Source organism: Dromiciops gliroides, chromosome 5, assembly GCF_019393635.1.
Source record: "Dromiciops gliroides isolate mDroGli1 chromosome 5, mDroGli1.pri, whole genome shotgun sequence".
Classification (NCBI taxonomy): domain Eukaryota; kingdom Metazoa; phylum Chordata; class Mammalia; order Microbiotheria; family Microbiotheriidae; genus Dromiciops; species Dromiciops gliroides.
The window spans coordinates 225,156,815-225,214,673 of NC_057865.1; the positions used below are offsets into that span (position 1 = coordinate 225,156,815).

The 57,859-nt window shown below is 41.7% G+C and overlaps 3 protein-coding genes across 3 annotated transcripts; 2 read left to right on the plus strand and 1 right to left on the minus strand.

Annotated features, from left to right (window-relative positions):
• The first annotated feature begins 6,536 nt into the window (after nucleotides 1-6,536).
• On the plus strand, nucleotides 6,537-7,208 carry LOC122729230 (60S ribosomal protein L19-like). The gene has a single exon (XM_043967970.1). The coding sequence runs from the start codon at nucleotides 6,537-6,539 to the stop codon at nucleotides 7,125-7,127; it is 591 nt and encodes a 196-aa protein (XP_043823905.1). The 3' UTR covers nucleotides 7,128-7,208.
• A 4,494-nt stretch (nucleotides 7,209-11,702) lies between these two features.
• COQ10A (coenzyme Q10A) lies at nucleotides 11,703-15,482 on the plus strand. Its single transcript, XM_043965136.1, has 5 exons — nucleotides 11,703-12,045; nucleotides 12,511-12,657; nucleotides 13,189-13,381; nucleotides 13,529-13,630; nucleotides 14,637-15,482. Exons 1-5 carry the CDS (start codon nucleotides 11,918-11,920, stop codon nucleotides 14,802-14,804), a joined length of 738 nt encoding a protein of 245 aa, XP_043821071.1. The 5' UTR covers nucleotides 11,703-11,917; the 3' UTR covers nucleotides 14,805-15,482.
• Nucleotides 15,483-16,644: 1,162 nt separating this feature from the next.
• Nucleotides 16,645-35,638, minus strand: CS (citrate synthase). The gene is made up of 11 exons (XM_043965135.1): nucleotides 35,412-35,638; nucleotides 27,233-27,280; nucleotides 25,777-25,884; nucleotides 25,107-25,172; nucleotides 24,677-24,808; nucleotides 24,207-24,395; nucleotides 19,803-20,002; nucleotides 19,356-19,485; nucleotides 19,138-19,239; nucleotides 18,680-18,889; nucleotides 16,645-18,301 (listed from the first exon to the last, which is right to left on the minus strand). Exons 1-11 carry the CDS (start codon nucleotides 35,451-35,453, stop codon nucleotides 18,131-18,133), a joined length of 1,398 nt encoding a protein of 465 aa, XP_043821070.1. The 5' UTR covers nucleotides 35,454-35,638; the 3' UTR covers nucleotides 16,645-18,130.
• Nucleotides 35,639-57,859: the final 22,221 nt, after the last annotated feature.

The window sequence follows — 57,859 nt, forward strand, 5'->3', positions numbered from 1 at the left end:
GATTCCCCAATGAAAGAAAAAGGAACAGAGAATAGGAGAAACTGCTTTTTCCTGAGTCTAGTGAAAAGAACCTGGAAGGTATTGGGGGGGGGCAGTAACTGGGAATCAGGACACTAAAGTCTGAAACATCAGGCTCAAAGAAGCTTGAAAAGGCTTGTGTCTAGAGCATGGGTTCTATTTCAGAGTTAGTGAAATAGAACTCAAGGCAAGTGTTTGGCCTTTTCTGTCCTCAGTTTTAATTTAGTCATTCATTTTCAGATTCAATAAATGTTTTTGAGAACCTACTGTGTGCAGAGCATTATGTTTTATTTGTTATTGTGGAAAGGTTGCAAAAGAAGATAAACTTGGTCCTACAGTTTATAATGTTGAGAAGATAAACACATAAGAAATAAATAGAGAATACTTACAAAGTAAAATATAAAATGCTAGTTAAAATAACAAACAAAAGCATTGAGTGGTGCTATAAATAAGATTGAGGTAGTCAAATTGGAGTAAAGTTCATCAGGGAAGGCTTCTTAGAGGAGATGAGTTTTGAATCAGAATTTGAAGTGGAAAAGGTGAATTGACAAAGAAGGGGCAGGAAGTTTAGGAGTGAAAGTACAAGGGGTGGTCATTAGGAAATATAATTTTGGGGAGAAGATAGCAAGCAAATTAGCCTCGCAGGACTATGGAGAGATAGGATCAAAGGAAATCTGTGATAGTTAAAACAGAGTACAGTGCAAATGAGGACATAGATTCAATCCTATATCCAGTCAATTTTGTTCTGTTCCATGATCAGAAGTTGTGTCCCAACCCCATTATTCTTCATCACAAGGGGCTAGAGTAACCAGTCAAGCAAGAGGGCATGGGCTGTGGCCCTCAACGCAGCAAGGCAATCCTTTTACACATCCCTAATTAATTCACTATCCCACAAACCACAGCAGTTTTCCCAAACCCTTTCATCCTTCTTTAAACCAACCATAGCTCCTCCTCCCCCACCCTGTCAGCTGAAAACCTTTCTTTATATTTTGAAAAAACAAAAAACCTGGTTCCATTCACTAAGAGCCTCATTCTCTCTTTCTGAGTTATCAAAGTCTAGTGGCAGGGGAAGAAAGAAAGGAAGGAAGGAAGGAAGGAAGAAAGAAAGAAAGAAAGTTTCCTTGATGGTCTGGCACCAGCATCCATCATGGAACCCTTCTGCGCAAGGGTTGCTATGGCTCAAGTCTGGGTCTGGTGGGGGATTCTACCTCATGTGCTTAGAACCAAAAAGGACAAATGAAACAGACTAGAATTCCAACCCCAATTCTTGAGGTCATAGAGCCTAATAATAAGAGGAGGGAAAGATGTTCTTTTCCTCACTAGCTCAGTTCCTGCCCACACCATGGATCTTTACCCCCTCTGTATGCTTCAGGAGAGGTAGAAAGAGACTGTTCCTTTCTGGTCTGGTCATTTTAAAAATTCCTCATGTTTTGGGTATGCAACTATCAGAAAGAAAGCCATTCAAAAATTCCCAACAGTGAATGGAAATTATTCTTAGTACTTTTTGAGGAGTCACTTTAAAAAGTGGAAACCTAGGGCAGCCAGGTGGCGCAGTGCATAGAGCACCAGCCCTGGATTTAGGAAGACCTGAGTTCAAATCCGACCTCAGACACTTGACACTTACTAGCTGTGTGACCCTAGGCACGTCACTTAACCCTCTTTGTCCCACACAAAAAAAAAAAGAAAAAAGAAAAAAGTGGAAACCTTTCTTTAAAAAGAAAAACCTGGAAAGATTTCAAGTGATACACAGTGAAGTTAGAAGAACCAGGAGAACATACTACACAGTAACTTTAGTATGATAGGATGGTCAACTGTGAATGCCTTAGCTATTCTCAGTAATACAAAGATCTAAGACAATTGCAAAGGATTTATTTTATTTATTTATTTTTTGGTGAGGCAGTTGGGGTTAAGTAACTTGCCCAGGGTCACACAGCTAGTAAGTGTTATGTGTCTGAGGTCGGCTTTGAACTAGGGTCCTCCTGAATCCAGGGCTGGTGCTCTAGCCACTGCGCCACCTAGCTGCCCCTGCAAAGGATTTATGATGAAAAATGCTATCCGCTTCCAGAAAAAGAACTGATGGAGTCTGAATGCAGATAGGAACTTGCTATTTTTTCACTTTATTTATTTATTTTTCATGTTGGAGGGTTTTGTCTGTCTTTTTGTTCACAACATGACTAATATGGAAATATTTTGCATGATTGCACGTATATAGCCTATATCAAATTCCTTACCCCCTCAAGGAGGAGGGTGGAGAGACAGGGAGGAAGTTGGAACTCAAATTTTTTTAAAATGAAAGTCAAAAAAATTTTTTACATTCAATTAGGAAAAAAAATAAAATATTTTTTAAAAAATAGAAACCTTGGGGCAGCTAGATGGCGCAGTGGATAGAGCACCGGCCCTGGAGTCAGGAGTACCTGAGTTCAAATCCAGTCTCAGACACTTAACACTTACTAGCTGTGTGACCCTGGGCAAATTACTTAACCCCAATTGCCTCACTTAAAAAAAAAGTAGAAACCTTAATGAGTAGAGAAAATTTGCCAGCTGAAAAAACAAAAACAAAAACCCGAGGCATCCTTAAGTGAGAAGAAGCTTCCTCTGAATATAGGTAAGACTGAGCCTAGATCCCCTACAGAGAAGCATGTTTTAAGCCCAAGTTTGGAATCTTCTCAATCTAGGAGCCACATGCCCGTGGGGAACAGTCAGGAGAAGTGTGGCTCACTCACTTGATAGGATCACTGTAGCATGTTAGCAAGTATCAAAGTTAGAAAAGTGGCCTCTCAATTGACAGTTATATTCCAATCAATCTATGAGAAACATTTGAAGAAGGCAATTTTACAGCCTATGAAAGGGTTAAGACTTGAATTGAGTGACAAAGATTATATTGAGATAAATTAAAGGGATAAGTTTGAAGTTTCCTAAGGAAGTTGTTGGTTTCACAGGAAAGATTCACCAACTGTTACTAGAGTGTGTTCACTGACTGAAACTAAATCTAGCTTAATTTAAAGTTGTAGCAAATACTGGCACCCTGCAAACTTTGACCCCTCAAGCAGCATGGGCAGAAGTCTACAGGAAGATTGAGGGATGTATTGTACAAGTGCAATATAGGATGTGCCTAAGCAGCAATTGCACAACCTCTACCTCTCTAACCATTCCAGAAAAGGTCAGAACATTTATTTGATTTGTGATGGAAGACTTCAGAAACCATCTATAAGTACTGATGGTTGGTCAATGGCATCATCAAAGAATCCAGCTGTCCTGATGCATCACCTCTAGTGTTGACATGAAAGAAGGATGGGAAGATATGAAAATGTTTTTTGGATTTTGAACATGAGAACTCAAATGGACCAGTACACTATGCCAAGAATTCAAGTTGCCCTTTCCATCTATGAGTCATCCAGTGGTTCTCCATGTTGTAGTTACACTGTAGGAAGTATCAAATTGTAATTGCCATCTTTTTGCCTCAATTCTTGCCTAGCTTTGGATCGATGAATGGGTGTTGTCTCAGACGGACTGACACCTGGGAAAGACCTTAGCTTAAGGTGGCCACTACATCTGGTGCAATCTCCGTTATCCTGACCTATGTCTTTTTTTTTTTGTGGGGCAATGGGGGTTCAATGACTTGCCCAGGGTCACACAGCTAGTAAGTGTCAAGTGTCTGAGGCCAAATTTGAACTCAGGTCCTCCTGAATCCAGGGCTGGTGCTTTATCCACTGTGCCACCTAGCCGCCCCCCTGACCTATGTCTTGCCACTGGACTTAGATGATTCTGGAGGAGAGAGTAAAGATGATGAATTTAAACATCCCTGCCTCACTTAAATCCAATTCACTTGCAAGTCAAGACATCATCCTCCTGATATCACTGGTTTTTTTCAAGAACAAAGGATGAACAACAACAATATGGCAGAAGAAGACAAAGAGAAAACCACATATACATTTTTATCAGTTCAAATGTATGCTCCAATTCATCTCAGTGGCATGCAAAAATAAACCAGCTTAAAACTGGTCCTCAGGAGTTGATGTTTAAATTTTCAGTGTAAGCATTTATATCTGGAAAATCACCAAAGGGTACCAATCAGGGCTTGATATATTATTTTATTGATTGTCTAGACAAGAAATTGATGGAGAAAATGTTAATAATGCATATAAGATTTTAAAATGTGTCATGAATACACTTCCCCATCCCCCAGACAGTTGTTAAACATTTGCCAGCATACCACTGGGGGCTCTTGCTACTTTCCAATGGGTGATAAAGAAACTGATCAGAGACATGAATTACCTGAAAGGGTTGTGACTACAGACTCATTGTCTTTGGAAAAACATTGAGATAGACTGATGAAAGTGTTGAATCAGCTAGAGGAACTGTCTGAAACTTTCAATTGGCAAATGCTAATTTTTCAGACAGCCATTTTGCTTTCTTGTTCTTTTTAATTGAAATGTTTTTTGTTACTACCTTTACAATATTGCAAATGTCTATTCATAATTCTTCAGGCCCTCTATGAGATCTAATCCCTTAAATCTATTTCTCACTTCCACTTATGTTTTTTAGTTCATACCTTTGTGGTCTGATGGTTTTCCTTACCTTATTCAACTTAAGTCTGAATTTTGCAGTAAGAAACTCATGATCTCATCTACAGTCAGTTCCAGGTCTTATTTTAACTTACTGTATAGCGCTTCTCCACCTTTGGCTGCAAAATATATAATCCATCTAGTAATTGACATCTGATGATGTCCATGTGTAGAGTTGCCTTTTGGATTGTTGAAATTGTTATGATTAGCCAGTTGTCTTGGCAAAACTCTACTAGTAAAAAACAAAACAAAAAAACAAACAAAAAACCACACCTCTATTAGTCTCTGCCCTGCTTTATTTTGTACTCATAGTCCAAACTTGCCTCTTATTCCAACTATCTTTTGATTTTCTACTTTAGCATTCCAATCCCCTATGATGAACATGACATCTTTTTTCTAGGGTTATTTCTAGAAGATGTTGTCAGTCTTCATAGAACTGATCAACTTTGACCTCTTTGGCATCAGTGGTTGGAGCATAGACTTGTATTACTGTAGTGCTGAATGGTTTGCCTCGGATTCAAACAGATATTATTTGGTCATTTTTGAGATTATACTCCAGTACTGCTTTTCTCATTGAGTATGAGGGCTACTCCATTTCTTCTTCTTCTTTTTCTTTTGTTTTGTAGGGTAATGAGGGTTAAGTGACTTGCCCAGGGTCACACAGCCAGTAAGTGGCAAGTGTCTGAGGCTGGATTTGAATTCAGGTCCTCCTGAATCCTGGGCCAGTGCTGTATCTACTTACTCCATTTCTTCTAAGGTATTCTTGCATAGAATAGTATATGTAGTGATCATATGAATTAAATTCATCCATTCCCCTCTATTTAAACTCACTGACACCCAAGATATCAATGTTTGATCTTTCCTTCTCCTGTTTGATCAGCTCAACTTGGTTTATGGATCTTACATTCCAGGTTCCTATACAATATTGATCTTGGCAGCACGGGACTTTTCATCACCAGAGGCATCTGCAGCTGAGCTTCCTTTCACCTTTGTCCCAACTGCTTCTTTAGTACTGGAACTACTTGTCCTCTGATCTTAAGAATCTTCTTGATGAAGGTGAAAGAGGTGAGTGTAAAAGCTGGTTTGAAGCTTAACATAAACAAAAACAAAACAAAAAACCCAAGATCATGGCAACTGGTCCCATCATTTCCTGACAAATAGAGGGATAAAAATGGAAGTAGTGTCAGATTTTATATTCTTAGTATCAAAGATCACTGCAGATAGTGAATGCAGCCATGAAATTAAGAGATGTTTGCTCCTTAGAAGGAAAGCTATGGCAAATCCTGACAGCATACTAAAAAGCTATTATTTTTCCAGTAGCAATGTATGGCTGTGAGAGTTGGACTATAAGGAAAGCTGAGTGACACAGAATCTACACTTTAGAACTGTGGTGCCAGAGAAGACTTTTGAGAATGTCTTGTACAAGGAGATCAAGTCAGTCAATACTTAAAGAGATTAATTCGGGGGCAGCTAGGTGGCACAGTGGATGAAGCACCAGCCCTGGATTCGGAAAGACCTGAGTTCAGGTCCGGCCTCAGACACTTGACACTTACTAGCTGTGTGACCCTGGGCAAGTCACTTGGCCTTCATTGCCCCACCAAAAAAAAAAAAAAGAAAGAAAGGAAGGAAGGAAGGAAGGAAGGAAGGAAGGAAGGAAGGAAGAAAGAAAGAGAGAGAGAGAGAGAGAGAGAAAGAAAGAAAGAAAGAAAGAAAGAAAGAAAGAAAGAAAGAAAGAAAGAAAGAAAGAAAGAAAGAAAGAAAGAGAGAAAGAAAGAAAGAAAGGAAGAAAGAGAGAAAGAAAGAAAGAAAGGAAGAAAGAGAGAAAGAAAAAAGACATTAATTCAGCCTACTCACTGGAAGGTCAAACACTGAAGCTGAAGCTTAAATACTTTGGCCACATAATAAGACTCATTGACTCATTGAAAAAGACCATGATGGGCTGCGGCTGCAGCCATGAGTATGCTCAGGCTTCAGAAGAGGCTTGCCTCTAGTGTCCTTCGATGTGGAAAAAAGAAGGTATGGCTTGACTCAAATGAGACCAATGAAATTGCCAACGCCAATTCCCATCAGCAGATACGGAAGCTGATTAAAGATGGGCTGATCATCCGGAAGCCTGTTACTGTGCACTCCCATGCCAGATGCCGGAAAAATACTCTGGCTCGACGGAAGGGCAGGCACATGGGCATTGGTAAGAGAAAGGGTACTGCCAATGCTTGTATGCCTGAGAAGGTGACCTGGATGAGGCGAATGAGGATTCTATGGTGGCTACTCCGAAGATACCGTGAATCCAAAAAGATTGATCGCCATATGTACCACAGCCTGTACTTGAAGGTGAAGGGTAATGTGTTCAAGAATAAGCGGATCCTCATGGAGCACATTCATAAACTGAAGGCAGACAAGGCCTGGAAGAAGCTCCTGGCTGACCAGGCTGAAGCTTGCCGGGCCAAGACTAAGGAAGCACGAAAGCGTCGGGAAGAGCGTCTACAGGCTAAGAAGGAGGAGATCATCAAGACTTTGTCTAAGGAGGAGGAGACCAAGAAATGATTCTCCCCTATCTCCTCTGTACATAGTACCCTTCTATTTGGCTCATAAAATAAAACTTGACAGACTGTCAAAAAAAAAAAAGAAAAAAAAAAAGAAAAAGACCATGATGTTGGGAAAGATTGAAGGCAAAAGGAAAAGGGGATGGCAGAGAATTAGTTAGTATCATGTAAAAAACAAACACGAACTTGGACAGATTTTGAGAGATAGTAGAGGATAGAAGGGCTTGGCATGCCATGGTCCATCAGGCCATGAAAAGTCAGATATGACTGCGTTACTGAACAACAACAACAACAGTTTTTCAGAACCTCTCTCAATTATGTGGGTCACATAGAATCACAGCAAGGCATGCTCACTGGCCCAGAGGACATAAAAACCGTCTTGGATTGGCCATGTCAAGTGATGGGCTTTTCTAGGATTCTGTGGCTATTATCACAAATTTGTTAAGAACTATGCTGCTATTCTCTTTTTGTAGTGGCAAAGAACTGGACATTGAGGGGGATGCCTATCAATTGGGGAATGGCTAAACAAGTTGTAGTTTGTGATTGTGATGAAATACCATTGTGCTATAAGAAATAATGAGCAGGAAAGACTTATATGAACTAGTACAAAGTAAAGTGAGCAGAACCAGGAGAATATTGTACACGATAACTATTGTAGGATGATTAACTGTGAATGCCTTAGCTATTCTCAGCAATACAAAGATCACAGACAATTCTGAAGGACTTATGATGAAAAATGCTATCCACTTCCAGAGAAAGAATTGATGGAGTCTGAATGCAAATTGAAGCATACCATTTTTTATACTTTATTTTTTTCATTGTTTTGTCTGTTTTCTTTCACCACATGACTAACATGGAAATATGTTTTGAATGATTGCATATGCATAACTTATCAAATTGTTTGCCTTCTCAATGAAGGGAGATGGGTAGAAGGATGAAGAAAATTTGGAACTCAAAAATTTTACAAAATGAATGTTAAAAATTGTTTTCACATGTAACTAGAAAAAAATAAAATATTTAAAGCTGAGAAAAAAGAACTATGCTGCTATTGCTAAATCACTGAATGACCTTACTTGTGGACATATGAGCATTCCTATATGCCAGGAACAAAAAAATGAATTGGAATATGAGACATATAATTTAGACATTTAGGCACTGAACTATTACATTGTTCATATAATGGTAACATGTATCTGATGTAGATGTTCCTATGGGATGATTTATCTGAGTCATTGAGATAATAACTCTTGATATTTTGAATGTTTATTTTGATTATTGTAACATACACACACAGATTTCAAGTGGTCCTCAACTGATTTTGTAAGGGACTGGAAATTTTTTGGCCAAGAAGGTCTTCTTTTTGTTAGGGCATAGACTCCCCTCTCTGCCTCAGATATTATTATGTTGCCTTGGTGAGCTGAAAGTAGCTTCCTATGGATAGGCAGATATCACTCAGATTTCCTCATTTTCCTTTGGCTTTTGTGGGGACAGCCTAGGACCTAATGTCCAAGAGTTCTGAAAATAGCTATATTCCCCCAGGCCACCTATTTACAGTCTGGCTGTTGCAACTATCATACAGGAAGTAAACCCTGTGGAGAAGGGTTCTACCAACCTTGCCACCAACACCAAATCAACTATCAACAGGCATGTAAGCACAAGAGCACTGGGAAGAACAGTGTAGCCCCGAGGCCAGTAGCCCTTCATTCACCCCAACAAGCAACTCCCCTTTCCCCCAGTCATCATCCAGGACAGCAATTCCTCTAGACATCTAATCTGGTAGGTGCTGCAGCCCTTGCCTCAGCAGTTATAGCTACTGAAGACCCAGAATAGAAGTTCTCACCACCAAGATCTTTAACATTGTCAAAGAGCTCACCATCAGAAATGGACATAAATCTATAGTTTTATCAGTGGAAATGATACTAAAGATATACTACCATTGGCCTTGGCACTATACCCCAAGGATCAGTGTGTCTTTCCACTGGACTTGCAGCTGTAACCTACATATGTCCTCTTTCCCAATTAGAACGTGAGCACCAATTTGGAATTATTCAAATAAAGGAACTAAAATGTCCGCAAACTTTCACCCAGAGATTCCACTACTAGGCTTATGCTTTAAGAAGGCTATTGATAAGAAAAGTCCCTACATACAGTACACCAAAATATTTATAGCTACACTTTTTGTGATAGCAAGGAATTAGAAGCAAAGCAGATGCCCATCAACTGAGGAATAGCTATGCAAACTGTGGTAGATGAATGTAATGGAATATTACTATACTGTAAATGCTGAATACAGAGAATTATAGGAAAAGCTACATGAACTGATGCAGAGTGAAGTAAGCAGAGCCAAGAAAACAATATATACAATGACTATAACAATGTAACCGGAAAGAACGCCCCCCCAATCAAAAGTGAATGTTGCAAAATTATAAGGAACAAGCATAAGAGATCCTCATCTAGCTCTTTGAGGAGAAAGGAGGTCCACAAATATGGTACATTATACATTTTCAGACATTTTCTGATGTACTGATCAGTTGTGCTGATTTTTCCTTCTTTTCTTGTCTTTGAAAATATTGTTATATGGAATAATTCACTGGGAGGGGAAGGGGAAAGGGTACTGGAGAAAATTATGGTGATGTAAAAAACCAAATGACATTAATAAAATCTTATTTTTAAAAATAAAGAATGTGGGGTGGCTAGGTGGTGCAGTGGATAAAGCACCGGACCTGGATTCAGGACACCCTGAGTTCAAATCCGGCCTCAGACACTTGACACTTAACTAGCTGTGTGACCTTTGGCAAGTCACTTAACCCTCATTGCCCTGCAAAAACAAAAACAAAAACAAAAATAAAGAATGTGAGCTACTGGAGATAAGTGTCCTCTATGATCCCAGATCCTCTATGATCTGGGTCCCATTAACTGTTCCGTTGCTGTCTCCCCGTCTTTGGATGTCACAGTGCTTTCTATATAGTCAGTGCTTAAATGCTGTCTGGTTCATTCATTTTAGACTGAGAGTGAGAATGATTTCCTGAGGTCACTGATCACAGGATCTGGGGCAGCTAGGTGGCTCAGTGGATAGAGCACCGGCCCTGGATTCAGGGGACCTGAGTTCAAATCCGGCCTCAGACCTTTGACACTTATTAGCTGTGTGACCCTGGGCAAGTCACTTAATCCCAATTGCCTCCCCCCGCCCCAACCTGATCAGGTGATCTTTTGGAGCCGCTTAGATCAGGATGATTACCAGCCAATTCGAGATGGACAAGGGAGGACTGGCCAAAGGGACTGTTAAAACAGTGGTTGGGGTTGAAACAGCTGAGGGTAACTGTGATGATCTTGGGTCCCCCGCTATCACTGGGTCATCATGACGTTGCTAGACCCCTTTACCCCTGGAGTTGGGAATCCACTTCCCATTTATCAGTTCTTTACTCATTTCCTGTTTTCCCCTCAGATTCTGGGGAGGGGAGGGATGGAGAAAAGCTTCTTGTTTCTTTCTTGACTGCCAACCAAAGCAGCCAGTATTTTGGAAGCTTTATTCTTTTGTTTTTACGCCTATGCTATTTAAAGCTTTGTAAAAACAACAAAACTAGACGGTGAAAGGGAACAGAGGAAATTTTGGTGTTTGTTTTATTTTTTTTTCTCTCCAATGTACGCTGTTTGGAGGATAGAGACGATTAGAGATAGTCTACTATTCTTTGTTTTTGTTTTTTGGTTTTTTTGGTGAGGCAGTTGGGGTGAAGTGACTTGCCCAAGGTCACACAGCTAGTAAGGGTTAAGTGTCTGAGGCTGGCTTTGAACACAGGTCCTCCTGACTCCAGGGCCAGTGCTCTATCCACTGCGCCACCTATCTGCCCCCTGTCTACTATTCTTAATAATTATCTAGAGTACATATGAATTGTACCCCTGGACCTTTTCCTCGAACCCAAGGAGACAGACTGATAAAGAAAGCGGTGAAAAGCCACAGGTCTTGGTGGGAGGGAGGAAGTGGGTGGTGGGTTTTTGCCTGAGGATGCCTTGGCCAAATTGGCATAAGTACTAAGCTGTTGATAGCCTTGCTGCGTGCTGCATTAGACAAGCCTTGCCCGGCGCAGCAGGGGTCTAACGTTGACTAAAGTCTCTGAAGCTTTCAGTGGATGAGGCGACTAGCTTCCCATGGTATACAGGCACACACAATGAAGCCCTAGTTTCTCAACGACACCACCCCATTAGACACATACCCCTGCACCCCAAAGGCACTGGACAAGCCAAAATGCAGCAAGGTCCTGATGAGTGTGAATAACGAACGAATTCGGTGAAGCGATGACACTGAATTGAACTACAAGGAGACCTGAAGATGGAGGCATCCACTTGAACGGCCCTCGGACAGAGCAAACCCACGCCTCAGAATTCCAAATGCTGTTAAGTGACATCAGAGGGTCGTGCAAAGGAGAACCCAGTGAAGTGCTCCACATCTAGATAAGCAACACCTTGCCTTTAACTGATGAGTATGAAACTACAATCCCCAGAAGCCTCCGCGATCCCCGTCCTTCCTCCACCTTTCACCCACCCTCTGTAGCATGGCAACGGCGTGACGTGACCCGGGGACCCGAATTGGAGCTGCAGCGGCCGCCGGCTTCAGTCTCCGCCAAGCGGGCTGAGCGGGAGGAGTGGTTGCAAGGCACAGCCCCTAGCCCCTCTAGGCCAGATCTCGCTCCGGGGCTTCTTCCCCATCCGGCTGCCGCTCCCAGCCTGCAGGGGTGGGGAGGGCAAGACCGGCTCTTAAGGAGAGGGCGAAGAAGGCAGCAGCGCGCAGCGCGCATGGCGATGGCGGGCGCGCGGCGGCTCCCCGCTGGAACGCGCGCGGCGGCCCGGCGCTGCTGCTGCCTCCGGCCGGGCGCGCGCCCCGCCCCGCCCCCGGGCTCTCCAAGAGGGCTGCAGCCAATGAGGTGAGGCCGCTCTCAAGTCAGAGCCGAAGCGGGTTAGGGGGACCTGTCTGAGGGAGCCACGGAGCTGAAATGTCGTGTCCCTCCCTGCGCACGTGCCGCCGCTTCCCACGCGCCTGGTGGGCCCCACGGGACCGATCGAGTCTCGCGCGGCCCACGACCGGCTCGCCAGCTCCCCTCGAGGGGCTCCGCTTCGGCCCCCGCGCCTCGGCGTCCTGGCCCCGCCCCTGGCCCTGTCCTCAGCCGCCCCCGACCTTTAGCACTCGTGACCGCTTGGCAAGGGGGCCCGGAGGGCTGCAGCTGGTGCTGGGGGCGGGGAGCAGGGATCTCACCCGGCTGACCTTTCCTTTAGGAAGACCCCCCTCGTCCGGGCAGCAGGGAGGACTTGGCACTGGTCCAAGGGGCTCCCGGAGTTCTGTGAGCAGCCCCGGCCGGGCAGGCTGACCCTGGCTCCCTCCTCTCCCCCAGGCTCTTGTCTTCCTGCAGCCTCCTGCTGCCCAGAGCTGTCCAGGCCTTGGGGGCTGAGGCTGGCCTGTCCCACTGCCGTTCTTTTATGGGCTTCGCTTCCCCATTCACCAACAAGCGCAAGGCCTACTCCGAACGCAGGATTATGGGGTGAGAATCCCCTGCCCGACCCCCGAGTGGAAAGGAAAAGAAAAGAAACCTATATGAGCCAGGGTACCCCACAATGACACGTGGACCACGTGGCATAACCTACATTACTTCAGAGATTTGACCACTAGCCACAGAGCAGAGATACAAAGATTAAACACAGTTCCAGGCCACTGATGCTCTTTTTCCTACTCCTGTTTCCTTCGACCTCTACGAAATTATCAGTGGCCAAGACAGCACTGACTTGTCACAAGACATTTGAATATTTCCCAATGGCCCAAGGATTAAACAAACCAACCTTTTTCCAGTTCTGAGTGCAGCATTGGCCTAATTTTCAGTGTATTCTCTTGGTTTGAAATTTGCCCTGTGGATTGGGGGTGGGGGGTTAGTTGATCTCTGTATTCCTGGGATGGATATGGGTTGTTTATACATGACTATATATAAACAGTGGTGAGGGTTGCCAGGAACCCAGACCCCATACCTAGATCCTTGGCCCCTCTCTTTGAACCCCCCATGCCCCCCAATTACTCCCAGGTACTCAATGCAGGAGATGTATGAGGTGGTGTCCAATGTCCAGGAGTACAAGGAGTTTGTGCCTTGGTGTAAGAAGTCTTTAGTGGTGTCCAGTCGAAAAGGTTACCTGAAGGCCCAGTTGGAGGTTGGCTTCCCCCCTGTTGTGGAACGTTACACCTCAGCTGTCTCCATGGTCAAACCTCATATGGTCAAGGTAAGGCACTGCTGAAGTTATTTTCTGTTCCTTTACTAATGACAGCATTGAATTGACTAATTTTTATTTTCTTTGTAATTTCCATTTCACATTTTGGGCTTTGCCCAGTGTAATTATACATTGATTGACAATCCATCTTTCTACCAGGCTGTTTGCACTGATGGCAAACTCTTCAACCATTTAGAGACCATCTGGAGGTTCAGCCCTGGTCTTCCTGCCTACACGCGCACTTGCACTGTGGACTTTTCGGTGAGTCATGGTGCTGCGGCTGGAAACTGCTGGATAGAATGGTTAATTCTTAGCCCCGAGTCGATTCAACAAGCATTAAGCATTTATGTGCCGGGCACTGTGCTACGTTCCAGCTACCACCTACACCACAGGTGTCAAACTCTCAGTGGCTGCCCAGCTGTCAACATAACTCCCCAATGCAGGCTAAATTAGAATAAAATTTAATTGGGAAATCTTTAAAAAATAAATTTTGGGGGGCAGCTAGGTGGCACAGTGGATAAAGCACCAGCTCTGGATTCAGAAGGACCTGAGTTCAAATCCGGCCTCAGACACTTACTAGCTGTGTGACTCTAGGCAAATCACTTAACCCTCATTGCCCCACAAAAAAAAAAAAGAAAAAAGAAATTTTTTAAATGCAACATTTAAGGTTTTCTGAGTCAATATGTGACTATCAGGGATTTTGTTTCTATTAGTGCTGGGCCTGGAGTCAGGACTTAAGTTCAGATTCAGCCTCAGACACTTACTAGCTATACAACCTGTGGCAAAACCATTTACTTCATTTACCTGCGTTGTGAGAATCAAATGAGATAACTGCAAAGCACTTGACACAGTGCCTAGCACACATAGTAAACACTATATAAATGTTAGCTATTATATATCACAGACCTAGGCTACCAAGGGGCATACTTCTTAGGGCACAGCTTCTTAAACTGTGGGTTGAGACCCTATATGGGGGTCACAAAAAATTTGCAACAGTAAAAGTTATATACCATTTTATACACCTGTATCTCTGGGGTTGGATAAAAATTTCTCAGGCAAAAAGGGGTCACAAGTGGAAAAAGTTTAAAAAGCCAAGACCTGTCCTGGGGGGACTGCCCTGTTTGAAGTCATACTTCTCTGCCTACTACGTAGTTTGTTTTTGAATGGTTTACTGTGTACTTTGAAAGACAGATGTGGTTAAAAGCTTTGAAGACTAGCATCATTGAATTTGTTTAAGGAAGTTTGTCTCCTTTTGCCCCATCCTTAGATTACCTTTGAATTTCGATCACTGCTTCACTCTCAACTGGCCACCATGTTCTTCGATGAGGTCGTTAAGCAGAATGTTGCTGCCTTTGAACGCCGAGCAGCCACGAAGTTTGGTCCAGAGACAGCCATCCCCCGTGAACTCATGTTCCATGAAGTGCACCATACTTGAGACCAGCCCCATAACTTATTTATTTGGTTTGATCTATGCTCCATCATCTGGGGCAAGTCTTGTGTATGTCTGCCTCCCTTCCCCCCTGCCCTAAAGTTCTGGCTCTCAGGGGAGAGAGAACTCAGGAATCTGGGGTGAGCTTCTCAATTAGGAGATGCTGAGGGTTAAGGGAGATCCCCAAGAGTTGGCTAGCCTGGCTGCAGGAACTGAACCTTATATACCTGTCTCCTTCTGGAAACCGAACTCAGAATTGCTGGGATTTTATCTTTGGTTGTGATCTAGGGCTCCATTCCCCATCAAACTTAAGCTGCCTCAGTGTCTCTGGAAGGGTAAAGCAATCCCAGGTCTCCAGTAAAGCTATATTGCACTGTTCCTCTCTCTTGTTAAGGAGCTAAGGGGATAGGGGTGGTCCCTATTGTTTTGAAAAAGAAGCCTTATGAGGGAAAAGTAATTTCCAGTTTGGAATCCAAGTATCTGAAATTCTATCTAAAGTCTGGTTTCCAAAAAAGGAAATTTTCCCCACTTGGCTAACATGTAGGATGTCTGAGAAGTTCTTTCCCCCTTGCAGGGTGGAGGGGAAGCTATGAGTAAAGCTGCATTTACTTCTAGCCTGTCCCTTTCTTCCACTTGGGCTGAGTGTTTTGATGAAGAGCCAATAAACCAATTGTGTGAATTTGATTTTGTAATGCTTCTTAGGTAAGGAATACAGGACAGGAAGAGAACTCAGTGGGGGAAAAGGTAGCCCTGTACAGCAACGTCTTTGGACACAGTGTCCCTGCTAACTATAGCCCCACATTCCCCTGGCTGGGGCTCACTATCCAGGCCCTTCTTCACTATTTATAGCCTCTTCAGAAGGTCAATTGTAGCAGGAACCTAGTGGGGGAAGGGGTTGGGAGGTAGTGGAACAAGTGAGGAGGGATCCGGACCAAGCATGTGCCAGGCATGAGAGCCATTAGAACTTTTTTGGTGTGATAGTCCCTCTGCCATTATGGTAAAGACTCCTATGGACACTTTCTTAGAACGATGTCTTTAAATGCAAAAAATAAAATACATGTGAGTACAAAGGAAAACCAATTTCAGTGAAGTCAAGTTAACAAAATACCCAAGAAGGTTCACCTTGGAACCTCCCTGGGAAACAGGAAGACCTAATTCCAGTGCTACTTCCAACACTACCTAGCTCTGTAAAATAGTGGGTTTTTTTCTTCTTTTTTTTTTTTTGTGTGTGTGAGGCAATTGGGGTTAAGTGACTTGCCCAGGGTCACACAGCCAGTAAGTGTTAAGTGTCTGAGACCGGATTTGAACTCAGTTATTCCTGACTCCAGGGCCAGTGCTCTATCCACTGCACCATCTAGCTGCCCCTAAAATAGTGATTTAATCACATGAGTTGATTTAAAGCACTATCCACATGTCAAATGCCCTGCTTGTTTGTGCAGAGGTTGTTGCCACCCAAGCCCTGACCCCTAATCATATCCCCTCTCCCCAAAAAAATACCTGTTGTGGCACTTACCCCCAAGGCCATGCATTTAACTCCTTTCACCCAGTGAACTGGGTGGGAAGGAGGGAAGGAATTAATGTCCAACAAACTTCATAGATGCCCCCCCACACACACACACACACAACAGTAGTTTTACTATCAATATCCATCAGCTGAAAAGACATGGATTATGGATTCCTTTCCAGAAATCCATGGTATATTCACCCAAGAGTCTAAGGCCATGAACAAGTTGGAAATTACTGGTCTGAGTTCCTGATCCTGAAGGAAGATAAGGAAACCCCTGAATCAGGCATTGCTAAGCCTTCACCTTTTATCTCTATGGTTTATATGACATCAAGACCCAGCTTTGTTAATAAAAACATTTATTTTGCATTTTATACAGAACAACCTGAAGTCTGCAACAGGACTCTCGACAGTTACCCAGGGGTTCATAGACTGTGTGTCCATCTCAACAGCTTGGTTCTAGGGACAGGGGATCCACACAAACACAGGCAGGATTGGAGGGGTTGGATGAAGGGGACACAGTGAGAGGAGTGTATTTCAGTCCTTTCTCAAAGAAGAGGCAGCAGAGCATTCTGAATCACTGAAAAACCTGTGCAAATGGGGCTCTAAATAATGAACCACGTTTGTGGAGGGGAAAGGTGGGTAATGACTTAAACAAGTTTGTGTGGGTGAAGGTGTGTGTGTTGGGATTGGTTGTGGTTATTTATATTAATAATGCCCTAAGCCCTGGGGTCTAATACTAACAGGATCAAATCCATTCAAATCATTTTCACTTCCAAGTTTAAAAAAAAAAATAAGATTATCCCTGTGGGCATATCATAGACAGCATGCTAGGCCATTTGCAGGCCCCTGCTCTTTAAGTACGGAAGGGGAAAAGTGGTTAGAGGTTTGTGGCCCAATTCTCTATCTGGATGTGAACACAGTTCACAATAAGCATGTGGGGGTGGGGGTGGAGACAGAGACTGAAGAAGAGGCCAAAATCAGTGGTTATGTACAAAATGAAGGCTAAGATAAATCCCCAATATATCCAAAGCTCTTTCAGCCCAGGGAGTAGCAAGTACATAGTCTGCATGAAGGTAGTTCCTTTAAAATATTGAAAGGTCAGGTATCCCAAGACCTCATCTTTCAAAGGAGAAAACAACAAAAAGAAGTCCAAACCCCAGGTGCCAATTTTAACAAATGCTATTGCCTCTGGTTCAGCTTGTGCTAGAGGACTCCAAAATGTCTGGACAACTAACAGCTCAGGCATCAATTTGTGTGTATGGGGTGGGGGTGGGGGCCAAGAAGGGGGCTTCTAATGTATTTGGGGTTGGTGCTGACACTCCAACATCATTCCTATGAAAAAGTGACTTGGAGTCAGAGTTCTGGTTTTTGGCCCTACAGGTGGGGAGGTGTTTGGTTGGGGAGGGGGGCGGTTAGGCTAAGTAAAACAAAACCCTAAATCTCCAAAGAAGTGAATGCAGATTCCCTGTAACCAACACTGACCCTGTTGGGGCAGGACATACCCTAGGCTTCCATTCTAAATGAGGCAGGGGGCCCATCCTGGCCCAGATCTGTATTAGTCTTGTTCAATCTATAGTCAATGGACAACTCCTACACTGGGCAGGGGAGAGGGACTAGTTAGGGAAGATAGTCTCATCTCTGTCTTTTTATATCTTAATTTACACTTTAAATAACCTCGTGTCAGTGCCTCAAATATAATTTAATCCTAAAAGTCTTTAAAGGCCCCCTGAAACAAAAACAAAAAAGTATGTACTGTCTCTCTTAAAGTCTCCTCACTCTGGTAGACATTCTCTTCCCCCTCCCTGCCCTACCCAGTCCCCATCTTTTACCCTGACTTGGAGCTTACAAATTGCATCAAGCCATCTGTGCTCATAGACTTGGGCCTCTCTAGGGGAAAGCCCAGAGCTCTGCTCCAAATGAGCTGTGCCAGCACCCCCAGTGCCCGTGAAACCCCAAAGAGAACCGTGTAGTAATTCATCTCTGTCATGCCATAGTACTGTAAGAGAGAAAGAGAAAAAAAGAAAATGGTTTAGGATGAGAGCTGGGGGTGGCAACGAACAGCAAGTAGGGTTTAGTGATTGTGATCAAGGTTTCTGTTTTCCTCATAGCAGGCATTGGCTTAAAAGCCTCAAAGCTGGGATAGAACTGAGAAAGGCCCGACAACTTGGAAACTAGAGGAGAAAGCCTGCTGTGGACATTTGTTACAAAGATCTTGGGATGTGTGGAAGGGAGTTGGGGAAAACAGCCTGGAGAATTTGTTTCTGGGGTGGTCGGATGTTTGATTTGTTCATAGGGCTTTTGATGTGGCCAGCCAGCCAAGCCAGCCATGACAAGGGACATCAGGGAGGAAGAAAGGGAAACAGAAGGTCTTTACCTGCAGAAGCACTCCACTGTGGGCATCTACATTGGGCCAAGGGTTCTTGGCTTTGCCCTGCTCCAAAAGGACATCAGGTACAATCTTGTAAAGTTGAGCCACCAGTTTAAACATGGGATCATTAGGCAGATGTTTCAGGGCAAATTCCCGCTGACAGGTATATCGTGGATCAGTTTTTCTTAGTACAGCATGGCCATAGCCAGGGACAACCTACAAAGGGTGTGGAAGCTAATCAGTACCTGTAGCGAAGAACTCCCATTCCCTTCCCCAGATTCCTAAAGCTGGGCAATGAGAAATAACTGAGAAATGAAATAATGAGACATTTAAGCAGACTCCCAACTCTTGTTTCAGATGCCAGGGAAGGCTGGAATTCATTGTCTTCTCCTACCTAACTCTTCTCATCTAGAAAGTCTATAGCTGATATTCTTCTCATCTTGCCATATTAGTGCTTGTCTTACCCTGCCCGAGTTGAGTGTATTCCAGATGTAGTCACGCAGTTTTTCATCAGACACATCTTTGCCAACTTCTTTCTGCAAATTCGTCAGCCAAACAAGTACTTCCTGTGGATAATGTGGCAGGGGGAAGAGGTCAACATATAGGCTAGGAGATGCTAGAGGACCAGAAATGGAAAGAGCTGAAAGCACAAGGGCAGGGAGCCAAGAACATCTGCTATTACCTGATTGGCCAGTCCATGGAGGGGCCCGGCCAGTCCATTCATGGCAGCTGCAAAGGACAGATAGGGATCTGAAAGAGCACTGCCCACCAGATGGCTAGTGTGGGCACTTACATTGCCACCCTCATGGTCACTGGGGGAAATAAGAAAAATCAGGTCAGCATATCCACATAAAACTGTATTGAGGATGGGGGTGTTGGCAAAGAATGAAGCTAGAAGACTGTGGAATCAATGACCTTGTTGTACTTCCAACATAACTCTTGTCCTTGGGGTAGCTATTTTGTCTCCCTCCCTTGACCTTTTTTAATAAAAACCACCATAATACCTAGGTCCGGGTTTTAGGTTTATTCTTGCCCACAGCCCTTTCCCTGAAGTACTATGTGAATTTTAGAGTAACTTTTTATCCAAAATTTCCCACATATGCAGATTTGGTAACCAGGTCTGGCTCACCTGTGGATTGTGAGGTATAAACGCATGAGCTCAGTGAACTGGGCATCATTGTAGCCCAACATGCTGGTGAAGTTATGAGACCAGTCAAGTTTGGTGTCTATAGCCCCAATACTGCTGCCCTCTCGATACAGATTCCGGTAGATCTTTGCTGCAACACAAGGCAGCTTGGCAATGAGATCCATGCAGTCCTCATAAATCAGCTTGGGAAGGGGAAGGGGAAGAGAAGGAAAAGGAGGCATTAACATCAGCGAACTGGATAAGTTCAGTCACTACCCCTATGGTACTATGCCATCTCAAGACTAGGCAACCAGAAGGCTTTATTTACTGAGGGGTGCTATAAATTAACCCTAAGTAACTCTAATAATTTCTTTTTCTTATGTACTTAAGTAGCAAAAGAAGACAACTACATGGGATTAGAAATGGCAAAAGCAACACATTATTCAACACATATGCCAAAGCATCATATCATAAACAGCATCATGTTTTGTTTGCATTCATTTATGCTATGTGAGGGCCAAGAAATGTCTTATGCCATAACTGTTCCACAGTTATAGCTATGGCATGTTTACATTATTGCATTAAAGGAATTTGTTGGGTGTGTCAAAGCACTGCCAGATATACCAATCCCAAACTCCTTTTCTGAACTACTATATTCATACTCTTTAATAGACTTGTATCTAGTTGTTTGATAATAATCTTATTTCAGTCAGATGTTAAGATCTTTGATGAAATCAAAATCAAAATCACACAGCTAGTAAGTGTCAAGTGTCTGCGGCTGGATTTGAACTCAGGTCCTCCTGACTCCAGGGCCAGTGTTCTATCCACTGCACCACCCAGCTGCCCCTAAATGATTTTTTGTTTTGGAAAGGAGATAAAACCTGTGTGACCCTGGGCAAGTCACTTAACCCCAATTGCCTCACCAAAAAAAAAAAAAAAAGAAAGAAAGAAAATAGAAAAGAAAAAAAAGAAAGGAGATAAAACAAGCTTGAAATGTCACTGAAATGCTAAACAAATAGAAAAGGTCACACCATTAAGAAAAATGGGAGGAAAATGGATGGAGGCCCCTCTTTTACAATTAGGGACACAGGAGACTTCTTAACAGATGCAGATCTGTTAAGGGATTAGAGGACATCACAAAAAAATAAAACATAATTTCAACTACATGCAATTGAAAATTTTACAGAAACAGTATTGATAGAGTTAGGATAATAAGAAAGTGTTGACTAGGAAATTTTTTGCATCAAATATTTGATAAGCATATATATAATACATAGGAAATTGGCAAAAAGTTACAAAAATGGAAATGGTTAATGTTGGAGGGGCTCTGGGAAGACAAGAACACCAGTACATGGTAGAATTATGAATTGTTCCAACCACTATGTAAAGCAAATTGGAATTAAGGCATCAATAATTTTTTTTAAAAATGTAAGACTCAGAACTCAATACTATAGTACAAATAGATATTTATCTCATACATATTCATAATGTATATTATAAAAAGTACAAATGAAAGAAACATACAATCTAAGATTTTAATGGGAACAGGTGAAAGCTGTCACTGACTCCCACTCAGCACACTCATGTGAAGCACTAGTCAACAAAGTGATAAATAGAGTCAAGGCCTGTGTATCCTTTGGAAGGATGACAAAGACTCTATCACCAATAATATCAAACTAAAGGTCTAGAAAAAGTGCTGTTCTTAATTCTTTTCAAAAGATCTAGAACCACCCAAAGCATGAAATCCTATCTGTTCAACTTTAAAGCTCTGCTACATGGTCCAGTAGATAGAACAATGAGCCTGGAATCAGGAACACCTGAGTTCAAATCCAGCCTTATATAACCTAGGCAAATTGCTTAACCTTTATCTGCCTCAGTCTCCTCATTTGCAAAACAAAGGTAATAACCTCCCTTTCAGGGTTGTTTTGAGGACCAAAGGGGATATTTGTAAAGCACTTAGCAAAGTGCCTACCTAGCACAGAGCAGGCAAGTAATAAATGCTAATCCACCCCACCTACTACCATTTGCCTACAGATTGAAGGTGGGTGTCTAATTTTCCCCAAAAAAAGTAGCTTTAGAAAAAACTACAATCCATATATATATAAATATATAAACCTATATCAATCAGACTGCTTGCTATCTTGGGGAGGGGGAAGGCAAGGGAGGGAGAAAAAATTGGAACTCATAATTTCATAAATACAAATATTGAAAACTATCTTTACATGTAACTGGAAAAAAAAACATTATCAAGGGGAAAAAAAACCCCTACAATCCAGTGATCTTGACATCAGTCCTAACAAATTTCTAGAATTGGTTTGTGTATTTAGAAAGGGATGTAATGGATCACTAGGAGGCAGCATGGATCCACTAAGACTCAAGTCATGCTGTGGATATAATAGTTAGGTTTCAGTAAGATTAAAAACATCTGATGGTTGCTCATTGTACCCTTATAGAAAAATGTGGGCTAGATGAAAGTTAAGGGGACCTAGAAATGGTAGAATAATGTTGCTCAAATAATGCTGATAAAGTGTTTTAGATGACACTAAGCCAGGTGGGAAAGAATATATAATTGTACGACACTGGCTGTCCTAAAAGGATAGGCTGAATCAAATAAGATTAAATTAGGGTAATAAATGTAAAGTCCACCACTTAGGCTAAAAATGATTAAACTATACGAGTACAGAATTGGTGAGACATGCCTAGAGATCAGTTCATGTGAAAAAGACTTGGAGCTTAGTTTATTGCAAAGCTTAATATGAATTAACTGCTATATAAAACCCTTCTCAGAAGGGTTAATCAGACATCATATAGAATGGCATTCAGTTCTGGGCATTGACAATGTACAGTCCAAGACATTTACAATTAATACCATCTTACATTTGTATAGCATCTTATAATTCTCAAAGAACTTTCTTGTGTATCTTATTTGATTTTTACAACAAAAGAATGAGGTGGATTGGGGCAGGTATCATTATTCTCATATTATCAACGAGGAAACTAAAGCTCAGAAATGTCAAGTGTACTACTAAAATATATTTATTTATTGCCACATCGAATGACCTTTATAGAGGTAAAAAAAAATAACAAAATTCATCTGGAGGAACCAAAAGTCAAGAACCTCCAAGGAAATAATTTTTAAAAGTGAAGGAAGGCGGGGCAGGTTGGTGTCGCAGTGGATAAAGCACCGGCCCTGGATTCAGGAGGACCTAAGTTCAAATCTGGACTCAGACACTTAACGCTTACTAGCTGTGTAACCCTGGGCAAGTCACTTAACCCTCATTGCACCCCGCCCCCCAAAAAAAGTGAAGGAAGGGGCCCTAGCATCAACAGATCTCAAACTATATTACAAAGCAGTAATTATCAAAACTATTTCATATTGTTTAAGAAAAAATGTCAATAATTGGAACCCAAGTTATAACATGCAGAAGTAAATAACCTTAGTGTTTGTTAAACCCAAAAACTCCAGCTAAAGACTCACTATTTGACAAAAATTTGGAGGGAGGGCAGCTAGGTGGCACAGTGGATAAAGCACTAGCCCTCAATTCAGGAGGACCTGAGTTCAAATTTGGCCTCCGACACTTGACACTTACTAGCTGTGTGACCCTGGGCGAGTCGCTTAACCCTCATTGCCCCACAAAAAAAGAAAAAGAAAATTTAAAATTTGGGGGGAAACCAGAGGACAATCTGGCAGAAATTGAGTTTGGGCCAAAACCTCACACCACACAGCAAGATAAACTCCAAATGAATATATGACTTAGATACAACTATGGTTAAGGGAAGTGTTCATTTCATACAAGAGAAAGGATTCACAGAAGATAAAGTGAGAGTAATTTTGATCACCTAAATATTAAAAAAAATTTGCACAACAAAACCAATGCAACTATAACCAGAAGGGAAACATTTAAGGGGGGAAAAAAATCTTTGCAGGTTTCTCTGATGAAGGTTTCACTTTTAAGATTCAAATTAATAAGAGCCTCCCCGTAATTTATGCATGATCATAGGCAGTTTTCAAAAGCAAGAAATCCAAGCTGTGAATAGCCATATGAAAAAACCTTCCAATTAAGAGAAAGGGAATTTAAAGCAACTGAGGCCTGTCCCAGTCAGAAAGATAGACCGTTTGCTCCAGGGCTCTCCCCATTTCCATGGAAGGCTGTGGCTGACTGGAACTAGTCCCTTGACTTTAGTCTAATGGTAGGGTCAAAGGCAGGGTAACCAAACTATCTAGGGAAAGAGAAGGTGTAATAGGTGGTCGATAAAGCCTACAATGAGTCTGCTTTACTCAGAGCCCTGAAAGGTCTCAAGAAAAACTAACTCTAAGGCTCTGAATCTCCTAAGTCCTTTCCTTCACCCACCCTCACTTCCCCAACCTCACTAACTTCCTCTTAGTTTACACTACAGTCATCCTACCTCCCAGTACTTGGACCGATTGATGCCTTCAGCATAAGCCCGAGCAAAGTTACTCTCACTGTTGAGAGCGGTGATAGCTGCACTGAGCTGAGACATCGGATGCAGATTAGTAGGGAAGTTGTCCAACATGGTGACCACGTGGGAGGGCAGAGCTGCTCGTTTTGCCCATTCTTTGGAGAGCCAGCTCACCTGGAGATAAGGAAACAATATGCAGAACACTGGGGATGGAAAGAAAGTAAAGACAGGATAGAAAGGGGAGACAGCAATAGTTTACCAAAGAATGTCAAAGATAGTTCAACCCAATCCACTTAAATAGTAGATCTCTGTACTCAATTCCATCCCCTTGTCTTGTCCTCCCAACCACCCAGATCAGGATTAAGTGTCCAGTAGAAAGAGAAAAGGGGAAGGGGAAAGGCAAAGTATATTGCCTATGTATGTGGACAGAGGGGTTAAGTGTCCTCTTGCTTTACCTGTTGTTCATTTGGAATCTGTCCAGTCACAAGCAGCCAGAATAAACCCTCAGGAAGGGGTTCTTCCCCTCCCTTGACCTTAGGGAGCAACTTCTGGCACTCTGGGATACTGTAGCCACGGAAACGGATACCCTTGAAAGCAGGAAGAATGAGAATTATACCCTTGTGGATTTGTCAGTTTGGAAAGACACTACACCAAGTACTGCATTGTTATAAACTTGATATTTAGAGGCTGCTTAGTTTAACCCAGCCTACTTTTGGATTAGCTTTTCTAATAAGGTCCTCACCTTGTTAATGTATATATAAATCTATCTACCCAACTGGACCATAAGAACTTGAAAGACCATATTTCTGTATTTTCCAAGCAGCGCCCAATCCAGACCTCTGCATAACTACTTAATGACGTCAACCCAAGAAGAGAAGTCCTTACCTCATCAGGGTCCAGAACTGATGTTTCATATATTAATCCTTTCATACCCCTCATGCCACCATACATCTAAAGAGATCAGCAGAAGCAAAATGAGTGTAATTCAAGCTTTTTCTATAAAAACTCCCCCCAAAATAAAGCAGGTCTGTCTCTCCCCCGGCCCCAAGCCACCCCCTACCCCCAAGGCAGAGGAAACCAAAATGACTCTCTACAGAGCCATCAACTGGGAGGAGGGGGGAAGGGAAAAGAATGGACCTCATTTCACAGTCTAAAGCTAGCTCAAAGGGCACACTGTCTAGGCCCCCTCAATAATCCTGCCTCCAGGTGCCTCTTGGTTCTTTTTACTGAACACCAGTAGTGTAGCAGCATCAGCCCCAATTCCCAAAAGAGAACAGAGGAAATATCTCTAAAAGGATGAGAAATGGATTTCTCCCCTCTTTTAGGGGCTGATTAGATTCAAGGCTGTTACATAGGGCTGGATCCTTCCAGACATTACTGACTCTCCCAATGCTGTTACATAGGGCTGGATCCTTCCAGACATTACTGATTCTCCCAATGCTGTTATATAGAGCTGGATCCTTCCAGACATTACTGATTCTCCCAATGCTGTTACATAGGGCTGGATCCTTCCAGACATTACTGATTCTCCCAGTGAAGCACCCATAGCCCTCACCATGTCCACAGTGATCTGGCCCACTACAGTCTTGCCATGCTGCTGCCTGAAGGTCTTGATTCTATTTTGTTCCTTGGGTATCATGTCACTGAGGACATCCTTCAGATTCTAGGAGGAAAGATGCAGAGGATAAGGCTCAGAAAAGCCATGAACTTGTACCACAAAATATGAAAGAATGCCCACCTAGCCTCTCTCAGAACCAAAACATATATGTGCCTATGAAAGCAACTGATTCAACTGCCTAGTCAAATCAGGGCACACTCCAGCATAGAGAATATTTCTCCTCCATATTTGATCTCCCTACCCTAAGCTTTTGTGTATAGCACCAGTTAATGTCTCTTCATTACTAACAGACAGATAAAGTCTATTTCCAAATAAAGCCAAGTAATAATCCCATAATTATATGGTGCTTAAGGTTTACCAAGTGCTTTCAGCATAGAAATCCAGTGAGGGCATTATACAAGTATTAACTCTAATAAACAGATAAGGAAACCGAGGGTGAAGGGAAAGGAATAAGCATTTATATTATATAGTGCCTACTATGTGCCAGGCACTGTGCTAAAGCACTTTACAGAATTAGATAAAATTATATAAACTTTACACAGAAAAAAAGACAAAACAATCAAGGGGAATAATTAAGAATGAGAACTTCACTTAACCCCAACTGCCTCACAAAAACAAAACAAAACAAAAAAGAATGAGAACTTGCTGCCATGTTATATTTCAAATGTGACCTAAAGTAATTATAAAAAAAACTAGTAGTAAATTAAAAAAAGATAAATAGAATAGAATCCAGAAATAGAACCTAAACAGACTAATGTTTGATTAGCTCAAGATTACAAAACATCAAGGAAAGTAATTACTATTCAATAAATTGTTGAGAAAATTAAACAATAGAGTAAAAAGGTTGGTCCGACAATTTACACCACATAATTAAGTTCAAATGAATTGATATGTAAATATTTGTTTAAAAAAATCTTAAATGCGGTAGAATAAAGAAATTGGGGGGCAGCTAGGTGGAGCAGTGGATAAGGTACTGGACTTGGATTCAGGAGTACCTGAGTTCAAATCCAGCCTCAGACACTTGACACTTACTAGCTGTGTAACCCTGGGCAAGTCATTTAACCCTCATTGACCCGCCCCCCCCCCCAAAAAAAGAAATTGCATCTTTACACTCAATTATCCAGGAAAAAATTAATCAGGAGCCAGAACTGGCTACAAAGGAATCAGGACTTTCGGGGGGGGGGGGGGGGTGTAGAAAATGGAGGTCAGACATAGCTCACACTCCATAGGAACACTGGAGAGAAAGAAGTGACACAGAGCAGGTATGAAGCTCATTTAGTTAATCTCAACCACCTATTTATGCTCTGAATCAATAATGAGCAAGTGGAATTTTACTACCTGGCTCCCCCCCCCCCAAGCCCTACTGATCTTCAGACCTAAACCCAAGACTTACTGTAGAAGCACTGGCATGTCGGGCAGCAAGAACAAGACAGGATGCATTCTACAAGAGAAAACAAAAACCAGAAAAGGTGAGACTCAGTTAATCAAATGCTCCTGCCAGACCACTGTGCCAACCTTGAGAAATTACAAAGAGTTACCAAAAGTGACATTATCTCTACTTCCCAAGCCCCAGTTTGGCATCCTGAAAATAAGCCTAGACATGAGAAAAATGTAAAAGAGTCACCCCCCTGACCAATTAGGAAACAACCACCAAAGTACTTGGCCAGAGGAAGCAGTCAGCCCTATTAGTATTCACTGAAGAGAAGCAGCCTTGGTCATCTGGGCTCCAGGTCAGGGCTCTGCTGCATACAGTAGGGAGGGCCAGTTAGACAGGGATTATGCTTCCTTTTGGGAGCATAGTATGGAAAAGCACAGGGCCAGCTAGTGGCCAGCCTGCCTCATCAAAAGCCAACTCCAAAAAAGCTACTAGTCAATGATCTTCCTCAACTGCAATGAGGAAATTAAGTACAGCAATACAGCAAAGTCCTTAGTGCTGCTGGTGAAGCAGCCCTGGTACCTATAATCTATTGGTAGTTCTTTTAAAGAAAGCCCATTAAGTGGAAAGCAGCCCTTTGCAGATTTTTTCCAACCCTCTTAGGGAAAAAAGGGGGTGGAGGGGGAGGGAAGAAAAGTGTCTTTCATTGGTCACTTATTCTGCCAAAAAAGATCTGAAGCAGCTCAGCTCCCAAAGTGCTTTCTCTTTCAGGAAAAGAAAACCACCTGGAATCCAATAACATGGGCAGCACTGGCACCTTACCAACATTCTCCTTGATAAACTTATTCAGAATTAACTTAGACATGTCCCCACTTCCCAAAGATTAGGGATATCATAACAGCTATTTTCATATACTTAGGAAGAATGTACCAGTTCAGAGACCAATCCCACCTTAGCTAACCCTTTCTCTCACCATTTGTGTCCTGCTCCCCCTCCTCCGAAGTAAGACCCTTATTATCTGTCATCTCTTCAATAAACATGGGCCTAAACAACAAGCCAAGGCAATACAATTTTGTTTTTCGAGTTATACGATGCCTTCTGGTTTTTTTAATACCAGTCGCTTCCCAGACATCATCCTTTTTCTTCCCCCTAACATCTCTTGAAGCAAGCAAATGGCTAAGCAAAACTGGCACTGACAGCATTTGCAATATTCTATCTACACTGCTAGCTGCCCACTGCCACCAACAGTAGTTAAGCGGATTTTACCACCCGTTTTCCCAGACTGGCAGCTATCCAAGGCAATGAATCTTTAAAAAAAAAAAAAAAACTTGTTAAAATTTGATACAACTGCTAAGCCCAACACTTCTTCATGGAGGTAAGAAGTATAACACCTGGTGATCACTACCTACAAAACAGATGGAAAGAAGCCCCCTAGAGAAATACGGCAATTCCAAGGTGCTTACAAAACTTGAGGCACCTAATTCCAAAAAGTGAGAAAAGGAGTGGGTGGGCCTTCCTCAAAATTTAAAGAATTAAAAAAAAAATTTTAAGAATTCTGGACAAAGGTTGGCTTGAAATCCACCACATACCCTTTTCCTGCTGGGGTTGGGGAAGGAGGTATACACCCACCTCAAAGAGGAAAGCAGATATTGTCAGAATTAACCAGCCCAATGTACTCCACCCCTGTGGCTGCCCACCCCGCCCCAGGTAAAAGGGAAGTTCTAGCTTGTTAGCCAGTGGACCCATGAGTGTTCCCTTTTTTCTTGCTAGGAAGGGAAAGGAATATGTACTTAAAACTGCAGTCCCCCCTACTCTGACCTTGGTTAAGGCAAGACACTCTAAGCCCCCCCAGGTAGTCTCTGTACTGTAAGAAATAAAGGTGCCTTAATGATTAAGCCTAACTTCCTCATTTTATAGGTAAGGAAATCGGGGTTCATAACTCTTAAGGATATTTTTTCAAGGTCACAGGTAACACTCCACCTGCCTCTGTATTAGTCATGCTCACCTCTGCCTGGAAGAATCCCTCACTTCCTTAAAGACCTTTTATACAAAGCCTTTCCCAATCCCTCTGCTTATGCTTTTCTTAAATTGCTTTTAGCTATTCTGCATATGCTTATATCCGTACAGGATTCCCCACAAGAGACTGCAGTGGATTCACTGGTTGTGTAGCAATAGGAAGTAAAGCCTACCTGCCCATTTCTACACGTTCATAGGGTCACAGACCTAGAGCTAGAAAAGATCTTCAAGGGCCAAAATTCCTACCCTGACTTTTTTTTTTTTTAGTGAGGCAACCGGGGTCAAGTGACTTGCCCAGGGTCACACAGCTAGTAAGTGTTAAGTGTCTGAGGCCGGACCCGAACTCAGGTACTCCCGACTCCAGGGCCGGTGCTCTATCCACTGTGCCATCTAGCCGCCCCCCTACCCTGACTTTTACGATTGAAGAAACTGAGGCCCAGGAAAATCAAATCAGTTTCATTTACATATCAAAACCTAGAGCTCTGGGGGGGGGAGGGAGAAAAATCTGAAATTGTAAAGCATGTATAAACAAAAGTTGAGAACTATCTTTACAGGTAATGGAAAAAATAAAATACCTCATACATTAAAAAAAAAAAAACAAACCTAGAGCTCAAGAAAAGCAGAGCGGAAGCCAAGAGCTCCTCAAGTATGAGCTGGAGGGAATCACAATCTTATGATCCGCCTCATTTCTCTCACCTTGTAAAAGGAGGATCATGGACAGCTAGGTGGTGCAGTGGATAAAGCACAAACCCTGGATTCAGGAGGACCTAAATTAAAATCCAGAGACTCAGACATTTGACACTTACTAGCTGTGTGACCCTGGGCAAGTCACTTAACCCTCATTGCCCTGCAAAAACAAAACCACAAAAGGGGGATCATCCCATCTGCCTACCTACCTCACAGAACTATTACAAAGATGCTAATATACTAGAAAGGGCCCTCTGTGGTCTAGTCCAACCTGCCAGGCTAGTCTGTCAGCTACAGCTGTTTTTTAGTCACCCAGGTTAGGCTTCCCTCACTCCAGCTGTGAAGTCAAAGTAGCTGACTGCTTACTTCATCTCTATTTCCTCATCTGGTTCTATACTTCCCAGCTCCTCCCTCACAGGACTGTCAGGAGGAACAAATGGGAAAATAGATGCTTTTGAAAAATATAACACACCATCAAATATCGTGGGTTTCTTCAGGGGTGGGTGGCAAGAGTGAGGAAATTGCAGCTACCAAATGTGAGTAATCTGCAATGATCACATAGCCAGTGATAGGGCAGATGGGGGACTTCAATTTGAGTTTTTCTGATGCTGAACCTGGCTAACTTCCCGGTGCTACACAAAAGCATGGTGCTCTTTATTCTAATGGAATGATGTTGGATTACCACCATTTCTACGGTTCTGAGCCAAGGAAAAGCCAATCAGGGTGTAGAGGAATACTGCTACAAGTTCATAGGCTCCTCTGCATTTAGGGAACAGAAAGTTTATCCCCAGCTTCCCTAGGAAATGTCGTCTTATAGAAGGAAGATCCTCAGAGAAAAGAAAGTACACACATATCAGGGAGTTGGTCAAGTGCCCTTTAATCTCTGCAGGCAGTGCCAACCACATAGAAAAAAATGGAACTGGTCCTGAGAAATGAGATGTTCCCCCAAAGACAGCAAGAATTCACATTCTACTTTACTTGGAGAGATTGCTATCTGATCTCTGTAAATACTGGCAGTGTTTACACAGAAGTGAATGAACAGGTTCCAAGCCTTTCAGTCACTCCTGTACTTTCCCCTACAATTCTGAAAAAAAGGGTGTCTGGGCTCTGACCCTCTGCCCAGGCCACCAGGCACTGACCACGTGCTGTACTACAACAGCAGTTGTCAGGTGAGTCAGGCATTCATTCATTCGCCTTACCCAATAGGTCAGTTTCATGATGGAATCATTTACCTCAATCAACCCACCAGACTCCTCCCCTGACGTGGTGATGGCATGAGATATCTGTCCTACAGAGTTCCAAGACAATTCTAAAGGATATTTTAGAGAAAAAAACAGAATCTCATTTGTACCAAGGGAAACCATACATGAAGAAATCCTAAGAACAAACCATCTCTCCTTTGACCCTTTCAGTATTCAGAGCTTTCCATAGTTAAGACCTTTTTTTAACAAGTAGAGAGATCATACTGCTCTTCCCATTTACCTCCTGTTCCCCACCCCCACTCCCAACTATCAGAACAGAGCAGGTTCTAGATCTTTTGTTCTTTATCAGATCAAGATAGAAGCCAAGCCTGCAAAGCCAGTAAGAAAGGCATAGCTCTTTATTAAATTAAGAAGGGGAGCTTTGTGCTACAGATGGCTCCCAGTGCAGAACAACTTCATTAGGAGAAAAACAAACCAGGGCAGCAAAGAGGCTCTTCTCTGTGCAGAACCAGGTCAAAGAACCAAATCAGCATTTGTATTTCACAATGGTGAATATTTAAGGACTGAGTCTCCATTTCAGATACTACATAGACCCTAGGAAAGAGATTTCCTTAAGCACAGACTCAAGAGTTAAGAGACTTAAAGGTCACCTGCTCTAAAACCTTGCCTGCTAGAATTCCTTCTACAAGATTCCTAACAAGTGGTCATAGGGGTTCAGACGTAAGGGACCTCTGGGGTCACCTAGTACAATCTATATAGGAACAACCCCAACACAAATATGCTATTCCCAATATATGGTCATCTAGTTTCCACTTCAAACCCTCCAGTGAGAGGGAATCTACCACCTCCCTGGGCCAGCCCATTCATTTCTGGATAGCTCTAACTGTTGGGAAGGAAACAGCTCAGTGGTAAGTGTGTTGGGCCTGGAATCAGCGAGACCCGAGTTTGAATCTGACCTTAGACACACTAGCTATGTAGCACTGGGCAAGTCACTTAACCTCTGCTCACTGGAGAAGGGAACATCGAAGCAATCCAGTCTTTGCCAAGAAAACCCCAGACTGGGTCATGAAGAGTCCGACGTGACTGAACAATAACAATGGTTAGGAAATTTGTCCTATTAGCAAACCTAAAATTGCTGCTCTTAAACGTCCTAGTTCTTCTTTCTGGGTTTAAGCAAAACAAATCTAATCCCTCTCTTCTACATGCCAGTCATTCACTGAGATTATAGTCCACTAAACCCCACAGATCTTACTACAGTTCTCCCATCCTCTACCTGAACATCTCTCTCTCCAGTAACAGGGAATTCATCAACACAGTTTACTGTGCTACTCCACAACTGTCTGTTGCCACAAGTTTCACTAATAAGTCTGTGAAGAAAAAGTCCAAAAATAGAGTTCACTCCAGCACTATACCCCAAGAACTTTCCAGGAGCTGAATTTCCCTTCTTACCTCCAGCTTCAGGGACCAAAATCAAATTTAAACAAATATAATGCTACTCTTCTGTTTTTTCCTTTCCAGAATCCAAATCCACCTAGCAACTTTAGTTTCCAAACCTCTGCTCCCGGTTCTTTAAAGAGATGTAAAAAACAAACCTAGAAAAGTCATTTCAGAAGTGATATTGAAAATACAATGAAACTCCAAATGCAACCCAAGAGCTCTGATCTGAAGAACACCAGCCATGGGATGGGTGGTGGTTGAAAGAAACAGAAGTTCAGAACCCAAGGAAAAGGGAAAAGTTGGTGACAACTGAAAGGGTGCTTATGAAATAGGCCAAGACAAATCTACTGCTAAATAGCCTAAGCCTTTGGTCCAATTCTTTAGCCTGGGGAAGAAAATACTCAAGAGGGAAGGGCATGAGAGCTATCTTCAAAGCTGTTTAAAATTAGAATGGATGCTCTTGCCATTGTATTTCTTCTCCACACCTGGTGTTCTTAGCAGTGTGCTATGCAGGACTTAGAAAACACTGCAGGAGTAGAGCAAGTTACAAGGGAAAGCCATGTAGTTAATCCAGGCATATTGGAAAAGGAAACACCCCACAGACAAATGAGCTCTGGGCTATTTTTCTACTGCCAAGAAATTATTCTTTTTAGCAACAGTGGTGGCAAAGCCAAACACGTGACCTCAGGGGCCCTGGAAGCTATCTAATGCAGGTACAATAAGGCGTACCTGGGAAGGGCATGGTCATATCACAAAGTAGTTACTCACAGATTTTTATCACTACTCTAAATACTAAGAAAAGATAGATGATGGACATTACTCTTTAAGCATCAGTTATTTCAGATAAATGAGGTCAAAATCTCAAGCCTGAATTGGCACACCTATGTTTCCAAGGGTTCATTTAAACTACTTCCCTAGAAGGAGAGACAGAACAAAAAGAAATCATTTGGACCTCCCAGGAAAGGGAACTGAAATCTCACCTTGGTGGAAGAGGCTATATTTGACCTTGAAGCTCAAAGGGCTATGGGACAATTCATAGAGGTCAGATCTTTCGAGGTTCACATAATAAAAAAGTAATGATAACTGCTGGCTAATCTTTCAGCTATCTCTGGGCTACTGAAGCAGGAGACAGATCCATCTGTTGGAGCAATCTGAACGTTTGCAAGGTTTTCCAGGAAGAGATGAAAGGCTACTTGCAACCTGGGTCATGTGATCCATGCTCTCAGTGCTTCCCCAATGGTGCTAATTTTAAGGGTCAAGAAAACTTCACTGAATTCCTAGTCTGTGATCTTGGAGTTAAGCTTTAAAGAGGCTACCAAATAAAACTAGTAAGTAGTAAGGCCAAATTCCAGCCAAGTCACTTCTCTCCCAAAGCACTAGATGTAAAAGGTGAATGTCCAAGTTCTATTCTCTTTACAGTGAAGTTAACCTATCTGGTTTGAGTTACCAGCTTAGGAATGTGCTAATTTTAGTGTCTCCCTTCCTCTGCCAACACACTTGCCTGAATTTCCCAGGAGGTTTCCGCACCCTGTTCCCTGGCAGCAGTAAGAAATAATAGCCAAATATCTGCTTTCCAAGTGACTGGCCACTATCTTATCGATAGAAAGAAAAGTCCCAAGGTAAAACTCAAAGATTCTACCTAAGCTTAAACTACCAACTAGGCCCAATATCAGTACAAAACTCCCAAACTCTTCTCTCCCTTCAGGCCTTAGCAGCAAGGAAAGTGAGTTGTCGTTAGAGAGATCGACCAACCATAGAACTGTTCCCTTCTTTATGTTGGAGGGCTAAGGCTTCAAAACAGTAATTTTCCTGTGGAAAGGGCATACTTACCTAGAGCCCAAGTTTCTGGTCATTTGAAACCTGAGACAAGTAGGACAAAACTCTCAGAGCTCAAGAGGCAAAGAGTTTCATAGATTCAGAATTGGAAGGGACTTCAGAGGTCATCTAATACACTCCCTCTCATTTTACACATGAGGAAATGGACCTGCAAAGATGTGAAGTGACCTGCTTAAGGTCACGCCCATGGGTAACCTAGGACTTCTAACAGTTCCTCTGCCTCAAAACCGAGTGCACCGAGGAGCCCGGGCTTCAGGAAGCAGCTTCGGCAGAGTAAAAATTATAACTAGCAGCAAAAGAGAGGCAGGACTAACCATGTTAACGTGACCTTGGTCGTACCCTTTTCTCTGTACCTCAATTTGTTCATCCGCAGAATGGGTATAATCCTAAACCTGCTTCACTCTGGATGATCAATGACCCCCACTTGCCCTGCCTGAATTGTACAGAAACCTTCCGCCCAACCCAAATCCCTCACGGTTAGGGGGTGAAGGGACTGGGGCAAGAGCCCAAGCACACGAGGGCCCCGGAATAAAAGCCTACTGCCTCAAGCTTTTCGGTGAGGTAGGAGCCAAGACCAGATACGGCTAACATCTCGCCGGCTGCTGTGGTCCTAGGGCAAGGGATAAGCAGCCCGTCTGGCTTCCGGGCTTCAGCCTAGGAATTACAAAGCAATCTCTTCCGCCACCCCAGGACCCTCAGGGGCAGGCCAGGCGGAATGATGAGGATCACGAGACCCCCAACCCGGCGCCGGAGAGGGAGAGATGCCAGTTCTGCCCCGGCCCCGGCATCCGGGCCGTCCGAGAGCGGCGGGCTCCCCACGCCCAGCAAACCCGGGAGATCAGCCGATCGCACATGGCCCGGGGCGCCCCGGCCGGGCTTGGCTTCCAGCCGAGGGCTCGGGCCCTTTAAGGCATGAGGACAGCGGAAGGGGAGCGAGTAGGGAGGTTCGGGGGCGCGCGCGGGCCTGGCGGCCGCCTCCACCCAAACCAGAGATTGCGCGCCCCGCCTCACTCACTCACCTTGGCCCCAAGGAGCCGGGCAGCCGCAGTGAGTAAGGCCATGGCGGACAGCCTGTGGAGCCGCTGGGCAGGGAGGGAGGAGGGGACCCACGGCAGGAACCGAAGCCGCGGCCACGATAGAGGCCGCGCCGAGGAGTGGACAAGGTTGAAAGGAGGCGGCTGAGGGAAAGCGGAGACAAACCGGCGGCGGCGCCCTGCCCGGGGTCCTCACCGAAGCCCCGCCTCCTCCCGGGGTTTATTAGCATGGCCCCACCTCCCTGTGGCAGAGACCACCCCCTCGTCGTACATTGGCGAAGCAGGGAGGATGGGGCGGAGTCTGTGCGGCAGATGGGTAGGCAGAAGGAAGGATTGGACTGGCGGGGTTATAGGGTAATGAAAGGAGGGGGAGAGTATATAGGTGTCTACGTGTATGCCTGAAAACTCGGGTCTGGGCTCTTGCCCAGGGACCCAAGGAGGATGGAAGATGTGGACTTTGAAGAAGCTTGGAGAAAAAAAGACTCCGGACCGGGATCACCATTTGATGCCATCAGACAACGTTGCTCAGAGGCCTGCCCCTCCCCCCCTTCGAAGACTCTTTTGAAAATGTCATTGGCTAATGACATCACCCCTCAGATAACCTTAGATGAGGTCAATGGCTGAAATGGAGAAGTCATCCTGCAGCTTGATGACATCACCAAAAGACCAGCCCGGCCTGTCCAGGGTTCTCTGTAGGTTGTCAGTCCTGAGCTTGGTGGCAGGGACCCAGGGGCATTAGGGAGGACCTTCACCCTCCCATGTATACACACACACACACACCTGCATACATATATACATATGTGTGTGCCTGTATGTAAAATGGGCCTGGACCACAAAGTGTCCTCTTGCCCTGGGAGCTGCCTCATGACTACATGCCACAAACAACTCATATGTCATCAGGCCAGGAGTGCAGGGGCTGAAAACTGCCCCTCTTGCACTGACTTCCTTTTAATCACATCTTTTTGCTGCCCACTTTCTTCCCCCAGAACCTCTGAAACCTTTTCTTTATTTGGCTTTCAAGTGTAATACGCCCTTTTCATCTTGTTCTCTTCAGGGGTTGATGAACGATTAAAAAACCAAGATCGACTCTTCTAACAAAACATAGTTCAGGGGGCAACTAGGTGGCGCAGTGGATAAAGCACTGGCCTTGGATTCAGGAAGACCTGAGTTCAAATCCAGCCTCAGACACTTGACACTTAACTAGCTGTGTGACCCTGGACAAGTCATTTAACCCTCATTGCTCTGCCAAAAAAAAAAAAAGGCAAAAACATAGTTCAGCTCCATTGTAAGACTGTTTGACCCTCTTTCTCTGGCTTAGAGACTGTTTGGAATGTCCTTTCCTAGTACCAAATTGTGAAAAACCCTAGGAACATGACTGTCTGGCATTTAACTTGGTTTGGGTAGCACTTGGCCCTCAGACAATGATCTTAGGAACAAAAACAAGGCTCTCCGGTTCCCAGGTTCCCCCACACACACTCAGCTGCACACTTCTCTACCCATTGCTAAATTGTGGAATGTATCCATAGTGTTCATGGGCCCTTTTAGTTTGGCTTTGGAATCAGATGATACCTAGTTTCAAGTAAAATAGAGAAGGGAGGGGATAGGTCTAGATAGAGTTCTCAGGAGGCACTGAACTCAGCTGCCTCCTAGGCATGATCAAAGCAGCAGAGGTCAATATTTACTCCCAGTTTAGGGTCTCATAACCCTAGCACACAGTCTAACCTGAATACATTCTCTCTGGTTAATCATTCACAGAGATCCAGTCAGCTATCCTCAGGACAGGGCTTCTTCAGTGCCCCAAGAGAGAGATGCATCCTCAGAGTGGGGTGACCCAGAGTGTAAACTATAGGGCATGTAGGGACAAGCCACATTTGGTGGGCTTTTAAGTGGTAAAGAAAGCTGCAAGATTTATTCTTTGGTACTTTTTTTTTTTTTAGGGAGGCAGTTGGGGTTAAATGACTTGCCCAGGGTCACACAGCTAGTGTCAAGTGTCTGAGGCCGGATTTGAACTCAGGTACTCCTGAATCCAGGGCCAGTGCTCTATCCACTGCACCACCTAGCTGCCCCCTATTCTTTGATACTTTTGCATAGTGTTGAATGAGGATTTTTTTAAGAGCTAAAATTGATCTGTTAAGAGTTGACATAACTAATTCCATTTTGTTCTATATTTGCTATACGATATCTCAGCAAAATGTCTCTTTTGTTGAAAGTAGATTTATGGGGGCAGCTAGGTAGCGCAGTGGATAGAGCACGGGCCCTGGAGTCAGGAGTACCTGAGTTCAAATCCGGCCTCAGACACTTAACACTTATTAGCTGTGTGACCCTGGGCAAGTCACTTAACCCCAACTGCCTCACTAAAAAAAAAAAAGTGGATTTATGGGGTAACATAACTGATTCCATTTTGTCCTCTGCCATTTCTCTTTTTCTTTCTCCCAATACCTCTTTTGACTGTACAATCTCCTTCAACACCTCCCTTCCCCCTAAAGGCTTTAAAACTACTAAAGAAAATTCTGAGGACTTCAGTAGTTCAAAGTGCTCCCTTTTCTTTATCCAGTCTAATAAACCCCATGGGCCCTTAACAAATGCTAACTAAATGCTTAACTGACTGATAAAGAAGTTAGTTTTGTTGAGTATAATGTAAGTGGCTATGCTTAACAAGGACACATTCTTTCATCCTTTGTTGTAATTAGAACCTTTTCTCGGGGCAGCTAGGTGGTGCAGTGGATAGAGCACCGGCCCTGGAGTCAGGAGGACCTGAGTTCAAATCCGGCCTCAGACACTTAACACTTACTAGCTGTGTGACCTTAGGCAAGTCACTTAACCCCAATTGCCTCACTAAAAAAAAAAAAAAGAACCTTTTCTCTGCTTTGTAGTAAGGGAAGTCTCTGGCTTGCTGGCTTTGGAGAGGAGTATATATGCATTTGTATGTGTCACACTCTTGAGATAAATAAACTGCAGTTTATTTGTCCATCTATAATCTGTGCTAGTTTATCTGGGCAGTAGCTAGAAAGGACCCTGAAAATTGTGGTGACCACTGGCTTAAACTCTTACAGACTCTCATCTCCAAGGACTTTGCTGCACATATGAAAGTGAATATACAAATTCTAGAGAGGAAGAACTAGGAGAGCTGATAAAGTTGCAATCCAAGACCTTTGTGCTTTAAATTGAAAAAAAAACCAGAAACAGGTTAGCGTTTTGTGTATTTTGGTTCCTCATTGTCTCTTTTCTCCCTTGTGACTGAGAAAACCTCATGTTTCAAAAGGAGGGCTTCCTCTATTTCTGAGTAAATACCTGAATTAGGACTAGGATTTTGTTTTTTTTCCAAATTTGGTACCCCTTAACTTTGTTTTCTGTAGGCAAATAAGCAAGAAAATTATCTGATTGTCTGATTATCAGTCTGTCATTTGTGACCACTGTATTATCCTGACTTTCTAAATTTTCCATTCTAAGCTGATGTAAACCTTGATTTGTTAGTAGGTTCCATATCATTAATTCAATCAAACTGATGCAGGCCTCAATTCCAACTTGAATGAATAATCAGGCTTCATTTTGAGATCCTCTGAATTCCCTTGTCAAATAATGACATAATTCAGACATAAACAGAATGGGCAGTGGCCATTATCAGACCTCCTTCCAGAACAATTTTAGCAAATTGGAGAAAAAAAAAAACAAAAAAACAAAAAGGACTGGTCTGTCTGTCCTTGTTGAGCTCTATCAATATAAATAGCCAACAACAGTGGCCACTATATGATACCTTTTACAAATTCTAAAGGATAAAACAGAGTAGGTTCTGATGCTAAGCTCTCTTTTACAAAAAACTGTGACTTCCACTCACCCTTTGATTAAGCTTTCAGTAGGAGATAAATTTTAGTCTAGAAAGAATGAGAACTTTTTCTGATGAAAATTTCCAGGCTTTCAAAAGATGTAGTCTCAGCTTTGTGTTCCTAATTCTGGCCATGTTGGAAATGCAAACAGAGAAAGACAAATGAGAGGGAAGGAAGTAAATCCTTTCATCCTTTGAAGAAATTTATAGCATTGCAAACTAATTAAATACTAAATGCATGAACTGAAAGGAAATCTGTTTCCCAAAGTGTGATTTGAATGCTTTTATAAATGCTGAAATTCGAGTCTTCTTGTACAAAATGACCTATCTGGAAATGTTTTACACAATTGCATATGTATAACCTATATTGGATTGCTTACTGTCCCTGAGAAGAGGGAGAAGAGGAAGGGATAGAATTTGGAACTCAAATCTTTTAAAAAAAAAGTTTAAAAATTGTTTTTTAACACATGATGGGGGGGGGAAATAAAATTAATAACAAAAACAATAACTATTGAAATATTCTAGTGAGTTTTAGAGGTTACAGCTCCTTAGGACTTAACATTATGAAAATTTCACTAGTGCAACTATTAACTTCTCTCCAATATGAAAAGAAAGATATTTGTTTAAATCAAAAAGCAAATAACTTGTAAATAAGCATAATTTTATTTTAGGAGAAAGCTTCACCTTGTGACTGTGTTTCTTCTGTGAATGATTTAACAGAACATAATTGTCTAGGTAGATTGGAAGCAAAGTCAACTAAAGGAATTGGGATAGACCATGCATTTGCAAGCCCTTAAGTAATCAAATTGGAAAAGTTTTACCTGACAAAATGAGAAAATGCCTGTATACATTGAATGTTCCTATTTTGGTCTGGGAAAGAGTAAAAGTTTTTGCAATAAATATTTACAGTTGCATAAGAAAATTACTTCTGAAGTTGACCTGAGATATTATTGGGGAATAAAGATGTGAGAAATTGATAAAGTAGAAGTGAAGGAAAATGTAGTTTTGAATCAGTCTAGAGAGAGGTGCATCTTGGAAGTCTGCCAGATTTTTAAATCAAAGTCCATAGGAGGAAAGGGAAAGAACCATTTGTGCTGACATCATGTGGACAAGAAGCTCAGTAAGAGGGCAATATGAACTAAGTAATGGAAGGGGGAGAAGGTAGAGCTAGCTTTGAATTGAGGGGAATGGGCTGCCAAGTTAATCCCCCCATGCTTGCTAAAATATAATAAAAAATCCTTAGGGCTGGTAAGGGTGCCCCATTGGTCTTCCTAACCTTGTAAGGACTTATTCAGGGAGGGAGGGCCTGGCTGAATTATTTGTCAAAGGCTGCTCGAGGGTGCCCCCAAGTGGCTGCAAAGTAACAGTTCAATGAGGATGCTTTGAAAATGGAATCTGGAAATAAAGTTAATGGATTGTACCTATATAACCTATATCAGATTGCATTCTGTTTTAGGGAGGGGGGAGGGAAGGGAGAGAGGGAGAAAAATTTGGAACTAAAAATCCAATGAAAACAAACTTTGAAAACTATCTTTACATGTAACTGGAAAACAATTAAATACTTCTATGATTTAAAAAAAAAGAAAAGAAAAGAAAATGTCATCTGGACTGCTTCCTTTTCCACACTGGTGAATCAGACTGAGTATAAGCCTTGGGAAAAGTAAATGCCAAGTAGACCTATGGGGTTATTACTGAACTCTCTAGCCATACCTCCTACTCCTCCCCTTAGGAGCTGGAGGAGCTGGAAGGGATTTCAGAGGACATCTAGTTCAAACCCAGTTTTACAGATGAGGCATCTGATTGGAGGGAGATAGTGAATTGACTTGCTCAAAGTCACACAGGCAGTAAACATTTAAGATGGGATGTGAACCCAGGCCCTTTGACTCCAGGGCCAGGGCTTGGCCTGGGCTCAGCCTACCTGGGCTCATTCCACTGTACCAATCTCTACACGCTACACCAAACATGCCCTTTGCTTTCCTGCATCACTGTCCTTCTTTCTCTGCCTTTACTCTCCTACTGTTAAGGTTATTCATATTTCTGATCCCCTAAGCCAGAAGTAATTACCTAAAGCAATTTGTTTTGACTTCTTATAGCTCTAAATGGAATCTCAGATTTGAATGGTACCTTGCAATTTCCTTGATATGTATCTAGATTTGATATCTAGATGCAGTATCCATACTACCCTGAATTTTGACACATCACTTCTGTACCATATGCCTCTCAGGGCAGCAATCATGGAATGTGAACTCATAGCTCCCACCTTTTTTTGTGTGACCCTGGGCAAGTCACTTAACCCTCATTGCCCTGTCCCCCCCCCCAAAAAAATTGCAGTTATATTCCATCATAAAATAAGGAAACTGAAGGTTTTTAAAAAGTAAATACAAATGAATAAAACTACTTTGCTTTTGAAAAAAAAAATGTTCCAATTTCATAACCCTCTTATGATTTCACAAGATTGTTGTACAATAAAAGAATGTCCTCCTCTTCTGCCCTTGGTCTTCCAATATGGTTCCAGTACTCCTTAGATTTCCAAAAAAATTACCTTCAGGAAAAGATATTATCTGGTCTCCAAGCCCAACTCAGAGCCCCTTCAATGATGTGTACCTATATGGCATCATAAAACTGTGTTCAGTAAATGTCCAGTGAATATTGTGTAGAGGGGAGAAATTAAAATAATGTAAATTCAGATTGAATAGCTGATCCTACATGCAAAAGATTTATTGTTGCTTATAATGCAGTTGCTTAGCTCTGGAATAAAAATTTCTAAAACCTATTCTGTTCTAGTAGTTTAAGCTCCTCCCATGCAAACTATATTTTTTGCTCCATTAAAGTTTGCAAAAATTGTTACATTCTAAATATATAAATCCTTTTACTTTTAAGAGAAATCTTTGTCAGAACTCATATCTCAGCTATTCCAATTGCAGGAATTCACTGCTAAGAAATGTTGTCTTGAGGATTCTGGAAAGCTGATGGAGTAGGTCAGAAAATTCCAGGCTCTCCAAATGTTTCTCAACAAATAAGACAGCATATCTCCAAATGAATGTAGAGCAGCAAAAGTAAACAAAAGTAGGGGTAAATTCCTAAGAATTTAAGAAGACCTCAGGAAAGATTCAATCTCTAGGGGTAGAGGTTTGGCCCAATTGAAGGGATCCTGCTGGCTATGGGCCCTTGCAATAGAGTGAAATCCCTGGTTTCAATTTGACAGCAGAGGGGAGAACTCAGATTTGCAGCCCCAGAAAAGATCAGAGGGAATAAAAACATTTGGGGGACAGCATGACTGGAGTCCCCAACCATGATTTTGGGACAGAAAGGAGTACAGGAGGCTGGGCCCTAGGACAGAGCTCAGAAAATAACAGCAAGAAGGACCTGAGGCCTGTGGCACCATTCCCCAAACCTCAGGACGGGAACCTGATTACAATAATAAGCAGCTAAAAATAAAATAAAACAAAATGAGTAAGCAAATGAAAAAGAACCCAACAATAGATAGTTACTATGGAGCTAGAGATGATCAGTGTTCATATTCAGAGGAAGGAAGTAAAGTAAAAAAAGCTACTACCACCTCAAAGGGAAATGTCAAATAGTCATGGGCCCAAAAAAGAGTTCTTTGAAGAATTCAAATTTAGAAATCAGAGAATTAGAAGAAATATTGGGGGGGGGGGAGGGGAAGCAATCCAAGAAAATTATGAAAAGAAAGTCAACCAATTATAGAAAGAAATCCAAGAACTTAAGGAAGAAGATAACTCTTTTAAACCTAGAATTGGGCAAGGGGAAGCAAATAGCATTATGAGACAAAAGAAATAATACATTTTTAAAAATCGAAAGAATGAAAAAATAGAAGAGAATGTGAAATATCTCTAGAAAACCAACTGATCTGGAGCACAGATGAAGAAGAAACAACATAAGAATTATTGGACCAAAAAAAGAAAAAAGAAGAATTATTGGACCATCTGAAAGTTACTATTAAAAAAAAGAATCATGATATAATATACAAGAAATTGTTAAGGAAAAATATCCTGAAGTTCTAGATCAAGAAGATAAAATAGAAATTAAAACAAAACAAAGGGGGCAGCTAGGTGGCACAGTGGATAAAGCACTGGCCCTAGATTCAGGAGGACCTGAGTTCAAAGCCGGCCTCAGACACTTAACACTTACTAGCTGTGTGACCCTGGGCAAGTCACTTAACCCCCATTGCCTCTCAAAAACAAAACAAAACACTGATCATGACCTGAAAGAGATCCCAGGATGAAAACTTAGAGGAATATCATAGCCAAGTTTCAAAGCTCCCAGAGTAAGGAGAAAATATTATAAGCAACCAGAAAATAAAATCAAATACTGCTGATCAATAATTGGGATTACACAAGACCTAGCAGCTTCCACACTAAAAGACTAAAAGGTCTTGGAACATAATTTGAAGAGCAAAAAAGCTGGGATTATGACCAAAAATAATTTACCCAGGAAAGTTCCATATAACTTGAAGGGGGGAAAATGGATATTTAATGAACTAAAAGACTTTAAGCTATTTGTAACCAAACAACCCAAAACAAAACAAAAAACAGAAGTCAATGGAAAATTTAACATATAAGATCCAGGAGAAATGTAAGGTAAACATTAAAAACCAATTATAAGGGGCAGCTAGGTGGCACAGTGGATAGAGCACTGGCCCTGGAGTCAGGAGGACCTGAGTTCAAATCTAGCCTCAGACACTTAACACTTACTAGCTGTGTGACCCTGGGCAAGTCACTTAACCCCAATTGCTTCACCAAAAAAAGAAAAAAAGAAAGAAAGAAAAAATGAATACTGATAACATTTTCACATATAAGAAATAAAGTTTATCCTTATTGAGTCCCTTATAATTGGTTGGTTTTTGGGGGGGGGGGTTGTGAGGCAATTGGGGTTAAGTGACTTGCCCAGGGTCACACAGCTAGTAAGTGTCAAGTGTCTGAGACCAGATTTGAACTCAGGTCCTCTTGAATCGAGAGCCGGTGCTCTATCCACTGTGCCACCTAGCTGCCCCCTGTTACCAGTATTCTTAAAACTGTCATTATTACTTAGGTAGTTTGGAAGAAATGTTGAGGCTAAGCTGAGTATGATAGGATAATTCTAAAAATCAAAATTGAGTAGGAAAAGGTAAAAAATGAAGCATGAAAGGAAGAACTGATACAGAGGAACCAGGTGGGGATGGAGGGGTGGTAGTGCTAGAACCTAACTCTCATTGGATCTGGGGTAAGGAGAGAACATATACATCTACAAGGGTAAACAAGTCTTCTAAATGTATTAAGAAACAAGAGGATAGGATAAGGGAGGTGCTTTTAGAAGGGTATATAGATTTTTTTTTTAAGTGAAACAATTGGGGTTAAGTGACTTGCCCAGGGTCACACAGCTAGTTAAGTATTAAGTGTCTGAGGCCGAATTTGAACTCAGGTACTCCTGACTCCTGGGCCGGTGCTCTATCCACTGCACCATCTAGCTGCCCCTGAAGGATATATAGATTAAACTTTAGGAAGGTGGGGGAGAGGACAAGGAAAAGACCCTTAGAGGGGCTAGAGAGAATGAGGAATATAGAGGAAAGGATTCTTTAAAAGTGGATAAAGGGGGGCGGCTAGGTGGCGCAGTGGATAAAGCACCGGCCCTGGATTCAGGAGTACCTGAGTTCAAATCCGGCCTCAGACACTTGACACTTACTAGCTGTGTGACCCTGGGCAAGTCACTTAACCCCAATTGCCTCACAAAAAAAAAAAAAGTGGATAAAGGGGGCAGCTAAGTGGCACAGTGGATAAAGCACCGGCCCTGGATTCAGGAGTACCTGAGTTCAAATCCAGCCTCAGACACTTGACACTTACTAGCTGTGTGACTCTGGGCAAGTCACTTAACCCCAATTGCCTCACAAAAAAAAAAAAAAAGTGGATAAGGGAGGTGGTGATTAGAAGCAAATTAGACTATGATGAACAGGATACTATCAGAAAAACCTGGAAAGACCTACATGAACTGAAGAAGAGTGAAATGTACAGTATACAAAATAACAGCAATAGTGTAAGATGATCTGCTGGGAACCATGTGGTTATTTTTCAGCAAGGCAATGATCCAATAAAACTGTGAAAGATTTATGAAAATGGCAACCCATCTACAGAGAAAGAACTGATAGTATCTGAAAACAGATGGAAACACATTTTTTCTAATTTTTTTTTCTTCTTTGACAATTCCTTAATCTGAAGTTTGGGGTTTTTTTTAAATTGTTTTCTCTCACAACCTAGCTAATGTGGGAATGTTTTCCATGACTACTCATGTATAACTTATTTTTAATTGCTTGAGTTCTTGTGTGTGGGGGGTGGGAATGGAGGGAGGAAGAGAAGTTGGAACACAAAGTTTTTAAAAATTGATGTTAAAATTTGTTTTTTACATATATTTTGGAAAATAAAATTATATTAAAAAAAGAAGCAAACTAGACTATGAAGAAGGATGGGATAAAAAGAAGCTGAGGGCAATAGGAAAAAAAGAATGGAAGAAAATACATAAGTAGTAATTATAACTTTAGATGTGAATGGAATGAATTCTGAATAAAATTGAAATGGATAGCAGAATGGATTAAAAACTAGAATCCAACAATATGTTGGAAGGCATGGGAGAAGGGGATAGGATAGGCAGGGGCTTTTAGAAGAGTGCAGATTGGGGGCAGCTAGGTGGCGCCATGGATAGAGTACGGGCCCTGGAGTCAGGAGGATCTGAGTTCAAATACAGGCTCAGACACTTGACACTTAACTAGCTGTGTGACCTTGGGCAAGTCACTTAACCCCAATTACCTCACTAAAAACAAAACAAAAAAAAAAAAGAGTGCAGATTAAGAATTAGGGAATTAGGAAGGTAGAAGGCAGCTAGGTGGTGCAATGGATAGAGCACTGGCCCTGGAGTCAGGAGGATCTGAGTTCAAATACAGGCTCAGACACTTGACACTTAACTAGCTGTGTGACCTTGGGCAAGTCACTTAACCCCAATTGCCTCACCAAAAAAAAAAAAAGAGAGTAAAGGATGGACTCTTGGAGGGGTAAGTAGATCAAGGTGGAGGGTAGGGTAAAGGATAAGGGAAGGACTCTTGGGTGGGTGAATTTAGGAATAGGAAGGCAGGGTAATGGATAAAAGTAAATTAGATGGGGGGCAGCTAGGTGGCACAGTGGATAAAGCACTAGCACTGGATTCAGGAGGACCTGAGTTCAAATCCAACCTCAGACACTTGACACTTAGTAGCTGTGTGACTCTGGGCAAGTCACTTAACCCTTGTTGCCCTGTAAAAAAAAAAAGAAAGAAAGAAAAAAGAAACTAAATTAGATGCCTAAGGAGGGATAGGATAAATGGGGTGAGGATAGCATGGAAAAATAGGATGGAGGGAAACACACAACTAATTTTAAACTTTGAGTGTGAATGGGATGAATTTACCCATAAAACAGAAATGGATAGCATAATAGATGATTAAAAATCTGATTTTGACAATATGTTGTTTACAAGAAACGCACAAAAACATGAGATACATATAGAGTTAAGATAAAGGGCTGTAGTAGAATTTATTATACTTCTGCTGATATTAAAAAAAAGCAGGGGTAGCAATCATGATCTCAGGCAAAGTTAAAACTAAAATAGATTTAATTAAAAGAGAGAATCAGAGAAACTACACTATATCTCACCAATATTGTTCAATATTGTTTTAGAGCATTTAAAATAACTGTAGACTTGAGAATATACCTGCCAAAACAGACCCAGGAACTACATGAATATAATTCTAAAAGTCTTTATACAAATAAAGTCAGATTTAAACAATTGGAAATATATTAATTGTTCATGGATAGGCAAAGCCAATAAAATAAAAATGACAGTTTTACCTAATCTATTTACTCAATGCCAACCTATTTAAATTACTAAAAAATTATTTTACTGAGTTTAAAAAATAAAATTCATTTAGATGAAAAGGTAAAAAATTTCAAAGAAACTAATAAAAAGTATAAAGAGAAGTGCCAGACTTTATATTATATGGCAGTAAACATCAAAACTATCTGGTACTGGCTAAGAAATAAAAGGTAGGTCAGTGGAACAAGGTAGACATACAATATACAATAGTAAAGGACTATAGTAATCTTGTGTTTGACAAATGCAAAAATTTAAGGTTTGGGGATAAGAATTCATTATTTGGTAAAAATTATTAGGAAAGCTAGAAAGCAATCTGACAGAAATTGGGCATAGAACATTTTCTTGAACCATTTACCAAGATAAGGTCAAAATGGATACATGACCAAGATATAAAGGGAGATTTAACAAAAAAATTAGAACACAGAATATATTACCTATAAGACTCATGGATGGGAGAATAATATATGAAGAAACAAAAGAGAGCATTGTGAGGTATAAAATGGATAATTTTGATTATATTAAATTTAAAAGTTCTTATATAAAACCAATATATCGAAGATTTGAAGGAAAACAGAAAATTGGAAAAAACTTTTCATAGACCCTCTTTCAGATAAAGGTCTCATTTTTTAAATATATAAAAAATTCTATCAAATGTATAAGAATATACAAGTCATTCTCCAATTGACATATTGATGAGGGATATGAACAGGCAGTTTTTCAATAAAGACATCAAAACCATATATAGTCACATGAAAAAAATGCTCTAAGTAATTTTTTTTTTTGGCTGGTCAATGGGGGTTAAGTGACTTGCCCAAGGTCACACAGCTAGTAAGTGTTAAGTGTCTGAGGCTGGATTTGAACTCAGGAACTCCTGAATCCAGGACCAGTGCTTTATGCACTGTGCCACCTAGCCACCCCGCTCTAAGTCATTATTGACTGGGGAAATTGGAGTTAACTCTACAAAAAATTGAAACAACTTTGAGATGTCATTTAACACCTATCAGATTGGTTAAAATGATAGATGCCCTTCAATTGGGGAATGGTTGAGCAGGTTATGATGTGTGATTGTGATGGAATACTACTGTGATATGAGAAATGATGAGCTGGTTAATTTTAGAAAAACATGGAAAGAATTGGATCTATGAAAGAAGATGCTATCTACCTCCAGAGAAAGAACTGACAAATAGAAATATGCAAAGTATGGTCTTTGTATGTGTATATGTACATATATATGTATGTATATGTGTGTATATATATGCACATATGTATTTGTGTATTTCTTTAGGGGGGAGGAAAAAAAAAGCACACCAGAGAGCAAAAAAAAAAAAAACATAGAAGGAAGCACAGAAAAGCTGGGTAGATTTGAAAATAATGTGTAGCATTTATTACTTAGATTTTCCAAAAAAACTAAACAGTTTAAAAAGGAAATTTATTGTTTTATAGCAAATCCTCTGTGTTCTGCAGTGTACATGGAAATGGTCTTTTTTGGTCGGCTAGGTGGCGCAGTGGATAGAGCACTGGCCCTGGAGTCAGGAGTACCTGAGTTCAAATCCAGCCTCAGACACTTAACACTTACTAGCTGTGTGACCCTGGGCAAGTCACTTAACCCCAATTGCCTCACTAAAAAAAAAAAAAAGAAATGGTCTTTTTTCTCTTATCTCATTTTGTATTTAAGTTTTCTGTCAAGATAATAGAATGTGGTAGGTGAGATTTAGCAGATACTCAGGGGCCCACCTGGAGAGTGATCAAAACTGATTGAATTGGAGAAAGCATTAATGATTGAATTCCACTGAGAGCCTGGCTTTTTACAGTCATCTCTACATCAAAGCAGGAAATGAATTGTTTCAGACTGTTTTTGATAAATTTACAGGTAGTTGTGATTCCAAGCTTTTTATTAGGGAGAGGTAGCACTGGCAGCTCCAAGAATATGTCTTAACCACCTGCCTGAGGAATTTTTTTTTTTTTTGGTGAGGCAATTGGGGTTAAGTGACTTGCCCAGGGTCACACAGCCAGTAAGTGTCAAATGTCTGAGGCTGGATTTGAACTCAGGTCCTCCCGAATCCAGGGCTGGTGCTCTATCCACTATGCCACCTAGCTGCCCCAGGAATATTTTAAAAATATATTAAACTGACATCATTCTATAAAAAAATAGGGAGCAGAGGACTACTATCGGGAATGTGTTCTGGATTTTGCAGCTTTTTCTTTTGGGGTATAAGCACAGAGGACTATTGCCCTGCTGCTACTAGCAATTTGTGAAGAACACCAAATATGTCGTTGGTGATGGTGATGTGATGTGTGTGTGTGTGTGAAAGAAAAAGATTGAAAACAGAATTCCAACAGCCTGACCTTCCTATCTTTCCTCAAATTTCCTGTGAAGTCTTCTGCCACCACCACCACCATCAAGTCCGGAACCCAAAAGAGCGAGAGCTCTCCGCGCAGGCCCTCTTTCCTCCTTCCTGTCTCCTCCCAGAAAATAGGAGGCTCCTCAAGTTGATTGGCTGGTAGCCTTGATAAACAGCACCCATGAGCAAACGTCGCTTCCTGACACCAAGGAAAAGCTACATGGCCTTGCCCTCTGAGGCATTTTCCTCATGGCGGAGCTTTCCCACAGCAAGTCTCCAGTAGGTGGCATCATTCCAATCATTACACCAGGTGGGAATTTTCCTTTTTCAGAAAGGGAATAACACAATGAGGAAATAGAGTCATGAGGATCCTACTTTGGGCCAGGCCAAAGTCATCACCAAAACTTTTCCCATGTACAGATATGTACCTTTAGCAGTTCCCAGACTGCAGCACTTGCCACTTTCTACTATTGGCTTCATGACAATACAACTATCCCTGTAATCAAAGCTCAAAATAATAGTTAGTTACAGTCCCAGGAATTTTTTACCTTAAATAGCAAAATTTCATTAACCACAACTGAATATCTTTCCTGATGTTTTCCTAACTGTTAATATTTCATTTATCTTTTACTTACAAATTTAAACTACTCATATTCTGGGGCTTCAGACATACAGCAAATACCTGATAGTTGACTCATCATTAATATATTGAAGCTACATCTTTATACACTTTCATAATAGCCAAGATTTTCAAATGAAAATCCACTATTATATATTAAATATTTGACAGTTTTCAAATACCTATTTTTATCACATCCTTTAAAAACCCCAATTCATGTGTAACAGCATCCAAATTAAACTTGTTTTGTCTAACAGCAATTCTGTTACAACAGTCTCTCAAATTTCACAATATAAGAGACTTTAGAAATACAATAATAATACAAACAATAACATGTAGTTAAACATGAACCAAAACTTCAGATGACATCAATTGCATTTTCAAATGATCTCATATGAAAATCATTGGGGGGTGGTTAGGTGGCGCAGTGGATAAAGCACTGGCCCTGGATTCAGGAGGACCTGAGTTCAAATCCGGCCTCAGACACTTGATACTTACTAGCTATGTGACCCTGGGCAAGTCACTTAACCCCCATTGCCCTGCAAAAAAAAAAAGAAAAGAAAAGAAAATCATTGAACTTATTACCTTTGGCATTTGGGGGGGGGGGCAGGGCAATGGGGGTTAAGTGACTTGCCCAGGGTCACACAGCTAGTAAGTGTCAAGTGTCTGAGGCCGTATTTGAACTCAGGTACTCCTGAATCCAGTACCTTTGGCATTTTAAAATCACTTTTAAAGCTAACAGGCATGGAACAATTACATTCAATTAAAGAAATAGCAATATAGTGCTTAGCATATGCTGGCCACTGTGTTAAGCACCTTATAATCATATCATTTTGATTCCACAACCTTCAGAGGTGGGTACCATTATTATTTTTCTCTTTACAGATCAGGAAACTGGGGCAAAGTAAGATAACTTGCCTAAGATTATACAGCTAACGAATTTCTGCAACTAAGACATAATTCAAATTTCCCTACATTTTTCCAGCTTTTTTTTTTTTAGTGAGGCAATTGGAGTTAAGTGACTTGCCCAGGGTCACACAGCTAGTAAGTGTTGAGTGTCTGAGGCCAGATTTGAACTCAGACACTCCTGACTCCAGAGCCGGTGCTCTATCCACTGTGCCACCTAGCTGTCCCCGCCAGCATTTTTTTTAAACACCTGTATTTGGGACACTGATCTGAAATGAGAGGGTGAACAGAATAAGAGGGAGAGGGTCTCTGACAAGAGATCTTTGGTTTAAACAATATTTTTTCTTTTCATGGTCAGAAATGTTGAGGAAGGATTAATAAATGGTTGCTGTAAAGTGCAAACCTTAACCTATTTTTTTCTTTTTTCACTCTGGGCTTACTTCCAAACTAGCTGCCTTCCTTCATTGCCCTAGAACAATGGAGCTATCAATCTTCAGGGGAAGTGTAACGATTGGAATGACGCCACCTGCTGGAGACTTACTGTAGAAGAGTTCTGCCCATGAAGCAAAGGTCTTTGAGGGTAAGACCAGGCTTCAGGAAGTGACGCGGACTAATAGGAAGAGGAAGGAAGAGACTGGCACTCGGTCTCGCGCTCTTTCCTGAGGACGCTGGCGGAGAAGGGAGCTAGAAATGTGCTCTCCCTTTAATAGATAGGAATCTAGGCCTTTCTCTCTCTCTTTACCAAATTCTTATTCTCCTTAATAAATGCTTAAAAGTCTAACTCTTGCTAAAGCTTGTAATTGATTGGCGACCACTCATTAGATATTTTAGACAGACTAGCTAGAATTTTAACCCTTAACAGAAGTGTCATCTACCTTTAACTTTTATAAAATTTAATCCTTATTTTTCCTTAAAACAACTTATTAAGATATTTCAGAAAAGAGTGAGTTCTCTCAACTTCACCTTAGCTTGTTCAGTAGAAAGCACACAATTGCAGATTTTAACCAAAGACATGCAGGAGTTGGAGGAACAGGTTTGCAGATTTAGGTGTGTGGAGCCTGAGGCATGTGGTTTGAAAATTTAGGGGTAGAGTTCCAGGGCAGAGCCAAGATGGTGGAGGAAAGGCAGTGAGCTCCCGAACTCATGACAGGATCACTCCAAAAACCATCCAAATAATGCCATAGGAAAATGCCCGGAGCAGCAAAACTCACAGAAGAATGTGCTGAAATCATCTTCTAACCAAGAACGGCTTGGAAGGTCAGAAGGAGGGATCTGCTGTGCTAATACAGGAGTTGAGCCCAACCCCACAGTCACCCTGACACAATCCAGTCCCAGGAAGGCCTCAGCAAAGAAGCAGACCCCCAGAGCCTCTGAATCAGCTGAAGCACCAGTGTTGTCTGGAACTAAGCTCACAGTCTGGTGAGTGGGTTGAGCCCTGGGCAGGGGGGAGACTACAGGAGTCTATGCTGGTGCCAAGGCAGAACTTGGATTTTACACCCCTGCTGAGAACCAGGAGGTATGCTTGAGTAGCAGTGGCCCAGGTGGGGGAGGGGCACAGACTCGTCAGAGCTGACAACCATAACACACAAAGCTGGTTGATTAGCAAGTTGGTCTGGGGTCATCTAAGGACCAAGGAACAGGCCTGGGAATGAAGAACCTGATTCTCTTTAAATCATACCACCTGGGACATCTTAAGCTTGGGATGCTGCAGCCTGGAAACAGTGCCCCACTTTAAGGAGCTAAAAGTCTAGTAAAAGAAAGGCAAGATGAGCAGACAGAGAAAGGTGAGGACTGTAGAAAGTTTCTTCAGTAACAAGGAAGACAGAGGGGCACCCTCAGAGGAAGATGTCAACATCAGTGCCCCTATATCTAAAGCTTCCAAGAAAAATATGAATTGGTCTCAGGCCATAGAGGTGCTCAAAAAGGACTTTGAAGACAAAGTTAGAGAGGTAGAGGAAAAAATGGAAAGAGAAATGAGGGTGATGCAGGAAAGACATGAGAAAAATGTCAACAGCTTGAAAAGTCAAATTGGCCAATTGGAAAAGGAGGTACAAAAGCTCTCTGATGAGAATAATTGCCTAGGAATGAGGATTGAACAAATGGAAGCCAGTGACTTTATGAGAAACCAAGACACAATAAAGCAAATCCAAATGAATGAAAAAATAGAGGGCAATGTGAAATATCTTCTGGAAAAAACTGCTGACCTGGAAAATAGGTCCAAGAGAGAAAATTTGAAAATTATTGGTCTACTTGAAAACCATGATCAAGGAAAGAGCTTAGACACCATCTTCCAAGATATTCTCAGGGAAAATTGCCCTGAAATTCTAGAAGAAGAAGCTAAAATAGAAATTGAAAGAATCCACCAACCACCTCCAGAAAGAGATCCCAAAAGGAAAACTCCTATGAATATTATAGCCAAATTCCATAGCTCTCAGGTCAAGGAGAAAATATTGCAAACTGCCAAAAAGAAAGAATTCAAGTACTGTGGAGCCCCAGTCAGGATAGCACATGATCTAGCAGCTTCTACATTAAAGGACTGGAGGGCATGGAATATGATATTCCACAGGACAAAGGAAATGGGATTACAACCAAGAATCACCTACCCAGCAAAACTTAGCATTATCTTTCAGTGGAAAAAAATGGGACTTTAATGAAGAAGACTTTCAGATATTTGTGATAAAAAGACCTGAACTGAATGGCAAATTTTATTTTCAAATATAAAACCCTAGAGAACCATAAAAAAATTGGAGCTGGGGGACATACCTGGGGTCATACAGTGGGTGACTATCTTATGTCTGAGGCTGGGTTTTGGCTGGGACCCCCAGGGTCCAGGGGTGATGCTTTGTTCACTGTGTCACTTAGCTAGGTGATGACATTTTTAGGGTTAAAGTGAGGAGTGAAGGGAATTCACTGGGGGAGGGGGAAGGGCAGAAGTGAAATCCTACATGAAAGTAACAGGAAAAGACTTATGGAGTGGGGGAAGAGATGGGAGAGGAGCAGGACAGTAAATTAATTTTACACTCATCAGAAAAGGCTCAAAGACATTAAACTCATCAGAGCTGCCTCAAGGAGGGACTAACGCACACCCAACTGGGTGGAGTAATCTGTTTAATCTGGGCAGTAAATGAACCTAACACTCATTAGAATTGGTTCAAAGACCTCAATCTCATTAGAATTGGTTCAAGGAGGGAATAATGTACTCACTCAATTGGGTGGAGTAATCTCTCTAACCCTGCAGGAAAATAGGTGGGGAAGGGGATAAAGAGAGAGGGGCAAAAGAAGGGCAGAGTGGGGGAGGGAACAGACAGAAGCAAATCCCTTTTTGAAGGGTGATAGGATGAAAGAAGATGGATAATAGAATAAATATCATGGGGAAGGGAATAGGATGGAAGGGAAAAAGTTAACAATAGTAATCATGAAAAAGAGAAAAGGGGGAAAATTGTACAAAAAATATTTATAGCAACTCTTGGTGGAGGCTAAGAATTGAGAGTCAAGGGAATGTTCATCAATTGAGGAATGATGGAGAAAGCTGCGTTGTATGATTGTGGTGGAATAGTCTTGTGCTACAGGAAATGACAAACAGGATGATCCCCGAAAAACCTGGAAAGACTAATGAACATTGATGTACAGTGAAGTGAGCAGAGCTGGGAGGACATTGTGCATAGTGACAGCAGTATTATTCAATGAGTGATTGTGAATGACTTAACTACTCTCAAGGGTGCAATGATCCAAGACAATCCCAGGGAACTAATGGGGAAGCTTGCTATGCACCCCTATAGAAAGAACTGATAAAAAGAACACTTGTAGATTGTACATATATAACCTGATTGTGATCTTGTGGAGGGGGGAGGAAAGGGAGGGAGGGAGTGGGGGGAAAAATTTGGAACTCTAAATCTTATGGAAATGAATGTTGAAGACTACCCTTACATGTAATTGGAAAATAAAATAAATGTTTGTTTCTGAAAAAAAAAATCATGAGTCCTTTGGAATTGTTTTGGATCATTGCATTAATAAGGGTAGCTGTCTTTCACAGTTGATTATCATTATAATATTGCTGTTACTGTGTACAATGTTCTCCTGTTTCTGCTCACTTGTCTCTGTATCAATTCACATCTGCTCACAATTCTCTGCATCAAATCTAGGGCTTCCTAGATTTTTCTGAAACCATCTTACTCATCATTTCTTATACAAGTGTATTTTATCATAAACATATACCACAACTTGTTCGGCCATTCCCTAATTGATGGTCATCCCCTCAATTTCTAAATCTTTTGCCACCACAAAAATAGTTGCTATAAGTATTTTTGTACATACAGATCCTTTTCTTTTTTCTTTGATTTCTTTGGGATATAGGCGTAGTTGTGGTATTGTTGGGTTAAAGGGCTAATCCAATGATTCTTAATTTTTTTTCTCTGATCTATTTTTTCAGGTCAGTGTTTTTTGTATGAGATATCTTACACTTTTTTTCCTTTTTTTCAGTTTTTTTTACTTTGTTTTGTTTGTTTTTTTTGGTGAGGCAATTGGGGTTAAGTGACTTGCCCAGGGTCACACAGCTAGTGAATGTCAAGTGTTTGAGGCTGGATTTGAACTCAGGTCCTCCTGAATCCAGGCCCAGTACTTTACTCACTGTGCCACCTAGCTGCCCCTACTTTGTTTTTTAATATTTTTTTTAGTCATTAGCTTCCATTTAGTCCATCCTAATTTTCAGGGAATTTGTTGCTTGAGCAAGGTTTTGTACTTTTTGTGCCAAGCTGATAATCCCTTTTCAATTCTTTCTTCCATTGCATTAATTTATTTTACATTTTCCCCCTTCACAGTCTCATTTTATTTATGAGCATTTTTAACAGACTTTTTTTTTTCTTTTTTTTAGGGCAATAAGGGTTAAGTGACTTGCCCAGGATCACACAGCTAGTAAGTGTTAAGTGTCTGAGGTCGGATTTGAACTCAGGTATTCCTGACTCCAGGGCCGGTGCTTTATCCACTGCGCCACCTAGCTGCCCCCTATAAGAGCATTTTAGACTCTTCAGAACTGTTATTTCTTCTCTTTAAGGAATTGTATTTGAATTTGTGCCCAAACTGTTTTTCTTTGAGGCTTTGCTTATAGGTGTTTTGCTTTGTAGATGTTTTTGGAGTCATTCTTTTTTTCTGGGTTTGTGTCTTGAGTGTCACTGTCACCATAATTTCTGGTGGGATTCTTTTTTTTTGTTATTTGTTTGTTTATTTGTTCACTCTTCATCCTACTTCCTGACTTTGGACTTTATGTTAGGATCAGGCTTTGAGCATGTCTCCGGGGAATATCTGGGCTGGTCCTACTGTTGTTTTAAGTGGTATTGAGTATTGTGTTATCCATGATCTCTGGGACAGCTCAAGCTAGGGACCTGTAAGCTTTCTGTGTTCTCAAAATAGTCTGATCCAGGGCAAAGTCTGATCACTGCTTCTGGTCTCAGTTCTTTAAGTTCCTGACCTGAGTTTGGGTCTGAGCCATAGGTCTGTCAGCTTACTTTGTTTGTACTTTCAGTAAATTGCTGTTGGACTTAGCTATTATCAGTAAGCTGGAAAATTCTACTGATTAAGTGACAGAAAAAGATTAACTTTGGTTTGGGATTCCCACCCTACCTATACTTCTTCAGGCTTCAGATGGGGCTGGAAATTGGAACTAAACTTACTCTGCTCCTGGGGTTCAAGCCACTGCTGCTTACTTCAGAACTTGCTCCTTGCTCCAGGCACAGGGCCTAGGGCTTGTGACTTCTCCTTACTCTGAACTGCTGACCCTAGGAACAAGTCCCCTCCTCAGAAAGCCCTGAAGGGGGGTAGTGAATGACAAAGCTTCCATTACAGAATTCAAGGAACCAGGCCTGGATGAATTACATTCTAGGTATTGAAAAAACTGGCAAAACTAATTGATGAACTGCTCTCAGTGATCTTTGAAAGATCATGGAAAAGGGAAGTTCTGCAACAGGACAAGAAAAATTACAAATATCTGAAGTTTTTTTCAAAAGTGTAGTTCATGAGCAAAGGGAAAGATCATCTTCTATGGCTAACAAAATTCTAGAACATACTATTAAATGGATGATTTGTCATCTGGTCATCTGGTACCAGGGAATCTAATTATTAAGAACTACTATGGGGGCAGCTAGGTGGCACAGTGGATAAAGCACCAGCCCTGAATTCAGGAGTACCTGAGTTCAAATCTGGCCTCAGACACTTGACACTTACTAGCTGTGTGACCCTGGGCAAGTCACTTAACCCCCATTGCCCTGCAAAAAAAAAAAGTAAATTAACACAAAGAACTACTATGACTTTAGAAAGGACAAGCCAAACCAACCTAACCTCATTTCTTTTTTATGATAGGGTTACTAGACTGGCCAATCAGGGTAGCTGGATTTCAGCAAAGCAATTAACAAAGTCAAAATGTGAGCTGAATGATATTACTATTAGGTAGATTTGGAACTGGTTAAAATATCCCCAAATTGAATCATTAGTGGGTCAATGAATGTCCACTTGGAAAGAACACAAATGGAATTGATGTGGGGTGGGTTTAATTGATCAGATTGATTGTGAGGCATCCCAAAAAATTATAAGACTCAGTTTCCCAAGTTTTATTGAAAGACTGTTGACCATAGGGAGAGTACCAGAAAAATGGAAATATATCTCTGGAATAGGGAAAGAAAAGACAGTTATATTTATAGTATGGATAAATTGATTATCAGTCACATTATAATAATCTCCACCCTAGGGAGATACATGGGGGTTCATATCCTAATTTGGACTTTCTGGGGTCCTAAGCCAACCCCTGAGGCGGGTACCTTTTTCCGTGGAGGTATCTTTTGAAGGTTTACATGTCATAAGG

What these genes read in the sequence shown, in the direction of transcription:
- COQ10A (XM_043965136.1), top strand. Translation starts at nt 11,918, where the DNA reads ATGGCGATGGCGGGCGCGCGGCGGCTCCCCGCTGGAACGCGCGCGGCG. An exon ending in TCCGAACGCAGGATTATGGG is followed by an intron (nt 12,658 to 13,188) that starts GTGAGAATCCCC and finishes AATTACTCCCAG; the next exon opens with GTACTCAATGCAGGAGATGT. An exon ending in CTTGCACTGTGGACTTTTCG is followed by an intron (nt 13,631 to 14,636) that starts GTGAGTCATGGT and finishes CCCCATCCTTAG; the next exon opens with ATTACCTTTGAATTTCGATC.
- LOC122729230 (XM_043967970.1), top strand. Translation starts at nt 6,537, where the DNA reads ATGAGTATGCTCAGGCTTCAGAAGAGGCTTGCCTCTAGTGTCCTTCGA.
- CS (XM_043965135.1), bottom strand. Translation starts at nt 35,453, where the DNA reads ATGGCCTTACTCACTGCGGCTGCCCGGCTCCTTGGGGCCAAG. An exon ending in AGATTCCAAATGAACAACAG is followed by an intron (nt 24,396 to 24,676) that starts GTAAAGCAAGAG and finishes CCTTATCTCCAG; the next exon opens with GTGAGCTGGCTCTCCAAAGA. An exon ending in ATACACTCAACTCGGGCAGG is followed by an intron (nt 18,890 to 19,137) that starts GTAAGACAAGCA and finishes CACCCTTTGTAG; the next exon opens with GTTGTCCCTGGCTATGGCCA.